Raw genomic sequence first — 69,561 nt, forward strand, 5'->3', positions numbered from 1 at the left:
AGAAAACAGAAAGATTTTTTACCTAAACTAACAAGCTGGACAGGGAGAGCAACTTTATTTAGAGAAACAGACAAGAAACTCTGGAGGAGCTGCAGAGATTTACTGCTCAGCTGGGAGAATCTGTTGACAGATTCTCTTTTCAGTGAAGACAAATTGGGTCTTCACTGAAAAGTGGAAAGGAAAAAGTCGTTGTTGAAAAAAGCTTTCTGGCCCACATGCAAAAATAATGAGCACACCATCCCTACAGTGAAACGTGGCGGTGGCAGCATCATGGTGTGGGGAATGCATTTCTACGTCAGGGCCAACAAAGCTGGTCAAAGATGATACATGGAGCCAAATGCAGGGCAATACTGGAATAAAACCTGCTAGAGGCTGCAAAAGACTAACCTGACCCTAGCCAGATGTTTTTCGCTCCGCCTAGCTTCACTCACATCCATCTGGGACCTCTCCATAGGAATTGCCTTTATTGAAGGCTGGGCCTTATCAAAAATCCTTGCATATGATTGGATAAGCCACTTGTCTGTCATCTTTATCGACGTGCTATTTCAACCACTCACACCGAAGCTAACCCGTGACACTGAGAGAGCGACGCAGGAAAAAAAATAAACTTTTTTTTTTTTATGTGTTTGCGGCTCTAGTGGCACGCGTTTTATTGACAGTGAGCTGACAGGAGGAGGGGGGAAGACAGGCGGCAAAGCGCCGCAGGTCGGAGTCGATCCCGGGCCGACCACATCGAGGACTAAAGGCCTCCTAATATGGTTCACGCTAACCACTCCGCCACGGGCGCGCCCCGGAAAACAAAACTTGCCAAATCTGGTCGGAGAAGGGCGAAAACATGGTTTCCACCAACAAAAGCCTTCAGAGGCGTTCTCTGATGTTCTTTTAATGAAACAATATTAGGTAGATTGGACAACACGGAAGAAATAGCAGCATCAATGTTAACGCTTGCTTCCTCAACGAGTCGCCGTTGCTATCAAAACAGTCTCACGTCACGGTCGCGTCTCCACTACGTCACATCTATGAAGCTCCAGCCCTGCGTCCTGATTGGCCAGACCATAAAATTGGTTGGAGAAATCACTCTCTATGGGCGATGTCCCAGATGTATGTGAGTGGAGCTAGGCGGAGCGAGACATACAGCTGGCATGAGTCAGGTTAGCAAAAGACTGCAGGCTGGGATGAAGGTTCTCCTTCCAGCAGGACAATGACCCTCAACATGCAAACAGAGCTGTAATGAAATGATTTACTGTAGACTAAAGTACATTCCTGCGATAAGATGGCCTAGTCAAAGTCCAGAACTAAATTGGGAAACATTTAGAATTTGTGGTAAGGCTTGTAAATGGACACATTCCCCTCCATCTAACCTGAGCCTGAGCTGTTTAGCAAAGATAAAGGTTTACATTGTGTACTACTTTGCGTTGATCTATTGTCTCATTAAAATAAGTTTGAAGTTCTAACGACGCACAATGTGGAAAACCATCAGGGGTTGTGAATACTTTTAAAAACTAGGCTGAAAACAATAAAAAGTATCGTAACTCAGTCATGCAGTCTAGTTAACAAATCTCCATGGTGGTGTGAATTCAGCAGTAAGGGGACTGTCTGTCCTTCAGGATGTCAGGAAACAGCCAGTCGTCCTCATGAGGCGGCGTTGGTACGGGACGATGCTGATGATGAGGAGGCGGAGGGGGAACGGGAAAAGACTGAGCCACACCTTCAAAGGGAGTGTGGTTCATGTTGTCTACCAGCATGCAGGAGCTCCCCTCCTGGGGAGGCCGGTGTGTCTGCAGCAGCCCTGCGACGCTGTACTCCTGGGAGGCCGTGTCTGTACTGTGGCACGACTGCTTCGGGTCGGCGTATTCACGCTCTCTCAGCAGATGTGAGCTCCTCGGGTCACTTTGGAAGTAGCCTGCAGCTCCTCCTCCTCGATCTTCACAGCTGTATTCATAGCTGCATCTGCACACCCCTTCGTCTGGATGAAAGTTTCCCAACCCGGTATAGTCGTCCGATAAGTCTCCGAGCGTAACGTCATATTCTGGGCAGGCTTCAAGCCCCGCATCCACCCGGCATGGACAAATACTTTCAAAGTAGGACTCTACATCCATGTGGCCCACTGAGTCCTTGTTGCCAACAGCGAAGAGCTCGGCTCTGTCAGCAGGACCACCGGTGACGGTCTCCGGGGCCTGAGTGCAGGCGGAGAGGTCTGTCAGTGTCTGAGCTGAGAAATCACAAGAGTCGAGAGACAACGGAGAGAGCGCCGGGGAGAAAGGAGGAGAATCGTCCTCGTTTTGGTCAAAAACAGTGAAGTCAGGGTGCGTTTGATTGCTTTCAGAGACGTCGCTGACCGGATTCATCAGGCTTTGGTACGTGGGATTTTCAGACTGAAGGAGCTCCGCCTCTTGGAAAATGTCGTTATCATTTAGGCCTGTCAACAAAGAGAGTTCAACAACTTTGTTCCTTCTCTTTTCTTTAGCTTGTCTCATCTTGCTTTGATGGTTCTTCTTCGCTGCGCGGCTGGATCTTTGGTGACGTTTCCAGAGATGTTTGTCCTCCGTCTGCTTCTGCTCCCTCGCCTCAGACGCTCCGCTCCTCGCCTTTGCGGCGTCCTCTGCTTCTACATCGACGGCGTACGGATCGGGATCTTGCGGTGTCTCCCTTCGGGACGTGGGACCTGCTGACTCCAGAGTCTCTTGGCTGTGTGGTAAAAGAGAGGATGGGGTTTTTTCTCCATCCTTGACATAAAGGGCTGACGCTAGCCGGTGGTTTGCTGCTTCTATGTCTGCAAACTTCCTGTAGAGAGAGAGAGAGAGAGAGAGAGAGATGGTGTCAGTACAGGAGAAATGCTGCGAGAGCAACAGCATTGAAGGATTCATTCCAGCGTTTCACTCTGGATAAAGCTATATACGCACCTCTGAATCATGTTGTGCAGGAAGCGGCGGTGGTTGACCTGCCGTTTGGATGGGCGGCTCTTGCGGGGCTTTTCAAGGGTCCGCATCATGTGACCCGCCGCGGATGTCACAAAGGTGAAGAGGTCGCGACCCCACGGGACGCCTCGCTCCAAACCGGGCTCGAGACTCACAGAGAAGGATGGTCGCATGGCTGAGAAATGCAAAACAGGATTTTTATGCAGTACTTTATGCTTTTCACTCAAGGAGCATGGTTGTTAGATCAAGACAAAAAAAAAGTTTACTTTATCAAAAGTGATGCAAAACAACAAAGAAAAACTGGTCAGAAATCTGCTGCTTCGTGGATGACTGTTGAGTTAAACAGTCATTCTGATTCAGTCCCAACATCATTCTGATCAGGATTTTAATTATTTTAAGTATTTATGTTATGCTTTTAACATCTGAAAAGCTTATCTACATCCATTGCTTGTAGTTAACCCAATAACAAGGCTGTCAAGAGGAGTGCCTCCCTTTATTAGTTGAAGCAACCACCGAGAAGGAGGATCTCTCCATTTAGAACTGGGCAATATGGCTTAAAATTTTTTCTTTAAACCAATCTAACTTTTAGTTTAACAAAAAGAAGCAAAGAAATCATTTGAAAACTTGCTTTTAGGTGAATCATCTCATCTTGGATTGACCTGAATTCAAAGTGTAACTAAATAGCAGCTGTGAAACACGCTTGTAAAACAAGATGGCGGCCCTGCCGTTGTAAACAATGAAAATATAACTAAATGTTTGCTGCTAGCGGTGTTACACAATGAGCCAAGAACAGGCTTCACACTAACTTTGAAAAAAAAAAGAGAGAACAAGTAAGTTAAAGTGTCTCCTCTCATTGTAAAAATAAGTGTTTCCTCTTTATAATATTTTGTCAGTATATTTTCTTAAATATATACATTCAGCTTTGCATGCTATTCTCTTCATGGAAGCCCAGTGACTGCATTGACAAAATAAAATCCAGATTTTACAAAATTATTCTTAAAAAATTTTAATAAATCGATTAAATCGATTTATCGCCCAGCCATGCCTCCATTAAATATATCTCTGTGGAAGCAGATACAGATACTGTATCACATTACATATTGTTAATTATTTGAGACTTTAAATACCCTGGTGAATAGAAAAGTATGGCTTCTGTAATGGATGGATGGATGGATGGATGGATGGATGGATGATTACCAAATGTGTAAATTAAAGATAAAAGTACTCTTTACTCTTTAAAGAGGTGGGTAGAGTAGCCAAAAACTGTACTCGAGTAAGACTAGCACTACTTCAACCTATTTTTACTCAAGTAAAAGTAAAAAGTTGTCAGCCAAGAAATTACTCAAGTAAGAATAAAAACGTATTCAGTGAGAAAGCTACTCAAGTACTGAATAACTAATAATAACAGCTGATGATTTACGTAATACTTAAAATTTATGCAGTCGGACAGACAGAAACACAAGGTTACGTGCAATTTCTGGTATTTTGAAGACAAAAGAAACACTAAATACTAAAGACAAAAAAACACTTTTCTAAGTCATTTTTTTCAACATTACATTTGAAAGCAACACTTACAGCAATTAATGTATATCCAGTATGTTAGAACAATGCAAAGTACTTCCAATGACAATATCTACTGTTTACTGTACGTTCATTTGACCTCCAAATGGCTCAATGAGCTCAACAGATAAAAAATAACATAAAAATAATAAAGCTTGTGTACAAACAAGAAGTCTCACTTTAACATAAACGCTACATTTTCGTCTCTGGTGCTTTTTAAACACATATGTTCTTTTATTCATGAAGTTACTCCCAGTAGGTGGAGTAGCCAGAAATTCTACTGAAGAGTAGCTATGCTTGAGTAATAATATAACTCAAGTAAAGGTTAAGCATGCAGTGCAGTAAAACTCCTAATTTTGTTCAAAAAGTTACTCAAGTAAATGTAACTGAGTAAATGTAACTAGTTACTACCCACCTATGTTTCTTTATAATTTACTGCTGCATCTGTATCCTAATTGCTGAGTGGGGGGGATGTTAAAACATTTTAGACAGACGCTAAAATAACAATGATTTTTTTTTTTTTTTTTACAGTACCAGATTAAAATCTGTGTCACGTGAAGAAAATTATAAAAAATTAAGTCAGAAAGGGGAGAACATTAAATAATGCTTAGTGAAAGGAATTTTAAATTGTTTCTAATTTATATCAGAATTGATTACAAAGGTTTAGATCCTTTTTCCAATAATAAACCATAATTGCTGCTTGTCGGGACTTTGAAGTAATCAACTGGTTCCCTTATATAGAACATTTTTGACCAATCTGTATAATATGATTGATTTTGACTTTGTAAAGTGCCTCGAGATGACATGTTTCATGGATTGGCGCTATATAAATAAAATTGAATTGAACTGAATAAATAAACTAGAAATCTATCCAGCTACTGTTGCTCCTCAAACCTTGTGACCTCTAAACAAAGTTGCTGAATACCAGCGCTTATGTTTCATGATGTGATGATAATTAGAAAAGCTTCTTACCTTTGTGCCTAAACGCTCCGCCGCTTGTTAGCAAGTCTCTGCAAGCTGCACTGACAGACAGAGGAGGTGGACAACTCCAGAGAGAGGTGTGGTTTCTGAACTGTTCATGTGTGTGTGTGTGTGTGTGTGTGTGTGTGTGTGTGCTCACAGATTAAGTCGAGAGTCATCGGTGCTCATTGCAGACGCACAAGCTCCCCTTTCTGCAGCAGCACGAATGGCATCCACGTTGACAACTTGACAGAGGAAGTGGGACACGATGAGAGGCTCCGAGGCGAAAGCAGCAATTATCTGAAAAGTCAACCGTTCGTGGAAGTGTGTGGGCACCAGCCTCATTGTGTGCTGCGATAAAAAGCCGCCTGGAGACACAAACGCAGCAGTTGTGGCCGTTAACAAGGCCTTAATTGGTTGGTTTAAACTCTGACCCCCCCCCCCCGCCCCTATTATCACATTTTTAGATGGAAGAGCTCAGATGGTTGCTACTGGCTTTAATTGATCTTTTCATTTCAATGCACCTTCCAAGTGCAGAGTTTTACATATCTATGGCAGCAGGTGGGTGTATGGGCCGTCCGCTTGAAAAGGAGGGAAACGCTGATTAGCACAATTGAAATGCATCAAAGTTTATCGTCAATTACTGATATTTTTCTTCAGTTTTATCCTTAGACGTGCGGTGTCTGGTTGCATTAAAAAAATACAATCCTGATCAAAGCAATAATTCTTTATATATATATAATCTCCATAAAGTTTTGTAAAGTTTTGTTAACCTTCCTGGGTTCCTTTAGCTAAACTGTTTTAATATAGTTGTACATAGTTTTCTTTGTGTTGATTCAAGTTGTATAAAATTTGATTGATTGCAATTGATTTTTTTTTTAGTTTGTGTAGATAGATAGATAGATAGATAGATAGATAGATAGATAGATAGATAGATAGATAGATAGATAGATAGATAGATAGATAGATAGATAGATAGATAGATAGATAGATAGATAGATAGATAGATAGATAGATAGATAGATAGATAGATAGATAGATAGATAGATAGATAGATAGATAGATCCTTTCAGCTCTGGCTTTACTTTAGACACTGTTTAGTCCAGATTCTTCAGTATTGTTGACCTCATCTGTTCTAAGTATGCCAAAAAAGAAACACCCCTTTACCTTCTCATAGAATTGGAACCAGCTTCAGTACTGTATTGTTTCATTATTATAAATAAAATAAAACCCAACTAAGCCCATTTTTGGCACTCAATTGTTGATCGTGTCATAAAAACCTGAGGAAATCTGGATAAAGAATAGATTCTCTCAATGGGAATTGACGAACAGTACCTCTTGACCCGCTCCATAACAAAAATAAATTTGCATGGTTTCTTACTTAAATGGACGATCTTGTAGAACTTAGACCCTCAGAGGAGAGAACAGCTGCTGCAGGAGTGGCATCTATTTATAGAGACGCCACGTGTGCTTCTGACCAGAAAGCTGCAGAGCCTCAACTTCAACACAATAACCTTACGGAAATAAAAATCTGTGGTAAGTCATGTCCAAACATACATGAATGTAACATAAAAGCTTGACAGTGTGATAGTGTGAGGCCGACGGTACTCCTGCTGTCTGCGACTCTACACATGTGCTGTTTTCCCACATTTCCCTGAGGGAGCTGATAAAAAGGTTTTATCACACATTTCTTACAACAGAGGCTACACTTTGACCCAGCAAAGGCACTTGTGTCACTCTCACACGTTCTCTTCTGGACTCCTCTATGTTCAGGAGAGCTAGTGGGAAAGTGTCGACGGCTTTTGGGGATTGAAGAAAAGACTGAGAGGAGCCAAACTAAGAGGTACATTTGGACTATAGATGACCTTTTTTCACAAGGCCATGGCTGTTTTCTGGTGCTGTTCTACATCCTCCTTTATTTTCACTCCATCTATAAAGATAAAGAAAGTTAGAAATCCTCCCCAGAAAACATGCAGGGAGACGGCAGGATTATTACCCTGAACCTTTGGGGCGGGGCTTTGTGGAGCGATTTTCAATTGGTTGAATATTCTCAGCATTATCTGTCAGTGATCTCGCCGTAAACTCCCTTACAGCTCATATTTTCCATTAAATTGAGCAGTAAAAGACTTTTAATCGTGAATGTGACGAGGTGCAAAGATGAAAAAATTTAGACAATAATATAGTTCACAATTAAAAAAAAAAACTTCCAAGTGGTATTTCTTGATGATAGATCAAAAAGACTTTTTTGCCTCAAACAATTATGGTAAAATCATTAGATTATTTTAACATGATGGTTGGAAACAGAATAAACATTTCTGCTTTCATGCTTCATACTTTTGCAGCGGTGCTCCATGAACATGTTACATGTGTTTAACACTTTGAAAATGTGTTTTGTAGTAACTATGGGGATTTTATTATGGAGATTTTTTTAACAGGCAGTCTTGTGTTGCCGCTAGCCTCAGACATTAAAGCTGCTGAAAACGTTATGATTACCCTTTATTTATATATACTTTGCTTTTAAAGAGGATTTTTCTTTAAAGTAGCCCTGGTACATGTATTTCTTCCGTCTTTCTAGAGTTTTTTTTTTATTTTATTTTTTATGGCTGTTCTTTGGATACCTTCCAAAAAAGAAGCACTATAGATGCATCAGAGTTACATCATATAAATTATGGAGTGAAGCAAATATAAAGAGTTTTTAAAAAAAAAAAAAAAAAGAAAGCTATTGCTTTATCACAGCGTTGTGTTCTCTCAAGACTGACACCTTTTTCCTGTTTCCTTCACACCTTCAACATCCGTCCTCAGCAGGCCGTAGGCTGAGGGGAACCAAAGAGGAGGAACCCCCCCCCCCCCAGTTACAACAAGAATGATTTACACTTTAAACCTTTAATCTGTTGGATCTTTAATAAACAGCACAGCCCATCAATCATAAACAAGAAGAAGCCCGGGTAAGACTGAGGGTTCAGGGGACTTCCTTTACCCCCGGTAACATTTCAGGGTAGCAAGCTAACAAGACACAAGACATTTAAGGGTGTAAATATTAACTCTGTCACTGAAAAGAGCCTGAAGAAGGAGCGCTTTGCCCCGGGAACCCGCAGCAACACTCAAAATCAGAAAAAGATTAGACCGGCTCTGCTTATTTATTACTTATTACTGGATGTGTGATTCAGATATTTATCCCGGTGGTTTACTCCTTAAAAATATCCACGACAATCATTTACCATTTCATGCAGATTTCTTTAAAGTGTTAACTGGGGGTGGGGGACTGGGGGACGGGGCGTGTCCCTCTTCCAGGCCTTTCTAGGCCGGTGGAATCCCAAAAATAAGAAAATATAATTTGTGTGGGAAGGAGCTGCGTATGGCGGGCGAAAAAACGGGCGTACCTGAGGAACTGTGGCTCATGTTTCCCTGTGAGGGACTGGCGACTTGTCCAGGGTGAACCCTGCCTCTCGCCCTAATTAATCCTGCAGGGATGAAGCTGTAGACAATTAATTGACCTTGACCTGATTATGTGGGCACATTTATTAATTAGCTGTCTTGGCTTCTGAAGGCAGAGGGTTAAACTAGATTTTATATAAGGGTAAAAGACTAAAGGTTTAGGGGCTGAATACAGATACATGCCACAAAACAGAACCACGTATCTCCACCCATCCTTTTTACACTTAATCTCTACTTTGTGTTGGTCTGTCAAATAAAATCTCAGTCAAACAGATGAAGGTTTGGGGTTTTATAATGACCACTGGGAGTGAATACTTATACAGGCTGCTGTATTTCAAGTGTTTTTAAAGTCCAACGTGTTCATTCTGGTCAGGTGTTCAGCCATGAACCGGGCCTGGGCCGTGTTTAAGGCTCGCCCGTACATCAGCAACGTTCTGGGATACACGGCGCTCTTTGCCTCCGCCGACCTCATCCAGCAGAGCGTCCTGGGTGGAAGTCCTGCCGCAGGGTCCGCGACGTCTGAGGGGTCGACTGGGATCGATTGGCGTCAGACAGCTCGAGTGGCGACCGTGGGGCTGTGTTTCCACGCCAACTTCAACTATCATTGGCTCAGAGGGCTGGAGAGGATGGTGCCAGGAGGCGGGGTGAAGGCGGTGACCAGGAAGGTGGTGCTGGATCAGCTGATTGCCGCTCCTGTCACCATCAGTGCTTTTTATGTTGGTAAGGATGCTCTAAAGCTTGTTCAAAGATGTATTGTGTTGGGTACTTTTAAAAGTCAGCATTTTATAGAAAATACCAAAAGAGAAAAGCATAAGTGCTCCACCAGTGCCTCTGTTTTAATGAAAGAACTAATCAATCTAACTAATTACACCCTACTGTTTTACACGATGCGTTACATATAAGTGGCTTTTCAAAACGTAAATGTTAACATTGCTCTGCAGTGAGAATGTTCCTGGGTTTTCAAGTTCTTCCAGTGCATGCATGGGTTCTCTCTGGTTACTCCTGCTTCCTCCCACTGTCCCAAACAAATATCATTATCAGCTAACTGGTTCCTTCTTACAGCCCAAAGGTAGGAATGCGTGCAGAGTTGTCTGTCCTGTGTTTCTGTAGTGACCCGTGACCCCTTAAGATTGTAAACCAGCCTTCCAGTAAATGCACTGCAGCTGAATTCTGCATTACTTCAATAAACCCTATTTTCATTGAATACTCGCCATTCATTGGATGCTGATCCCTGTTTTGCTGCTAATCATGCTAAAAGCTGCTGCTAATCATGGATTATTTGGAAATGATATCCAACCTTAGAAAATTCGTAATTATTGCATTCTTGGATATTTTTTGCTTTCCCTGTTTGTCCATTTTTGTGGGATTTTTTGTCAGATTTCAGAGGCCAATGCTGATAATTATTGAGCATTTGAACTCCTTTTTCTCCAGGTTTTATTAGTTTATGTTTAGATTGGTGGAACAACAGTCCTACGTACATTCACAGATTGTTGGAAAATGAGAAGCCCTAATTTTTCACCAAGAAAAAAGCCAATTATTGAATGGATGTCTTAGTTGAGAAATATAAACAAATAAGATAAGATACGATAAGATAGGCTTTATTGAACTCACAATGGAGAAATTCACTTGCCACATCGGTTCATACAAAAAGGTGTGAAAGGTATGAAAGGTGAATCTTCATATATACAATGGATCAAAAAGGATACAAAAAAAAAGATACAAAAAGAAAAAGGAGTGGGCATATGATGTCTTATTTACATACATAGTGATCTATATGTATATAAACATATGTATATATATATATATATATATATATATATATATATATATATATATATATATATACACGCTTAGATACATATGTATCTACACGTATATATGTGCATATACATTTGTGTATATATTTGTGCATACATACATTCATGTGTACTGACATACTAGTCAATGAGGGTTTGCTTCATTTGTTCATTAGGTTAAACAAACTGTTTTACTGCTTATCAGACTTCTCTCTTTTACCAGCACAGGGAAAAAAAAGTACTTTTCAACGCTGCCTGACTGGATATATACAAACAGAGTTGTATAATTTTATACTGACCAACATCCCGCAAATCTGGCCAGCTCATTAAACAGCATATCATGCGACGTTCATCTCTAAACCAAGTGGGCAAAGTTCTATTTCTGAAATAGTCGTATTTCATTATCTACAGCTCCCTCAGTGCTTGTTGGCACCCCTGGTAGAGATGCTTGAAAAGCTTTAAAATGAATTCACCTTTAGTGGTGAAGCACAATCTCACGCTGAATAGTTTAGAAGATCCAACCTTTAATTTGAGTTCATTTATTCAGCGTGAAATTCCCACACCAGGAATTAATCTCTCACCATAGTCGACGGTGACACACTTATTAGAACACCGAATAATTTCCATTAATTAAATGTCCCAGAAAACCTTTTTTTTTACAGTTTCTGCTTTACTTTTTTTTTTTTTTTTTTTTGCTACTCTTCAAAATCAGAAAGGAGAGAGAACAAGCCATTAAAGCTCATATTTAAAAAAAAATTATTGGGATTTATGTAATTTTCCGATTATAAATAAAGCCAAAAAAATGACAGAAGCAAAGTTGAAGGGATGTCAGTGGAGCTTCTTCATCCGCTGATTTCTGTTCATGGGCACAATGGTCAGGTGACGCGTGTCGTTTTATAGGTAATGGTCTTTAAACAAAGGTTATTTTTAAAGCACTTTTCAGGCTTCAGTGTCCAAGGAGACAGTTCGTCTTTGACAGAGAGAAATATTTACACGACTAATCAGATCAGTGATGAGATGCCTAAAATTGTAAAGAGCGTTTAAAGAATGAAAACCTCTGCTTTACAGCTTCATGTCACAGATGCTAGCATGCTGCTGCCTTTTTATCTTGAAATGCGAAATTAATTGAGATCTGAATTAAAACATCAATCATATTGTTGGACTATAAGGTTAAACAAGGGAGCCTCAGCAATGGACTATTTTATTCTATATACTTAAAGGAATATATGCAGATATGTGTGTAAGAGGGTGTTTTTTGTTGTTAATTGTATTGGTTATATGGCAGATATACCTCTGTAAAAATACAATAAAAACATTGTTGGGAAAAAAAAACATTAATCATATTACATATTTATCTCTGTTTTTGTTAAAAAAAAGTTGCTGTTCATGGTTACATTTTTGCATTTTTAGAAGCATACTATTAACTAAAATCTCAATTCAGTTTCTAATGGAGCATCTGAATGTTTTGAATGTTTCTGATGGCCAGTGAATGATTTTGAATGATTAAATTAGTAACTAAATGGTCCTGTGTATCATTCAGGTTTAAGTTTATTAGAAAACAAGGACGACCCACTCGAAGACTGGCGACAGAAATTCTGGACGTCTTATAAGGTAAAAAGAAAATGTATATTTGGTTTTATATATAAACTAAGATAAAAGTGTGCTTAATAAGTACTTAATTAAATATACACTGCATTAAATCTGTCTACCCCTGCAGGCTGGAGTGGTGTATTGGTCAACAATGCAGGTGAGATCATTTGTTTTCCTTTAGATATTTACTTTAAGAGAATTGTACACAGGACATTAACTTTTCACCCATGCTTCCTTCTCAGGCCGTGAACTTTGCCTTTGTGCCGCCTGTGGCTCGCACTGCGTTTGTGGGAGGAATCGCTCTGACTTTCACCATCTTTCTGTGTCATCTCAGACAGCAGCACAGACAAAAACCCGAATAAACTTCAGAGGTTCACTTTTCTAAGACATTCTTGTAAGATAATGGCATTACTGAAGCTGGTTTAAAGGGGTGATTACATATTCTCCGTGGAAACTTTAACACATCTATGAATCAGCTGATCTTCTCTGACTAAGTTGTTTATTCTGAGATGTCAACAACCAAAAAATTAAAAGAATTCAGAAATGTTTGACCTGAATTTATTTACTTTTTGCTGTTCCTGTTGCTGTTAAACTTAGTGAACATGATTTCTTGCAGCCAGAAGGGAGTTTGGGTTGTAATATATGTGATGCCTTCCTCTCCTGTGCACACATGTAGTTTTTTTCTTCTCCATAAACACAAAAGCTTTTAAATTTTTATTTTAACACACTCTACTTTATTTTACCTTGTAATGCCTTAACATGATTATTGAGGTTTATTCTGTTTATATTTTCAGTTAAATTCATTGTAATTTGCTGATATTACAACCAACAGACTCCAAACACAGCAGCCCCAGCCCCTTTCTCTGATCTCCAGGGACTTTCATCATGTCTCCCTGTTCTCCACTCTCCCCACCTTTAAACGAGTATGTTACCTGCCACACCTGACAGCAATAAAACACTGCTGGACTTGTTCTATGGAAACAACAAGGAGTCATACAGCTTGTCACCTCCCCTAGAGGGGCTTGGATCACAACCTCCAAGCCCGGGTGGCAGGTACACCTAGTGGCAAAGTAAAAGGCAAATGGTAACATGCATTTATATATATATATAAAATTTGAATGTGGCCTTAAACAAAATTTTATTTAAAAGCAGCTTAAATATTATTCTTTTCATATGGTATTTTTAATCTGACAAACTGGTATTAGTGGAATGCATATTTTAATCTACTCAATATACTATAATATATACACTATGTATATATACTGGACAATGTGAACAATGAAATTATCAATATAAAGAAATATACAAATTTATACATCACTTTTTGATTATATATATATATATATATATATATATATATATATATATATATATATATATATATATATATATATATATATTGATCATCATTAGTGATTACAATTTTTTTATTTCATTGGCATAATAATGGTCTAACACACATGTAATACATTTCATTTATTTTTATTTAACAGGGACTGTACACATGAATGAACATTTGTGTAAATGTAAATGTCGCTATTAGCGCTACAAAGCAAATTTTCATATGCTGTCCCTCTACCTGGTGTATAAGGTCAACAAATATTAAAAGTTCAAGCATTTAGTAAAAGACAAAAGCAGACAACAAATCTCAAAGTTCATACTTTTTGTACAACATAAAAAACCTTGTACATAAACTAATCAAAAGCCCAGACCCACTTCCCCCACTCAACTGAATGAGAAAGTTAGCATTAAATCACATAGTTCGAGACAGTAACATTTAGACCTTAATTGCTAACATATACATAAAAAGAATATTGGGGCAAGGGCAGGGCCTGTAGCTCCAAAGACAAAAACTATAAAAAGGGTAATAAGGAAAAGTTTATTATTTACAAGGTTGCATGTGTATGAAAGAGACCTAGACTGAATGAGGACATTGTTGGTTGATTTAAGCCAATTTGTAATTTTTAGGATAAATTTTGTACATTCTCTTATAGTGAATAGAATACTATTCCAGATATTACAGCCCTTTACTGAAAGAACATTCTGCCCGTAGGTGGTCCGTCTATAAGGCACTTTACAGTCTCCTCTTACCACAGACCTAGTGACTCTGCCTGAAGTAGATTTCAATTTTAGAAATGCTCTTAATGGTGACAGTGCAAGTCTGTGGATTATTTTGTATATATTACAAGTAAAGAAAAAAGTTAAATTGTCATCAAAGTTAAGAAGATTGCAATGTTGTAAAATCAAACAATGGTGGTAAAAAATTGGTTTTCTGGCAAAAATGTTTAATGCTCATTTGTATAATATTTATCTGTGGTTTCATTTATGAGATCAAATGAAATCAAAACTCTCCAAGTTCTCTGGTTCACAGCAAATTACACTACACACCGCTGGAGGCTCCATCCTCACATTATCAACCGGAAAGCGAAAGCTCTGTAGCCAATCAGAAGGCCGAGATTTCAGAGCGTTGTGTTATCGCGAGACGTTGTCTCTTCCTTCTCCCTTTTCGCTCTGAATCCAAGATGGTAGGTACAGCTACCAGATATTGTTAAACGGGATAGCTTTTATATCCACTGTCATCCTCTTGATTAAACCATCATATGTTGTTGATTTGTACATAAACATACCCCGAAGATATTCAGTGCTGTAGCATCGCTTTTATTTTAAGTAATTTGTCCATGTAATCCATATTAGCATATCTTCTTCGGAACCTACAGCGATGCGGCTTTAAGTCATGCTACTGACTCGAAGTTAGCGGTCAAAGCTGTTCTGAAGGCGCAATATTACTTTAAAACTCGGTTTACTAGTTTGTTTATGTTTAGTTGCTTTCAAAAGTACAAAATTGAGCGAAGTGATATATTATAGCGTTTCTCTGCTGTTGGTATGGCTGATAGCTGTGCGCTGTAGCGTCAACGTGTGAGCTAGCTCCAGCTAGCTAACCGACTGAGATCTGTATTATGACTGAACTGTTTGCTCCGTGTAGTTTTTGGTCTAATGGGAAAGTAGTACGGCGTCGTATAAATTAATGGAGCTTACATGCGAGAGAATAACCTGATATGAAAACTTTGTGTTGCATCTCACTCGTATTCTTGTTATATTTTCCAGGGAGTCGACATCAGGCACAACAAGGACCGCAAGGTTCACAGGAAAGAGCCAAAGAGCGAGGATATCTATCTGAGGCTCTTGGTTAAGGTAAACATGTGTATACTTTTATCCCCTCTTTGAAACAGTGTCAGCACTGTTGGTTAGTTGTGCTTAAGGTTTTGCGTTTATATCTTGTGAATGCCATCTTCTGAAGCTGTCAGCTAATTGTCATGTCGGTGTCTCACAGCTCTACAGGTTCCTGGCCCGCCGCACAAATGCTCCCTTCAACCGGGTGGTCCTGAGGAGGCTGTTCATGAGCAGGACCAACAGGCCCCCCATCTCCATCTCCCGCCTGGTCAGTCCCAGATAGTTTAGAAGTTATTAGCTTAATTGTGAAGCCAGGGTTTTGTGGATGGTTACTTTTTATGTTCAGAAATGGCTGGTTTTTGCGTCTAATTTTAGTCACAGGGCTGTGAATGAGGATTTTTGCTTAGAAACCCGATAAGGTCCGCTGAAGTTGGGCACATGAAACTTCTATCTACTCTGAAAATTAAATATTTTTTAAAAAGCCTCTTGCAAACGGATATTTATTAAAAAAAAAACTCACACCTGTCTTGCTTGCCTTATTGTTGCTGTTAACCAAACGGTCATCGTTTTCCAACAGCAAGAAAAAGTTCTCTAAGGGTATTGGTAGCATTTTTTTAATGAAAGAGTCAATAGCTTACCTGCTGCAACATTCTTTGCTTTTCTTTAGTTTCAAGCTGACAGACTAAGTTCAAGATCAAAGCACTTTTTTTTTTTTTACTATATAGAGAAAAGTTCAAAAGCACAAATGTGATACAGTTCATGCAAGCGTAGTTTGAATTAACTTTTTTGAAATATTACATAATTTTAATTTACTTGAGTCCTATGTGGCCCAGGTCTGATAGTAGCTGTCCGTGTGGAACATATTATGTATCAGCAGCTACAGCATCTCAGGTGACCAGCAGAAAATGCTGTGATGGAAGAGAAAAGCCGTATTAAACGCAAAATTTGATTTAGTCTGGTGTGCTACAATGATTTTCAGATGTTTGGAGGGAGGGCTATGCTAACATTTGTTTGATTTAAATTGACATTGAAAGAGTGACAGATTACTTTTTAATGTAAAGAGGAAAAACTTGCAATTGATCATTGTTACCCATTTTGCCCACACTTACACATGTATATGTTTCCCCTCTCTGTTTTTGTGTGAAATGTCGCTGTAATCCGTTTTCCAGTCACAAATTAAAGTTTGCCTGCTTTGTCTCCCAACCAGATCCGTAAGATGAAGCTGGCCGGCCGTGATAACAAAGTAGCGGTTGTTGTGGGAACGGTCACTGACGATGTCAGGATTCAGGACATCCCCAAGCTCAAGGTGGGTCTTCTTAGAAGAAAGCTGAATTTCCTTGGATTTAACGTTAGAAAGGCCCGTTCACTGTCTGGCGTTCTTCAATGTTGAATGGAGTGTTCTCGCAGATCCTTCCTCTTTGCAGCTGTTAGACTTTATAACCATCACTGCTCCCAACAAACTCATTACGTGTTTAAATCTGTGCTGTTTCTGCACAATTGTACACATCTTTCATTTTTTTCAAGCTACAGTATTTCTTATAAATTTGTCTTTACGCTACAGTCTAGTCTCCATTTTGTCCTTTGTCCTACCTTACCTTTGTGTGAATGCATGCTTCCACTTCAATGTCACTTTGCTGTTCATACACCTTAATTTTCCCTCTGTGGGACAATAAGCAGATTGTAGCGTAAGCCTCTGAAATTCTGCGTTTCGTTCTTCAGATCTGCGCTCTCAGGGTGACCGACGGCGCCCGCCGCAGGATCCTGAAGGCTGGAGGTCAGGTGATGACATTTGACCAGCTGGCTTTGAGTTCTCCAAAAGGACATGGCACAGTGCTGCTGTCAGGTAACCGAGCCGCTCTTATGTCACGCTGCAGTCTACCAAATTAGTCTGAGAGGCACTATTAATTAGAACAGTTGTATAAAAACTGGATCAGTCACAAAACGGTTTCCTGAAGTCATTTCATGATTTTGCCAAGTAGTCCATAAAGTGACGACCTGGACCATTTTCTTGATTCCATCCAAAATGTCTATTGTAAATTGACTGGATACCAGATATCTGCATTATTTTAATCTTAAATGATCCTGAGAAATGCTGATGGCTCATTTTTCTCAGGGTTTCTAATTTATCTTTTATAAGTCTATTAAGGTGAGAATTTCCTTTGTCCGGAAAGGAAATTCAGATGGAAAGGTCTGGTTTTTCTAGTTTTTGATTTTTATTAAATAACAATAGTCTGTTTATTGAACAAAGTTGCAAAAGCACAATTCTTCTTTAAATTTTCATTAGAAAATTTGGTGTTTAAAGTGGACTAACTGCTTTAAGGAATCTGCAATTAGTTTAAGATGCTCCATATGTTTGATATTTCCAAGAGTTAATTTTGAAATAACGAAATCTGTTGTTCCATAAAAGCTGAGAAATGGCCCAATTTCCACACTCGTAGAATCTGAAGCTAATTCTGACCTGCAGATGAGACCCATCTACTAAATCAGGTTCAATGTTAATACTTATTGAAATATCCAGAATGGTCTAAAAATGCTGAAAATTTAGACATTTGAGTTCGGAGAGTTTGAAGTTTTTAAATAGAAAAGGGAGAAAATGACAAATTTGATCAGATTTTTTCATTTCTTATAAAAAAAAAATCCCTTTTTTTTTACATAAAACTTGAACTCATTTGACTTTGTCTGATTTAAGTTGGCACACTGCTCTGTTGACCAGTTCTGTTGCTCCGAGCAATCCATGGCGAATGAGGATCTTTTTAATTTGGTTAAAGTATTGCAAGATTGTGTCAAAGCTTGGTGTTAAGCAGCCGGATGAATCAAATTTAAGCATGAACGATTGCAAATATTTTTCTTTGTTTCTATGTTGCTTTATTGGTTCTTGTTGTGTTTTTTTGTTGCCTTTTGGGAGTTTGTTTTTCGACTCTTAAGGTCAAAAGGAATTAAAGTTGCTCCTTGTTGCGTTCTGCATTTCTCCATTAATTCTGGCAGACTTTGTAAATTAAGTTTGAGATTTTAGAAAGTTTACTGATCGTTTGTTTGGTGCTAAATACTTTTTTTTTTTTTTTTTTTTCCTCCAGGGCCACGCAAAGGCAGAGAGGTGTACAGGCACTTTGGAAAAGCTCCTGGGACCCCTCACAGCCACACCAAGTATGTATTCACAGAACATTAAACCTAATCAGCAATAGGCAACACAATTTACCAACCAACATGTTTTTGTTTTACTTTTAGTTATTGTATCATGAAACAGTGATTTAAAAAAATCCCATTTCACTACATATCACTAATTAAAATACAAAGTTGAAGACTTCCTGTCGTCAAAATAGTTTCAATTTGAATTATGTCCATGTGACACTGAGGATGGAGAACAGAAAGATGTTTTTGCTCTAAAAGTATACACTGTATCATGTCCTGCCTGATGGGTGTAACTTTTACATTCTCACATTGTTTCTATAAAACAGAAACAACAAAAGTGTTTACTTTATTGTAATTTAGTTATTACTTTATAGAAGGACTTAAAAAAAATGCGTACTTGAGGAAGTTCATCATAAAAGACTTGACCTCTGTAAAAAAAAAATACATTTTCTAGACGGTTTCCCCTTTTTTGTTCAGTCCAATATTGAAAGTTTTAGTTGAAAACCCCACATCTAGCTGTGTCGGTACATCTATCTGGTTTTAGCTCAGCTGGATGCAGCTTTCCAGCTGCATTTCCCAAAATGCCTCTAAAATAGGGAGTTTTTCCCCAATGAACATGTTCTTACATTTTGAGCACTGAATTAACATGAACCGGAGAATTATAAAATTTGTCAGATTTAGTTTTGTACCACAGCTCTTTCAGGTTCAAAATGGAGCTGTCTGTTAAGGGAAGTTTGCTGCCAGCTATGCTCCGTTCGGTTTCTGTATGGGGAGGTTTTGAACCCGCTCAGTTATTATCTAGAAGATTCTGCTTATGGACTTTTAGGGAATGTGGTTCAATGCGTCTAATGCAGATGTTCCAGCTGGAAGTTACTGTTTTGCATTGATCAGGGATTACAATCTCCTGTGTTTTCTACAAATTGACTAATCTAAACAGGGTTTAGATGCTCTGTCACTGAAAATTGGGACATAAAAACTGAAGCACTGGGGGGGTATGTAGTTATTTTGGCTTCATTGGGGGGTCCTAATCTGTCAAATGAGCCAAATGAGGATTAAAACCAAAATGGGAATGGGGAGTTGTGAAAAGTTTACAGCAAATGTACAGGGTTATGAGAGCTCTGCATTTTTTTAAGTGCTATGGTTTGAATACACTGTATGAAATGTTTTCTCTACTGGTATGGATAGGGCTCCCCCACACATGGAGATACTGGTTTACTGGAACAGAGATTATTTGAGCTTTTGATTTGTCCCAGTTGTGTTTTTCATAAATGTAATTTTTATTCTGTCTTCTCCTCCAGGCCCTATGTTCGCTCCAAGGGCAGGAAGTTCGAGAGAGCCCGTGGTCGCAGGTCCAGCCGTGCTTACAAGAACTAGTCTGTTTTTGTTTTTTCATGCAATCTGACAAATAAAAAGATTGGCTGTCCAAAAAAAAAAAAAAAACGCTGCTTTGTTTCTGCCTTATTGAACACTTTTAAGAATGGGTTGATGAATAAAGCTCCCATAATGCACCACGGTGTGGTCTCTCCTAATTGCACCGTGATAATCTTTTGATGAGCATTCATCTGCGGGGCCTGATAACAAATGACTGGAGCCGGAAGTGGTGGTCTGCTGGTGATTGGAGAATGTCGGTGGGTGTTCCAATGTTTTCCTTGCCGTCATTGGGCTTCCTCTCCGCCGCTCAGAGCTGCTGCCGCCTCGGCTCCAGACGCTTCCTGCTCCCAGTCGCTTCTCGCAGTCCTGAAGAGGAGGACAGGATGAGGTAACTTGGACTTTGTTTTAGCGCTGCTTTGTGTCCGGGCTAGCTGTTAAGAGCCATGCGCCGTCAAAAGTTAAATAGTAAGTTTAGTTTTTTTCCCCCTTGCTAGTTTAAATGGTAAATCACAGCTCTCACTAGCTAACACGCTACTTCGGGTTCATCCTATCCACTAACTTGACTTTGATTTTTTTTTTTTTTTTAAGTATGACTTATCGGCAAACCGGAACGCATATCTACACATTAAGAAGATAAAATGTAAATCTGTAACTCTGCTTGAACTTTAGCGCTTAGCTGCGTCTGAAGCAAACTGTTAGCCTGCGCTAACGGACACTTTAAGCTAACACCGCACCGGGGACGTATCTGTCATCAACCCCACCTCCCCTTATTAATTTAATCTCTACACCTTTAAACACGCTTCTAGCTCCTGTATCAAGAGCTACATCCCACCCGCTGCCGTGTTGTGCTCGTCTGTGTCGCGGTTGAAGACATTCAGATCGATTTAGCCGGCTAACTGGCTGCTAGCTTGGTTAGGTGGTCAGCATCGGTCAAAGTTTCCACGTAGAGCTAAAGGAGTAGCCGCACTGCTGGTCAAAGGTTCACAGCCTCTGTTTAAAGCGTCTGATATGCCTATAAATTGATGAAGTGCTGGCTGTCTTAGTGAAACTAAACATTTCTCTCAGCAGCCCCTTTGTTTGGGGAGGGGGGGGGGGGCATATTTAGCCTGCTGGTGTTATTTCTGTGTCCCCCGCCCTGCACTTCCAAGGACGTGAGATGCAACAATGGGCATCAGCGAGGTGCGTTTTTCTGCCTGTTTAGCCAGAGCAGGACATTTGGCCAGCTGCTGGTTCCGTCCGCATCACGGCTTGCACAATGTTTCCAGACTCCTGTAGCACCTGGAAACAGGCGAGGCCAGATTAATGTCTTTAAGATCAGTCTGAGGCGTTTAAGATCATGTGTGTTTCAGTCACATGTTTTTATACCACAGCTGACAGTCATGCTAATTATGCACCTTTTAAATGTGTGTTATCTGTTCAATCAAAACTCTATGGGATAGTCTAATAGAAAGTAGCACTTTGTTGTGAAATAGGACAATAATAGTAAAAATACTAATAATTAAGCTCCCTTTACTTGAATTCTAAATAAACAGCCTTTATTCACATCAGTCACTTATTTAGTAATTAGAGCCCAAGCATGTTTAATTTCGCAGTCTTAAGAGCTTCAGAGTAGGGCTGGACGATAATACAATAACAATATATATCGATCAATAGACATGAGGTTCAATAGGGAAAAAAGGGTGTCAATAAAAAGTTCAGTAAAATACCAGTTCTCCTTCCTTTTGTATTCTAGCCAATGGTGTAGTTTAATACTACAGTCCCAACCAATCACAAATGCAGACCCAGGAATGCTCCGTCATACAGCTTCAGAGTACAGAGAACATGTTATTTTCTTTTTCTTTTAAGAGTTATAGTTTGGGTAAAAAGTTGGTTGAATAAAGAGTTATGTTTGAATTCAGTGTTCTTTATTTATATAAAAAAAAAGGGCCATTCAGAAACAGCATAAATGGCCAGGGCTGAATTTTTGTTTTGATAATTATCGATATCGATCAGTGTGATTTCTATTGTATCGATACGCCTTTTTTCTATATCGTCCAGCCCTACTTCAGAGGTTTGTTACACACTGAAAGAAAGCGTTCTAGTCAGATAAGCCCAAAACTGAACTTCTTGGGCTGCGAGGTGTTTGTGGAACATGTTGATGTGGAGGACACATTTCTTCAGGACGGGGAAGCCGGTCAGAGTTGATTGGAAGATCGTTTAAGCCATTTGCAGGACAATCTGCTCTCTGCTGCTGGTAAACCTGATTTTACCCACTGTGGGACAAAAAAATAACTTTCTATTCTTGTCATTGTGGGAGAAAACCTGTTAGACTGCAAAAGGCCTGAGGGGATGAAATTGAAGCGACATGAATACAAATCCATATCACACTTTCAGGTTTTATTTATAAAAGACATTTTCCTTCAGTTTCACATTCATGCAGTAATTTCTAAATTGCATGCAATCTCAGTAAAACTGTTTTTAATTAAACCAACTCAGAAACAAATAACTATTGATTCTTTAGTTAGGCAGCCTTACATTCACCACAGCTTGGTAGCTCCTAAGCAAAACCTGTGTTGAGGTTGTTCTCCAAGCTGCTTATTGTGATCAATACAGTTTTAAAATGCTAGGAAGTATTGAATGTATCCAGAGTTTTTAAATTGGTAGCTCTGAACGTAGCTCTGTCCTTTTTGCCCAAAAAATGCTTACATTGCTAATATTTGAACTTGGACCTCACGGATCACATTTCTGGAAAAATAAAGTCCTCCATCTAGGGCCGGGGATCTGTTGTGTAAACATATTTGTTAGATTGGGCATGTTTAATAAATATCACAAGGTATTAATCTAGTGGCATGTATCTATTAAGACTTTGAGAAACTTTTTTAACATTTACAACTAATTATGAGAAAACCTGAATTGGCTGCTAAGAAATCAGAAAAGGTTTTTTGATGGATGTGTATTAGGTGTTAAGAAAATAGAACATAAGAACTTGCATAATTTTACAGCTGCTATACCTTTCTAGTATATGTTTTTCCATTTTAAATTAGTTTGACATCTTTTTGAAATATGCAATGTTTTTATTACCATGGAATTTATAACTGCATTAAAAAAAAATCTAAAATATTTTCCCTACTTTTCCAGTGCGTCACATTGGATTTTGGTGACTATTTTATTTTCGAGCCTGATGTTGCATTAATTTCAAAACGTAAAAAAAAAAAAAAAAATTCAATAGAAATGTGATGAAACATTGAATCTAAATAGGTTAAAGATAATGTTGTTGAAGTGTTAAAGTGAATGTTGTGACATCTTATCTTTAGTGACCAAAAAAAAAAAAGTAGAGCTTTTAAAAATCAGCTGCTTGTGTCACAGTTGCTGAACAGGCAGACCTGCTGTCTGGAAAATTATGTCATCACAACATAAAACCTACCCAAAATCACGTGACTGCTCTGGGAAGTTACATAGACGTTGGTTTAAGGCATTATAGGTTAAAACTAACCCTGAAGGTCCATTACAAGTTTTTATAAAATTGATATATCTGTATTACTGGGCGGCTGATCCAAACCCTTAACAAGGAACGGATTCAGTTTAGTCAGCTACTCTGATACAAGTTACCAAAAACCTTCTTCAGTATCCAGATCCAACCATCAGGAAGGGCGGTAGATATCGTTTGTAATGTAGTCTTAACAGCAATGGTCCAGGAATTATATCCAGGAGAAAAGTGTTATGATTAAGGCCCTGGTGACTGAGAGGTTTAAAACTAATAAAACCTGTTATAAACAATGGTTTGATGCAGCTTGTGAAATAAGTCTGCAAGTATCAAGGACCAAATGTGCAATAAAATCTTAATAAATGTGTTTATTACACTCTGCGTTTTAATGAATACATAAATAGTTGCGTGTCTGTAATACATTTAACCTTTTTAAATTATTTAAAGATCTTCTTAATTGTTTCATATATCCTGTTTAACTATAACTCGTCACCAAATACATCCTAACATCTGATTGGTTTACCTGCACAACAACCTAGATTCGGACCAATCACCTTCTCTGTCGCACTGTTAGCCACGCCCACTTGCTGCAAAAACTGACAAACGTAAAATAAATCGATGGTCTGCTGCAGCACAGGACTATGAAATAAAATTAAAAAAAATATGCTGTTATATGTTAAAAGCATATATAGTTAAGATTTTGAAGAGATGTTTAAATATTAGCTATATATTAAATATAAAACATTAAAATACAAATTTTATCACTATTTTGGTATTTTACGCATTTATAATTTCATTTAAGGAATGTATATGAATATTTATTCACCAACTTTCCATTTTGATCTTTCATATCAGGGCGTCAAATGTTCATGTCATCATCAGAAAAAAAAAAAAAAAACTCTAATTCTCTAATACTTTCGTGGTTGCAAAATTCAGATGCATGTTGCTTATCAAGCAAATTTAGTATGACTTAGCTCAGCAGTGCAAGATTCAGATTGTGACAGAAGACACTTTTGTCCGCCAGTCCTGAGGAACAAAAGCCCTGAGCATGTAAATGCTGACCAGCTGCGGTCATCGGAGGGCAACCTTTCATGCAAAGTAATGCTGTGCCTCAGCAAGCCGCGCTAAGGATGTGTGACTGTGAGTCAGCCCAGACGTACCTAAGGTCAAAGGGCGTGAGGGATGTGGTGTTGCTTCATCTCCATAATGTCTCCTGCTTGTCAGAGTAGCCGCTTGTTACCACAGACATATATACGTAGACGCGTCATATGGCACAGGTTCGCACGTCAACGTCACCGCCATATTGTATGTGGCAGAAAAAAAGTTGAGTTCTGTTATTGTCAACATGAATCAGAAAATATGCCTCATTCCTGTGCTGCATGGAAATGTATTCGGGCTGATTTCACTACTTGTATCTGCCTTCTACAAAGGCATATATATATATATATATATATATATATATATATATATATATATATATATATATATATATATATGTATGTGTATGTATGTATGTATGTATGTATGTATGTATATGTGTGTGTGTTATGAATATAAGGATCAATTTGTTAAATCTAAACATTGTGGTCTTCATTATTTCATAAAACCGTGTCACATGTGAACCTTTAGGAACAGACTTCTTGGGGGAGTATTAAAGAAGTAAAATTAATAATATGAGAAATAAAAGTCCTAGGTCAATAAAGTAAAAAAAAAACAAACACAATAGTGGTAATGTTATGAGAGAAACGTCATATTATGAGAATTAAGAGGGAACATTTCCAGAATAGTCACAGTTTGCAGAATTATTTCACTCCTGGAGTAATAGGGCCAGGTTAGATTATTTTAAATATTTTTATTCTTTAGGAGAATAAATTCAGAAGAATGAAGCTAAAGGGATACGAAACAAAACAAAAATACTACGAATACATAGTATATTCAGAGATTAAAGTCCCTCTGATACTGTTTAAGTGACTGAGTAACTGCAGATTTGCCACATTTAAGATGGCGGACGCTCTGACGCATCGCAGCATAGGCAGAACCCGCCCAATGACGCGTCTACGTATATGACGTCTATGCTTGTTACTCTCTGAATGCAAAAACCGAGATATAAACAGGTTTTCCCTACAGAGATAATAGCGGTCGTTTTATCTCAGTTTCTTTAAAAAAAAGAAATGATTGTATCAGACACTCTTCTCTCTGCTCTTCTTTTCCTGCAGGAACAGAGATGTTTGGGAAGGAACGTGACTGCTCGGGCTTCACTTAAAGACACTAAGATGACATAAACTAAGGACTCGCCAGGAACTGTTTCCTTGTGTATTTTCTTTGTTCCTCTTTTTTTTTTGTTCGTTTGTTTGGCTTCTCCGTGTTTTGTTCTTGTCAGGTGTCATTTGCAGAAGCCATTTTTTTTTTTTTTTTCCGACAACAAATCGTTAATTTATCACACTACTGTCCCGAAAGCGTTGTTTCGTCACTCCTCCTGTCCGCGTCCTACGTATATCTCTGAGATTTCAGATAGCAATAGAGGTTTCAAAGGTCTTTCGGAGCTGCACTTATCATCTCCTCGGGGCATTCATCACACTGCAGGCTGCACTCGTCATGCAACATACACTTTAAAGAATCGCTGCACATTACTTTAACGAACCCGGGCCTCCTTTCATAGAGAAGGTGTGTTTTTTGCTTTTTTGTCTTATTGATACTTTATCGCTGTATGGTAGACTTCTGCGAAGAGGTTCGGTTTTGTACCTTTGTGTGACTATTTAAAGCTCACTGCTTAATTACCTGCTGCCTTGTTTTGCTACGACAAAAGGCAGCTTTGAACTGGAAAAGGCTTTGTTTTTGTACTTATGCAATTTCTTTGTGAAAGGCCCGTGTTTTAAATGACTGATTTTCTTACGTTGAAGTATTTCCTGTCCACTTTTCGACTGGCAGGGAACTAGTTGCTGACAGCTGTTAATGTCAAACTGTGATTGCTTTTTTTTTTCTTTTCTTCCATTTTCACTGGATTATTTCTCTAAACGGCTGCCTCTTTATACCGAAAGAAGTTTGTTTTTCAAATGAAGACCCCCATCAGAGAACCACTCTGATGAACTGAAGTTTTCTGCCGACTCTGCATGAAGAAGGATTTTTTTTTTTTTTGAAGTGATTTCAGGGATGAAGTTGTTTTCGGTTAATTTTTAGATTTTTCCTCCCGACGGCTCGTCTGAGCTTCTGATTGCAAAAGCTTTTTTACCGTTTGCCTCGTCAGACTGGCAGACGGCGTCCACTTCAAAAAGCGAGGATGCGCTCCCCGGAACCGTCCTCGCCGTCTCCGGCCGAAGCGCTCCTTCACGGTCAGTTCGCCAGCTGGGAGTCCGGCAGCAGCAACAACAACAACAATGGCTGCCCGGACAGCCCCGGAGGTTCAGGAGGACTCTCCCCCGCCACCTCGCCGGCTCCAGCCTCTAACTACGCCCTGACCCTCACCCACACCCACATCCACGTTCAGCGCCTGTCGCCGCGGCCCGGAAAGGAGGCCCGCCTCCTGCTGCCTCTGTCCGAGCTGCTCGGGTGCAGCTGTCCCCGCGCCCCCGCGCCGCCGCTGCTGGTGCTGTACTGGTACCCGCCGGGGAAACGAAGGAAGGGCGTGTCCAGACGGCGGCAGGTGAGAGCGTACCTGGCGGAGAGCCGGCCTGAAGCGGAGAGGTGGTCGGCTGCTGTCCAGTGTTTGCTCAGAGAGGTGCCCGTAACACCCAACACAGGTGAGTGTCTCTTTCACCTGAAGCCCTTTTTGTCCTGATTGGGTCTCAGATTATCTGTAGCAACATGGCTGCTGGTGTTTGATAGACACAGTGCTGGTTTTGTTTAGAGCAGGGGTGTCCAAACTTTTCAGCACCTGGGCCCAAATTGTCATGTCAAAAGTACTTTAGGGCCAAAAAATAGCATAAAAAAGAAAAATATTATGTTGTGAATTTTTAAAGACAAACCAAAACTATACTCATCATTAATTATTGTAAGAAGGTGAAAGTTTTGTGTGATATGCAAGTTTTACGATTTGAAATTTTTTAAATTGAAGTAGTGTAGTATGTAAATTCTGTTTTAATATAAACACCCAACCAGGGACAGGAGTTGAAAATTACCATTAGATATACAATTTATATGGAGCACTTCAGTGACAAATAAAGATGAAATAAAATAAATAACTGCTCTATAAAATGATTGAAAAACTTAATTATTTCTGCTGTATAAGAACATGATTTAGGTCGGCATTTCTTTTGAAAACATTTGCTCTATTTAGCCAGTTTTAATAAATGAATTCAAAGCAGACTTTAAAGCATGTGAGTAAAAGTCCTTGGATGGCTGTGATCTTATTTACTATGAAATTAAAGAGGATTTAAAAAGTGTGGTTATTAAAAGACACCTTGTGTTGTACCTAACATTTTCAATTGTAAGAGTTTATCTCGTCTGTAATAGTTTTGCCCTAACTAATGATAAATTATAAACCATCCACCTTTACTGGTGGGCCAAATCTTTCTTGAAATGCAGGGCTGCATAAAATCATTACAGGGGCCGCAAATGGCCCCCGGGCCGCACTTTGGACACGCCTGGTTTAGAGCCTTTTAATGTATGGGAGTGTTTCTTTAAAGGAGCCACAAAATAACGATGTTAATGAATGTCTGTAATGTGCCATGTTTTCTTACGAAGCTATCTAGAAGATTTATTTATGTATTTATTTATAGTGGCTTGTTTTTCGTATAGTAGGATGACAGGATGGGGGGTACAAGAGAGGGGGAGAGACATGTGGAAGATTGAGAAATTAAAACCAAATCGCACTTTGTTTTATCTACAGGCCTTATTTTTTTTCAGATGTGATTATATACACAACGGCGTATTTAAATAGCAACGAAAAGGTTTTGTAAAATCAATGGCTGTGTGTTTTGAACATTTCCTAGTCACAATTGTGAGAGAAGAAAATATTTAGATGCAATGCGAGAGAAAAACATTATGCATGGGTTGCCAGGTATATGTGAATACGTTAAATGGCTATACCGTTGCTGCAAATTGCAATGACTTAATAGATTGCAATGAATCCTCTTTTTCCTGATTTGCTTTATTCTTTGCTATTATATAATATCCCTTCCTCTCTCAATGCGCTTTAGTATCGCTGCCTCTAAAGATCAGGGATCAGCAGTAAAGCCATGCAGAGTCCAACCCCCTCGTCCAAAGTATGAAATGCAGCGTGGAAAGCCTGACGCTTCATACCAAATATATGATCTAAACTGTCGCAACAATTGCGATTAAATATAATGTGGAACTACTGGAAAACGACATTAATTTAGTTTCCTTCCCACTAAAAACCAGCCTTAAGCCTTGCAGGGATATTTGTAGTTGGTGGAAGGCGACCTCAGACTGCAGCCATCTGAGCAAAGCATGACATCATCTGCAAAAAGATGTGATTTAACTACAGCCACGTACGCTTCCCGATGATTTTAATGCAAAAAACAGCCTTGAGGGAGTCTGTAAAGCTATTGTTTAAGTTCTTGTTAGTCTCTAACCTAAAATGTTCATTGTTTTTAGATGTATAAGGTCGCTGGATAAGCTTGATGACGGATCTTTAAAGCTGGTGCCCAAATCACAAACAGTTTCCTCTGTGTCCATTAAGAGGCTTTTGTTGTCAAATGCTGCGTCGAAGGACATTTAAAGAAAACTAGTCCTTTGTCTTTGAAGAATTTGCTCATTGTGACCTTTATGTTTGGCTCCAGGAATTAGCCTCCAACTGCACATTATGTTTTATTTGCTTTCATTTGCGCCTGCTTTGTAGACTCTTGCTAATTATAGCTGAATGTCAGCGTGGCCCTGGACCTTCCTGTGTGTTCAGTCGGCTCGTTCTGTCTGAGGGAGTGAAAACCCAGAAAGAAAAGCTTTACCTCTGCACTTCTTTTCTAAGGCTCTAGAAAAATAATTAATTAAACTTAATCTAAATTCAAATGTATCTAATTTTTCACCCCCTCTTATCATTTTTGCACTCTGTGTACAACATGCAAACGCTGAATAATGATTTTCTCCTGCTGCGTTCTGCCACTCCTTGCCTTTGCCCTGCTAATAAGACGTAGCTGTAAAACTGATAAGTGCTCAATGCTCTCTTTATTTCAGTGGCTTGTAAACTCTGTTAACACTCCTTTTCTTTAGACGGATATTCACCCCCGACTCTTAAATGTTTGTCTGAAACGACTGAATGCATTTTATTTGGTGACAGTGCTGCCATTGATGCAATTGTTTTTGATTTAAATGCGTTGTTAAGACTTAAGGAGAAATATTTTTCTCAATCATCCCTCCATCGCTTCACGTCTTCTAAACCAACGCCTCCAAATGTTGGCTTTCTGTTGGTTTTAGAATTTGATTTTAAACCTTTATTGTGTTTTTTAAGCACGTAGGCCCACCTTATTGGTCTTATTATTCAGCTTTTATGTGCCTGATAGGTCTATGAGGTCTTCAGGTCAGTTTTTATTAGACCTCCCAAAACCAGGCACTAACTCTATGATGGACTTCCTCAGTAACTCCAGACTTGTTTTCAATCAAAACTAATTTATTCAGGCTGGCTTTTAATAGCAATTAGCGCCGGTACTTTCTATTTCTGGTTCTTAATCTTTATTGCCTTTTCTTACCGTTTCCTGCTTGGTTTTGTTTATCTGCGTATGCCTTTTGTTTTTAATTATAAAGCACTTTGCTTGTTTTTATTGTCTGTCTAAAGGACTATATAAATAAATTATTGACTGACTGAGACGCTTTGGACCAAGCAACGTTTCTCCAACCTGTTGCCGTCCAATTTTAGTGAGCTTCTGTGAATTCTAGCCTCAGTTTGATGTTCTTGGCTGACAGGATCTGCACCCGGTGTAGTCTTCTGCTGCTGTAGCCCATCACATTTAATTTGCTTTGTTCAGAAACGGTCTTCAGCCTGTTTTCTGTGCTAATTTGAATTACTGTTGCCTCTCTGACATCTCAGGCCAGTCTTCCCCTTCCTGCTGACCTCTGAGGGGACATTTTGCTTCAACACAACTCTAGTTTCTTCTGTTCATAAAACAGCCACCCAAAATCGACTCCACGTTCAAAGCCACTTAAATTCTCCTTTCTTCCCCATTCTGATGCTCGGTTTGAACTTTAGAGCTACCTTTAGATTCCTTAAAGCACAGAGTTTTGTGCCGTTGATGGATTTTCTATTATTCAATTCAATAAAATTTTATTTATATAGCGGCAATTCAGGAAACATGTCATATCGAGGCACTTTACAAAGTCAAAATTCAATCATATTATACAGACTGGTAAAAAATGTCCTATATAAGGGAACCAGTTGATTGCTTCAAAGTCCCGACAAGCAGCGTTCACTCCTGGAGAAGCGTAGAACTACAGGGAGAGTCGTCTACATTGTCCATGGCTTTTCAACAATCCCTCATATTATGTGTTTAAAAGCAATTGAACACGCGTACCTAATAACGTGGCCCAGTGAATGTATAAACTTGGGTAAGAAAACTAGCTAACTTTTCCCGACGTCTCCCTGGACGAGGCTGCAGAGTGAAGCGGATTGTGGGAGGCTCAGCGTATGAATGTTCTTCTGCCATACCATACCAATTTTATTTATAAAGCACTTTAAACAACAGCAGGACCAAAGTGCTGTACACAATCATTAAATACAAATGATCACTCGTAAAACAATAAGCAAAATAGTATATAAAATTAGTAATAAATGAAAGTAAAATGCGATAAAACAAAGTCAACGTCTCAGATTGTGTTAAAAGCCAAGGAAAATAGATGGGTCTTAAGATGGGATTTAAAATAAAATCAGAAAGGGAAGAGGCCTGTCTAAAGCCTAAAGGAAAGTCATTCCACAGCTTGGGTGCTGCTACAGGTCAGCTGATCTAAGGGAAGGGGGGGGGGTGTGTAGGGATGTAGCAGCTCAGACAGGTATGGTGGGGCAAGGCCATTCAGAGCTTTAAAAGCAAATAATAAAAGGATTTTCAAATGTATCCTAAAATGTACTGGCAGCCAATGCAGCGAGGCTAAAACGGGGGAAATATGCTCAAATTTTTTTGTACCTGTTAAAAGACGCGCAGCAGCATTTTGTACCCTTTGAAGCTGGGCAATGCACAAACCACTGACAAGGCAAGGCAAATTTATTTATATAGCACAATTCAGTACAAAGACAATGCAAAGTGCTTTACATTATTAAAATATAGCAAAATAAAACAGAATAAAAGCAAGTAGGAATAAAATGTAGATAGAAATTAGAACAAAGAAGTGGTGATTCAGTTAAGTAGAATAGTTGAAGGCAATCCTAAACAAATGTGTTTTTAAACTTGATTTAAATGAACTCAGGCTTTCAGCACTTTTACAGTTTTCTGGAAGTTTGTTCCAGATTAGTGGAGCATAGGAACTAAATGCTGCTTCTCCGTGTTTGGTTCTGGTTCTAGGTATGCAGAGTAGGCTGGAGCCAGAAGACCTGAGTGGTCTGGAGGGTTTATACGCTGATAACAAGTCTGTGATGTATTTAGGTCCTAAGCCATTTAGGGATTTATAGACTAACAGAAGTATTTTAAAGTCTATTCTATGAGATACAGGGAGCCAGTGTAAGGACTTTAGAACTGGGGTGATGTGCTCTACTTTCTTAGTCTTAGTGAGGATGCAGGCACTGGCTCCTTATAAAGTGCATTACAGTAATCCAGCCGATGGGTGATAGACGAACTCTGAAATGTAAACTCGACTGTCGGAGCTTGGCTCATGTCACAGCTGGCCAGCTGTGAACCTGAACAGACGCACGTTTAGCCTAACGACGTTGTTTCCTGTTCGCCGCGCAGAGTTTTCAAGAAGTCTGCTACCTCGTCCCAGGCGACTACTGTTATTGGTCAATCCGTTCAGCGGAAGAGGCCAAGCGATGCAATGGTGTCAGACCCACATCCTGCCAATGATTAGGGAGGCCAACATCAGCTATAACCTCATACAGACAGGTAACACAAAAGGCTGATGAGCTCTTCTGTGAGGAAAGATGATGTAAATATGTTTTGTAACGGGTACTACCTTGGTGAATCTGCCGCAGAGCGCCAGAACCACGCAAGGGAGCTCATCAGAGACATCCCGCTCTCCGAGTGGGACGGCATCATCATTGTGTCTGGAGACGGCCTGCTGCATGAGGTAAAGTGCTCTCGTTGCAGGGGTGGACCGCGAGGGAGATGTCTGTGCATGTTATGGTGTTTGGTCTGCTTAAGTTGTTGTTCTGTGGTTCTGTAGGTGATCAACGGTCTGATGGAGCGCCCAGACTGGGAACAAGCAATAAAAACACCGGTTGGTATCCTGCCCTGCGGCTCTGGGAACGCTCTGGCCGGCTCCATCAACCACTACGCAGGGTGAGAAGAGCAGTGGCACTAAGTCGGGACCCGGTGAAGCATTTTAAATTTCTGTCTGTGGATAACTTGCTGTTAGAAAGAACAACAGGGAATAGTTGTTTTGTCTTTCTGCTTTTGAGACGCGATGAATGCGGCGCGACTTAATGTTAAAGTTTTACTCTCAGCTGGAAGCGAAAGCCTTTATGCTTTAATCCTGTAAACCTGAATGAAATATTTGAGGTTTTTTTTTCCTTTTCCTCCCGTCTCAGGTATGACATGTGCCTTCGAGAGCCGCTCCTTTTAAACTGCTGCTTTTTGCTCTGCCGAGGCGGGGTCCGACCCATGGACCTGGTCTCTGTAACAACAAGCCCTCCTCCCTCCAAAAACAGCCACGCCGCAGCTCCCAGGAGACTGTTTTCCTTCCTCTCTGTTGCCTGGGGGTTTGTGTCTGACGTTGACATCGAGAGTGAGAGGTCCGTGTTTGATGTAAACCTGACGGGTTTTTTTTATTTTTTGTTGGTGTGCCTTTCAAAGCTATTCACGCTGTTGAATTCTTCACAACCACAAACATCTTTGTGTTTTTGGGGGGATTTGATGCGATATGCCAACAACAGGAATGCATTGTGTGAGGGTAAAAGAGGCATTATAGGTTGTTTTTGAAGATTTTATTTTACAAATAAAAATCTGAAACAAAGTGAAGGTCATTTGTATTCAGTAGAATCGGCAGGTTCGTAAAAATAGTTTATCCGCTTTGTTGTTTGCACAATAGTTAAGGCTCATTTAAATTGGATGGAAAGCTTATGTGAACATCAATTTTTTTTGTCTTAAAACAGTTTTCAGTTGTATGTAGATCTGGACTTTGACTAGGCCATTCTAAATGATAAATATGCTTAGATGTGAACCATCCATTGTAGCTCTGGATGTGTGTTTAGTGTCGTTGTCCTGCTGGAAGGGGAACCGCCATCCCTGTTGCTGCCTCTAAAGTGTCTTCCTTCCAGGGTTGTCCTGCATTTAGCTCCCTCCATCTGACCCACTTCCTGTTTTTCTTCCACCACCATGCTTCACACTTGAGATTGTAGGATCAGACTGAAGTGCTTGTTAGTTTTCTGACATACATTGTTCTGCGTTTAGGTTCAATTTTGACGTGACGTCATCAGAGCACTCAATTGGTTTATTGCAAACACCAAACACGATTCTTCATGGCAGTCTTTGTTCAAATGTTTGATACATTCAAAGCTCAGGATATTGTTTTATAAACTAGCTTCTTCACATCATTATCCTTGACCTGTCAGCTGTGTCCTTTGTTCTTCGTGATGCTGTTTGTTCACTAATGCTCTCCAACAAACTTCTGAGGCCTTCACTGAACAGCCAGACTCATGCTTTGATTTAAACACTTAACTGAGGTAAGGCAAGGCAAGGCAAATTTATTTATATAGTACAATTCAATACAGAGACAATGGAAAGTGCTTTACGTGATTAAAATATAGGAAAATAAAACAGAATAAAAGCAAGCAGGAATAAAATGTAGAAACAAAATAGAACATTAAAAACAGTTGGACTAAAAAAGTTGAACTAATGATGTTTCAGTAAAACAGTTTAACTAGAACAGTCAAAGGCAATCCTAAACTAATGTGTTTTTAATCTTGATTTAAAAGAACTCAGGCTTTCTGCACTTTTACAGTTTTCTGGAAGTTTGTTCCAGATAAGTGGAGCATAGGAACTAAATGCTGCTTCTTGTTTAGTTCTGGTTCTAAACGAACTAAAGTTCATGACTTTCTCAGGCGGGTCGTTCCACTGGATTTTATTTATCATAGTAAAGGAGGTTGATCGGGAGCCATTATCAATTCCACAATTTCAGATTTTTATTTGTAAAGAAAAACATTTTAAAAACATGAATTTGTTTTATTTCACTTCACAACGATGTGCTACTTTGTGTTCGTCTATTACATTAAAACCCAATGAAATGCATAGAAACTTGTGGTTGAAAGTTGATAAAAGTTGAACAGCAAACATTAGAAAACAAAGTTTTATCTCAAAATTATTCCTTTTTTTTGTTTTTTTGTTTTTTGTTTCAGGTATCGCGGCTTGGGCTCAGCCCGCTTCACTCTGGGCACTTTGGTGCGCATTGCCTCTCTTCGATCGTACAAGGGCAGTTTGTCCTACCTGCCTCCTTCTGTTGCCATGTCCTCAAATGGGACGCCTCCACCACGGAGACCCCTCTCCCGCAGCATTACGGAAGGCCTGGAGAGCTTCTGTAAGACGCCCATCCATCGCACTTGCTCCGACATGGGCATCAGTGAGCAGAGGAGCCTCCTGCGCAGGGTGGATGGTGAGAGGGAGAAAGAGGAGAGGCAGAGAGAGAGGACGAGGAGGAGACAGAGGGGTAGGGGGAAAAGGACCGGTGTGGTGAGGGCTAGCAGTCTGGCAGAAGACCGAGAGAGGGAGGGGGAGATGGAGATAGAGATGGAGGCGGAAGAGAAGTCCGGAACGAGTTCCGAGTCAAATGAAAGGGACGAGTCCAATATGGGAAGAGAAGAAAAGTTGGCAGGGATTAGGGACGAACGGGAAGACGAGGAAACATCAGAGCAAGACTCTTGTGAAATGCTGGAGGATGACGACGGGAGGGACGAGGAAGGCAGCGGCGGTTCTCTAGAGGCGGACGGAGTGTTGCGTGCCAGGGAATTGGGCGAAAGCTACGGCGTGGACATGGGGAGGGAGGCGCAAGAAGAGCCTGGAGACGGTTCCCAGGACGAGCTTCAGGAAGCCAGAGAGGTGGTAAGAAAGAACTCGGCTCCTTCAAGCCAGATAGCGAACACTCTGCTGAGCCAGCCTCTCGGCCAGGAAGCCAGCAGAGACTCTGGCATGTCGTGCAGCATGGAGGACCTGGATCTGAACGAAACCTACTTCCAGAAACAGTCTTACCCTCTGGATGTGGCCCGGGAGCGATCTCTCACCATCTCCTCCCCCTTCCGTCACAAACCCTTCTCCTACAAGCAGAAAGCTCTGGACCAAAACCACAACGCCTCCCGTCAGAGGCCCCACTCACTCCTCCAGCACTCCAACTCCAACTCCCTCCCCCCCAAAATGACTCCGCCCTCCTTTTCTCCCTCACCGCCCTCCTCCCCTTCCTGTACATCCCCGCGCTCGTCATCCTACCTCGCCCCCCGTCCAAACACCCCCAATTCCCCCCTGAGCTCTCCCTCGTTCCATTCGCCGTCCTCGTCCTTTAACTTTGAAATCATGGAACCAGCAGGATCTCTGAAGAACCGTCCATTCGTCTCGCTGCCTTTTGATATACCGAGGGACGACTTGTTACCCCCACTCGACCAGCCTCTCCCCACCAGAGATTGGGTCACCATTGAAGGGGACTTTGTCTTGGTCCTGGCCCTTTACCAGTCCCACCTCGGGGCTGACCTCCACGCTGCACCTCAGGCCAGGTTTGACGACGGCCTGATCCACCTGACCTTTGTCCGGGCAGGCATCTCCAGAGCCACCCTACTCAGACTGTTCTTTGCCATGGAGAAAGGAAACCACCACTCGGTCACCTCGCCGTACGTGAGCCACGTAACCTGCAAGGCCTTCAGGCTGCAGCCGCTGTCCACACGGGGGACTCTCACTGTGGACGGAGAGCTTGTGCCCTATGGACCGCTGCAAGCGCAGGTTAGAAAGATCGACAGCACCACAGTACTTGTCGTACCCTTTGAATGTTTCCCCAAAAATAAATGTTGTAATTTATTGGGATTTTATATGGGGTTGGGAATTGAAAAGATTCTCACGATTCCGATTCCCTTATCGATTCTGTGAAACGATTCGATTCCTTTTCGATTCTCTTTTCCATTCCAATTTTGGGAAATTGGAATCGAACAAACATTTTTATGATGAGCATCAACTTTGTTTACTTAACTATCACACGACCTCACAAACTAACAAGGTCAAGATGTCCATAGAAAATGTGCAACTGGAGTAACATTTATATTTGTTTAAAAAAAAGGAATATAAGAACAAACTTAAATACAGTAGATAGGTTGTTTAGAATACAAGAAAATGTAAGTTTGTTGTGACAGTTGCTTATGAATCTCTCTTTAGATAACCTCAGTCATCTAAATCTAACGGAGAAGCCATCCGTTTAATGAAAAAGCATTACTGTAAAGTTTTGGGAAATAAACTCATCTCCCCCTGATTTAAATAAACGAGCGTCACCTTTCTCTCGCTCCCTGAAATGTGGAGCAACTTCGTAGCATGTTTCGTTACATCCATTGCAATAGCTAGAATCATGTAAGAATTCCAGCTACCAGTAAGTAGTTCTAATTAAACATGCTACCAATGGAGGGCTGGATTAATGAGAAAGGCACACTCCCTTAATAACCCCAAAGAGAGGTAGGAAATTGGTTTATTTCCAGAAATGAGATATGATTTACTAGGAACCACATTAAGCACAGCCACTGATGTAAAACTAGCTACTTACCACCAGAGTTGGCTTCCATGCTGGTCGTAACTTTAGCTTCTGTCCGGTAAGAATCAAAAACACGGCATTCGTTAACATGTATGCCATGTTGTGTGCGCAGGTGTTTCTGCCTGTTGGATCTATTTCCTCCCGCGGATGTATATGCCATTTTGCAATGATTACAAAGCGCCTCGTTGCCATCTTTCTCTTCTTTAAAATGAAGCCAAACCTTCAACCGTTTACCCGATGGGGCGGCATTTTTTTGTTTGGTTTTTCGCCTGGTCACGTCGTACTTGCTTACTGAATGCCGTGTGCGTAACTTGCGTAAAAAAACGTGACGTAACTTGCGTAACTTGCTAACGTTGTGCTGCTAAGAGCCGCAGCACGACGGAATCGAAAAGAGAATCGTTAATCGAGCTGCCAAACGGAATTGAAACACACAGAACCGGTTCTGAACAGGAACCGGTTTTCGATTCCCATCCCTAATTTTATGACTGATCACGCCAGAGTTATGCATAACTGTGAAAAGACCAATATAAATGAATGCATTTGTCATTAAATTATGTGATTGGTTCTGGTACTTGTAAATGATTACTTTGATTATCATAGCTTGGGTGTCTCAGTAAGTTACTCATAATTTTTTCTCACCTTTCACAGGTTCATCCTTCCCTGGCCCGTCTCATTGTTGGAGACACTGGAGTAAAGATTACCAGACTTTAATAAGGGATTTTTGATTTTACTTATACTTACATATCAACACTCTAATGAAGAATCTTATCTCTGTTGCCATTTTGCTCTCAGAGGGAGGTGAGAGTGGTGAATTTGAGACACTAGCCTTGTTCCAGGAAACAGCTTTTGTAGGTAATAATGAAAGGGATAACACACCGAGCCATGCGTCATTGGACAATGACCGCAGGGATTAATACTACATTTTAACAAACTGTCTTTAAAACGCACTTCGTTGCACAGATGGATCACGCACAGCGTATGTAAAGATGGGGAACTGCACAGTCTTGGATAAGAAGAGGGCGTACCAATACCAATTGAATGTTTTGGGAGGGGGGGGGGGGTCTTTTGGAGCAGATAGTGCATGAGTTGAATGTGTACATGTCAGTATGCATGCAGAGAAGCACTAACTGATTTTTGCCTTACACTGCGACAATGAGAAGTTTGATATCAAAGAAAAAAAAATGTTCTGGGCCAGTTAGAATACACGGAAATTATTTGCTGTCCCTTACCAGGACTCTCACCACTGTTCAGCTCTTAAGAGGACAAAAACTTTGGTCCTTCAAAGTAATGCCTTATCTGCCATTGCACAGCTCAGCTGTACCTTTGATCATTCTCTTATGTAATAAGCCTAAACCTTTTTTTTTTTAAGTAAAGTTCTGTTAAAAGGATATAAGTGGTTAATTTCTTACCTGTAATGGACAAATCCCCTGGTGTTTATTATAAAGATTAGTTTGATTCTGAAGCTAAAGCTAATAGCTAGTCCAGTCAGAGCCTGTTTCAGACAGCTCTTCTGCTGTATTGAAAAAGCTCAGATCACAAAATGTAACAAAGATTAATAAGAAGGTTGGTTTTTTTGTGAGCCTTTAAATTGTCGTCAAATTTAGTTTAGACTCGTATACAAAAAAATGCACGATTAGTCAGACAGGAAATTGAGGCTGGAGGTAATGCTCTAACAATTAATTTCTGTTCCTGGAACGATTAAAGCATTTCTGATCAGAGAAGCTTTATGAAATAAAAGTAAAGTTGCTTAAATAATAGGAAAAGTACTATAGTGGATTAAATGAAAGCTATTCATATATTTTTACACCACATTGACCTTTTCAGACAGTTACTCTCATTGGAAATTCTTAACATGTTCTAAGTCTGTGTTTCATGCAGGAATATTATTTGAAGATGCAGGATCTCCTAGTTCAAACTCTTAAATTGTAGATTTTTGTCCAAATTACTTTCCAATTCAACTTTGACAACAGTTTAAAGGTTTGTGATACAAACCACATAGACCTGCTGTGACATTTTTGTAATCTGAGATTTTAAGATGCTAAATGAAGATACCGCTTATCTTCTGCAGATAAGATACTGGCTGTCTATAGACTATTAACAGAACTTTGCTTCATAAATCCGTAATAGTCCTTTTAATCTGGCCAACTAGGCATATTACATAAGCTATGGAAATGCAACGCTATTTTTACACATTTCCGTAGCTCCAGCTGTAATCTTTCGAACTCTCCACCGTTCAACAGTGGAGGGAAAAAAAATGTGGCTACACATCAAATCCTAATGCGACAAGTGAATCAGTTTAAAGCAACAAGAGCGACAAAAATTACTTTCGTGGACTGAATGTTAACTATTACTGATGTTTGCATTCTGCCTGCTTGTTTTAGCCAGTGGATGCACGCTGCTGATGATGTCAGTGATGTTGGTCGTTGCAATGTGCTGAACATGAAACAATGCCTGAACAAAGCTAGCTGATTTCTCACCGCTTTAACCCACTTTGTTATATATATATATATGCATTAAAAAAAATCACTGCCCTCGGCTTCAGCTCTAACAACAAATGTTTTAAAGTGTAGTTAGATAAGAAGTCTGTGTTATCTCGGACATGGTGCGCAGAAACTGGAACTGAAGCAGGACAGAACAGTGCAATAGGATTTACAGTAACAACTGAATGAATACTAACTACAAGGTAGAAAGCTGAGGACCGTTTCACAGAGCGGATGTGCCAGCATTTGTTGCCTAGTACAGAAATTAAGAACTGAATCACATTGCTTTAATGAATTGTTGCCGTTTGAACACTCGTAGGGAATGAAAGGTACAACTGACGGTTTAAAGAAAAAACACATTTTTAAGAGCCTAACAGGAGACAACACTAAAATAAAAGGCTGTATCGGTGGATCATATGATCGATCATGAGGTAAAGGGGATAAAAAATACCAGCTTAAACTTGATCAAATAAACCAGCTGCAGAAAACGGGCTGTTCTATTAGTCTGTAGTTATTTCCAGTTAAAACTTGCTGACAACTAGTTTTTTAAGCTGATAAATGAAACGGTAAGTTTGTTGTTGGTTTTTTTTTTGCCTGAATTGTGTCATAAAAGTTAATTTCCTTACTATAGAACCTGCTGACTCGGTCTGAACTGAAGACGAATCATTAGCATGTGCAATATATCAATCAGAACATGTGCCAACTGCTTGGATCACCATCAGCATATTTTTTAATCAATGCTTTTGTATAATAAACCTGTAAATTACAGCTGTTGAGGATGAACTATTTGCTTACCACGAGGTTGTTTTTTGTTTTTCCTGTGTTTGCCTTTTTCCCCTTTTCGAGTGCACAATGCCAGTAGTCCACCACGATTTTTTACACTGTGCTTTCACAGCTACAGAATGTACTACATTTTGAGTCTAAGCTTGTACTATTGCTAAGTAGGAAAATATCTACATAGTTTGAAGAGAAATATGCCAAAATGTTTACTCTCAATGTTGAGGAGCCTAGTTCTGATGGTTTACGTTCTTTGAGCAGCAGCGACGTCTGTGGCCGTAGCTGGGACCATGTTTTCTAGACCAATTTGATAGGACAGTGCTGGAGTGTAACTCCTGAGTTCATGATGCCATAAAATTGTCTTTAGTGGGCTGCTTGTAATGAAATAGTAATATTACTAAATCAGTGGACATGTGTACATATACAGTGTACAGGTAATGGTTATAAATGGTTTCAAATAAATGTAACTTCCTAAGTTTGTCTGGTGTGAGAATTATTTACATTATTATTATTATTATTAATATTATAGGCAATTATTATTCATTATAATGTACATTAGAGATATTATATTCTGGTCAAATACCAGAAATATCACATAAGCTATGGAAACAACACTAATGTTGAGTTTATATAGCACTAAGACACAAGTTCAATTAATGTCAAATCATATTGACAGATTGGTTAAATTGTTTTCTATCTTAAGGAGATCCAGCAGATTGCATCAAGGCATGGATTTGCAGCATTCCCTCCTGGATGAGTTTGTTGCGACTGGACATTCCTTCAGATTGTGTTGTACAATTTGCAGCAATTCCTGTGCCTATAGTATACTGATCATACATGTGGTGACAGTGGAAAGGAAAACTTTGGTGGAACCAATCTCAGTGGGAACGGTCATCTGCCACGACAAAGTGAGGGTTGAAGAAGACCGAGCGTACGCACAAAAAAACAGAAGCACTATGTGAACGAAAAGTAAAAGAATGGCAATTACTTTGGCTGTACTAGCTCCTTCAGTGATTTCATCTAGTAGAGAAACAGCCAAGCAGATAATCTCTGAGCCAGTTTTAAAAGTCTAGACTAGAGGCTGAAAGAGTACATACAGTTAGTCGCAGTAATAGCTCAGCTGCTACCTTCATCTAGGACAGAGTTAAACACTGAAAGACGGTGCCAACAGCATCATCTATAGAAGAACATGAAGTTAAAATTGTAGCAATAAATGCGAAATTGGAGAGCAGTAGGAGAATGTACCAGAGTGTGAAAAAAGTGTCCATTGTGTCCTGCAGCAGCATACCTAAATAGATAATTCAGGATAACCTAAGCCCCTTTAAGCTTTGTCAGAAACGTTTTAAGCGTAGTCTTAAAAGTAGACAGGGTGTCTCTCAGGGAGTAAAACTTGGGGGCTGATTCCACAGGAGAGGAGCCTGAAAATGATCTACCTCCCATTTTAGAAATTATAGGACCTGCTAGTAGACCTGCAGTCTGAGTGCAAAGTGCCCTGTTAGCAACATATGAAGTAATTAGATCTCTACTGTATGATGGAGCTTGATTATTAAATGCTTTATATGTGAGGAGAATTTACAACTCTATTCCAGATTTAATACACTAGAATTTTGTGCTCTGTAGAATTAAAGTTGTTGCAATGTGTCAAAATATGAGGAAAATATTCAAGGAGTATGAATACTTTGAAATTGCACGATTCATTTTAAAGGACATTAGTTACCAGAGACTGTTGATTTGATTGGTCCAGCAAACCAGCTGGATTTAATTATGTGGCATGCATACCTGTGTGGCTTGTCTATCTTGCCATAATGCTCTTATATTCTAAAATAATAATATTTATTTGTATAGCACTCTTTAAAATCTTGCGACTTCTCAAGGTAGTTCACGGTTCTAGAATAATCAAGGTTTAAAACAATCTAGCCTCGTTTTTAAGATAAGATAAGATAAGATAAGATAGACTTTATTGATCTCACAGTGGGGAAATTCACTTGTCATGACGGCTCAATAATCAAAAGAAGGTGAAAAAAGAAGGAAAAGGTGCATAAGGTATATGAGGTCTATATTTTACTTCTTTTTCTTTTATGAACACCAAACCAATCCATATAAACAAATAGTGTGGTTCTTAAATTAACCGATTTGTCGTATTTCGTTGAAATGTAGCCTAGCTTTCAAAATCAGCAATAACGCAACCTATCTGACCATTTGTTCTTTCCACAACATAAAAAAAAAGATCTTATTTTGAAAACCAACTGACCGGAAGTAGACCACTGTACCGTCAGCCGCCTCTTCCGGTGTTGCCACCTTCTTTGTCTACGGCCCAAGATTTCGACACCGGGGGGTGTCTATTTTTTTCTCTCTAGTTTTGAGGATATATTTCCCGATATATCCCAATTTTCTGACATTTAATGACAGTCGACTCTGACCTATTTATGCCTAAAAGTAAAGCACCAAAAATGGATGACCTGGACTACAGTAAGTGTTCTCACCAAGTCGCTGTTCGCTGCGGTTGCCGTGGCTAACCGCGGCTAGTCAGGTGTAGCTTGTTGCTTATTTGATCATTCGCGTTGGTTGATAAAACTCTTCGTCCGGAAATATACATATATATAAATGCGAGATGACTGTTTTAGTCCGACATTGTGTTTACTGCAGTCCGTATTGGGGATAGAAAAACGGAGCCAATCACTGTATCTTGGCTGAAACATTGATCGTAGTGATGAGTGCTCTGAGCTAACTTTACAGCTAGTGTCGATGGACGTTTAGCATCTCAGCCAGCCTCCAAGTTTCAGATTGTTTAATCTAATAGGAAACTATTTCCTGAGAGACACGCATGAGCTGATTTAACAGAAAGTACAGCCAGTTTTTTTTTTCTCTTTTTAAATCAGGGCAGACTGTGGGCGTGGCAGCTCATTGTTTTGTAGCTTAAAATAAACTAGTCGTATAAACAAGTTGTTGCTATGAGAGCATCGAGTCTGCGAGTTTTAAAATGATTAAACTTTTTTTTTATTTTTCTATTTTCGCGAAATTGATGATATAAGAAAATCTTACCAATGTTGTCAATATGTGTTTTTTTCTTATTGTTTTTTTCTTATTGCACTTGATCCAGTTGGAGGATGCATGTTTTTGCTGTTTTTACTGTGTTTGACATTAGGGTGTTTCTTCTACTTTTTGTACATTATCCCAAAAGTAGCTTTAGCACCAATAAAAAAGAAATAAGAAGCTCAAGATTGTCCCCTAAAAGTTTAATCGAGCTTGATTATTATATCTCTCTTTAGGGATTGTCCTGTAACAACTTTATCAGAACTAGGAGAACTACAAATATGCTTTATTGTTCCTCAGTGAGGTAATGCGGATGTACCAGAAGGTTACAGATGCGAGCACAAGTAAAAAAAGGACACATTTAAAGCATACATGAAACAATTTGTCCAGCTATTAAAAATAGCATACTCAAATTAAGAAAATGTACAACTGAGTAGAGTGATTTTAAAAATAATGTGGGTGTATATCTGTGCATAAAAACTCCTACAATAAATAATTGCTATAAAAAAAAAGCTGGGTTGAGTTTGTCGGGAGCGGTAATGGTTATAAAGTCTTAACAGCTGCTGGTAGGAAGTATCTGCGCTAACGCTTTGTTGTGCACCTGGGATGCAGCGGTCTGTCACTGAAGGGCCTCTCCAGTTCAGCAACAGCCTCGTGTTCGGAGACGCTGTCCAACAGGGATGTTATTTTTGGTAGAGTCCTTCTGTCCAGCATAGAGCTGACTTTCCCGATGAGTTTATCTAACCACTTCCTGTCAGGGGCGTATAATCTGCTGGTCCAACACACTCGATGAAGATGTCTGATGTCACCACAGAGTCAAAAAATGTCTTGAGCTCAACCTGCACTCCAAATCCGCACTCCGCACACTTTTGGAGTGCGGAGCACATAGGTCTTCCACAGCAGTGGTACTTCCTTCATCTTCAGGCTCCTGTTGAGCGTGTATCCGGTGATGCTGCAGTATTGATCTGTGCAGCGCTTCAGGAGGCTGGAGCTGAAACCATCTTGAGCTGCAGCCTTTCGCTCGTTGATGCTTTGCAGCTTCTCCCTCATCTGAAGCATTGTAAGAGACGGGGATGGTGGTGGGAAAGTGGGGCTATGTATGTATATATGTATGTTTTTAAAAAAAACAACAGCAACATACTGCCCCAGTTCTTACATTTCCCAATAAAACATTTTTTTCTATAGATTGTAGTTTACTGTTCTGTTTGTTTCAGTTTTTTCCCCCCACAATTTGAGCTTTGGATTCATATTTGGAGTCATATTCCTTGTTTGCACCACAAACTTGGCAAATAAAATTGACTTTGATTTTGTGGAGGGAAATCCTCTGAAGCAGAGGAGGTAGCTGAGAGGTGTGAAAAAAGTGGGCAGGTGATGCAGCAGGGGGTCTGGGGCTGGGGGGGGGTCTGATGGAACCTGTTGAAAAATCCGTTCAGATCATTCACCCACCCTAAATGTACAGCCTGAGAGTTTGGTCTCTGACCTTAAATTGTTTTCAGGCTCTTATAAACCCTTTGGTTGTTGTTCTGTTGCAGCTGCTCCTCCATCTTCTTCCTGCAGATGTTTCTTTTTTCTTCTTCTTCTGTCTGAGTTTCTTCTGCACAGGTCTCAGCTCCTCGTTTCCCAAACTAAAGTCTCTCATCTTCTTGTAGAGAGACGATATTTCAGGGCTGACCCTGGGCTTCATGCCGGGCAAACGCATGGCCGCAGTGTTGTCCACACCGACGTTAACGCGGTCTGCGGTGCTGTCAATATGTCTACACGAGGAGCGCAGAGCTCTTTCCACAAAGTGGAGCTGAAACGCTCCATCGGGGCTTCTTCAGCATTGTTCTCTGTGTACAAGGGCTTTACACTCAGCCTGAAGACGAAGCAGGCCGGGACGTGAGCCCACCAGCGGAGGGAAACTGTGTGATGCCTTGAGTTGTCAATCAATAAAGTCCAGTGTTTTATTGTGGCTGGTGTGGCAGGTAATATGCTGGGTGAAGGTAGGGAGAGTGGAGGACAGGGAGGCATGATGGAAAACCCCCCAGAGATCAGAGAAAGGAGCTCAGGGCGCTGTGTTTGGAGTAGGGCTGAACAATTAATCGCATTTTCAATGTAATCGTGATTTAAATAAAACGCAATTTCCAAATCGCAGAGGTCTGCAATTTTTGGCTATGTAACAATTAGGGAATTAGACACGTCCATTAGGTGTCAGTAAAATTAAAAATGTTTAAAGTGGGTTTGCCTCCACATGGAAGGGAAGACAGTTGCAGCAGTGAGATAATCTAATTTTATTACTTGTTTTAGAATTTGTATAATCATACATACCATTAAGTACTGGTCAATCAGTTTAATACATAGACTTGCTTATTAGTTGCACTTTATCTTCAACAAGGATTGATGTCTAATTAAATTAAAAGCTGTTCTCTTGAATAATATTCTGATCAATAGAAACATTAAAAGTTCTTGTTTTAAATAGTCCTTGTTTACAAACATCTTTATTTAGAGGCCATTTTTGTTGCTTGTGGTTAATGCAGAGAAAAGTCAAAATTGCAATTTTGATTGAAATATATTGTAGGCAGAACACAATCATTTCTGCTCTGAGTTTAGATGCTGTGAGTCTTTTAGCAACTAATCCACATGGTGAGGAAACAAATTGATTTATTGTTTGTATATATTTAAAAACACATGATAAATTAAACTGGGGGAAAAAATCGCATTAAATCGCAATATTAAGAAAAGAAATAGCAATTCGATTATTTTCCAAAATCGTTCAGCCCTACTTTGGAGTGTGTTGGTAACTGTGTGGAGGATGCTGCCGCATTAGCCAAGGGGAAAGGGAAACAATATAAACCGTTAACACAGTAGCATGTGAACCACCACAGTAGATAATATGCCCTAATGCTAACAGCTAATAACTCAGTGTCTTTCCTCTGAGCATCTCTTTGGTGGTTAAATGCCTGGAGCCACACCGTCCATCATTCAAACACTATCAGACCCCCCCCCCCCCCCCCCTTCTCTCTCCTCATCGCTCTCCTTGGTTCTGTCTGCATGTAGCAAATGAAAACAGTCCGTGTTGACGTGTGTGTCCAGAGCTGGCGCGGTTAGCCGCGTTTCAGCTAGCATGACCACGCTGCTGTCTCCATAAGCCTGCGTCAGCCGGGTAAGGGCAGCCAGTTCATCAGGAAGGGATCTCACATTTCCCGTGATGATGGACGGGGTGGCGGGTCCGGACCTTCTCTGGTTGCCATATCCAACGACAAGTTTCCCTTAAAACCTTTTTTTTTCAGTACAAACTCAAATCTTGCTCTTAAATCACCAAAACAGAAACGTAGCGTGTTCACGCACACACATGCTTGGCACAATTTGGTCATGCCAGTTGATCTAAGTTGCTTGTTTCTGGGCATTGAGAGGAAACGTGAGTGGCTGGGGAACATTTTCCTGATTCATGGACCTTGTTGTTGTGACGCTATAACAATAACCACTGAGTTGTTGTGCTGCTAGAGGAAAACAACTACAGCTCAGACGTTGAAGTAGCCAGCTGACCGACAGAATGTAAATACGTTTATTTACATGTATTCAAATGTAAAAAAAAAAAAAAAAAACATTGGACTTCATGATGTTAAACAGAAAAAAAATACTACTTTTAATCTCGTCTCTTGCAGCAGCATAGCTGACAGAGTCCGATTCTAACCTAGCCAAAGACATTTTGGTGAAATGAGTCTGGGATTGCAAGATATTGCTTAAATGTATTTTCTTAGAATCTCACAAAACAGTAAATGCTATTGTGTAAGACCAGAATATAAATGACAGTAGAACAGTGGGGCATTTAAATGACATAAATCTATTTTTCTGGACTAGGGCTGGTAAAAAGTAAAAAGTTCAATAGAACAGTTTTCCTTCCTTTTGCATTCTAGCCTATCATGTAGGTTAATATTACAGTTTTTACATCCTCCCAACCAATCACAAACACAGACCCAGGAACCTCCATCACTAAGCTCCGCCCCCTTCAAAGAGTTCAGAGACCAGGCTTTATTTATTTATTTATTTTAAACTTCACTAACTTAAAAGTTGGCTGAATAAAGGGTTGAGTTTGAATTCAGTGTTATAGTGTTTTTATCTAAAAATAGGTCATCAAGCAGCAGAATAAAATAGCCAGGGCTTCACCTATAATACCTGTTTTGAATTTTTTTTATAGAAATCAATCAATATGGTTTATATATTATTGATATGGTTTTGTTCTAAATCGTCCAGCCCTAGTCTGGACAGTGAAAATGTATTTATGTTATAACCAATTTCCTCGTGTCTCAATTCAGACAATCTTTTTGATAATTATCTTTTCAACCCGTTAACTAACGTGTTTTACTGGACTGGGATCGGCGGGCGTCTTTATTGCAGATGGTCATGCTTGCTGTAATGAATTTGCTAAAAGGTAAAGGTACGTTTATTATTGACACAAAGCGATTCTCAGATGGTTTCTGATTAGTCGGCGTTGCACATTGTGCGGTGGTAGGAGACGGGCCGTTGATGTAGCGCTAACGAGGACAGTCATTGGTCTGGCTGTCTAATTTAGAGCATGTCTCAACAGATAATAATCTATTAACATTTTTACCTTCAATCAATTCCCTTCTTTCTGTTGTGAGATGACGGAGTTCGACTAACAATGCGCTTTTTCTATTTTTGTCCCCAGAACAGACTGGTTTTGACCTACATTATTAGAGTACGCTTTACTTTTTTTGAGGGGTGCTGCAATGCAATCATTCTTCCTCTCTTCCTGCGCAGTCCCTGTAGACCTGAGCCCAGAGGAGCGCTCCGAGCTGGAGGACATCCGCAGGAGGAAAGGAGTCCTACTGCAGGAGATCCAGAGGCTCAGGGAGGAGTTACGAGAGGCTATTTTAGAGGTGGAGGGACTGGAGACCAGCACAGAGGGCAGGTAAATACCCTTTTGGGTTTTAATCGACAGCATGTCTCTGGAGTGGTCTGAGGGTGCATGTGAGATTCAGAGTCTTCTCCTTTTTGATGCTCCCTTCAGTAAAACCCTACAGAAAAGTAGACATGTGGCTATGGGACGGAAGAAATTCAACATGGACCCCAAAAAGGTAACGGCGCCGCGGGGACTCGTGCACCGATGTTTGCTTCGTGCCGGGCTTTTGCTTTCCATTCACCGGCGCTCTCTGCAGGGGATCCTGTTCCTGGTGGAGAACGAGCTGCTCAGACACACGGCGGAGGACATCGCGCAGTTCTTGTACAAGGGAGAAGGCCTTAACAAGACCGCCATAGGAGATTACCTGGGAGAAAGGTGCGGGGGCGTTTAAAAAAAATAAATAAAAAAAAGCTCCACGCTGTCCCTTTAGTCGCAGCGGGTTGTAAATGTTTGTGACTTCTCATCTGCAGAGACGACTTCAACATCAAAGTGCTTCAAGCTTTCGTTGACCTCCACGAGTTCACCGACCTTAACCTGGTGCAGGCCCTCAGGTAAACAGCAGCCGCGTCTTTGTTTCTTACCGTGACCAGTGAAGCGCGCGTCCATTGAATCGTACGCAGTCATTATCCAGTAGGGCTGAACGATTTTGGAAAATAATCTAATTGTGATTTTTTTTTTTTTTTATCTTAATATTGCAATTTAATGCGATTTATTTATTTTTTCCCAGTTTAATTTATCATGTCTTTTTAAACATCTACAAAACAACAAATCAATCTGTTTCATCGCTGTGCAGATTAGGTGCTAAAAGACCCACATCATCTAAACTCGGAGCAGAAATGATTGCGTTCTGCCTACGATATATTTCAACCAAAATTGCAATTTGGACTTTTTTCTGCATTAACCACAAGCAACAAAAATGGCCTCCATATAAAGATGTTTGTAAAAAAAAAAGGACTATTTAAAACAACAACTTTTAATGTTTTTTATAAATCAGAATATTGTTCAAGAGAACAGCTTTTAATTTAATTGGACATCAATCCTTGTTGAACATAAAGTGCAACAACAAGCACACTGCAAAAAAACGAAACTAAAAATAAGTCAAATTTTCTTGAAATTCTTGTATTTGTCCTTGATTTGAACAGGTAAATAAGATTATCTGCCAATGGAAGGAGTATTGTTTTTACCCCTAAAATAAGATAATTAGATAAACTACACTTAAGATGGAGATGGGTTGTTCCTATTTTAAGTGTAAAAATCTTATTCCATTGGCAAATAATCTTATTTACCTGCTCAAATCAAGGAAAAATACACAAATTTTAAAGAAAAAAATTCTTATTTTTAGCTGTATTTTTGCAGCTATTTTAAGTCTATGTATTAAACTGAATGACTAGAACTTAATGCTATGTATGATTATATAAACTCTAAAACAAGGAAAAAGGTTAGATTATCTCACTGCTGCAACTCTCTTCCCTTCCATGTGGAGGCAAACCCACTTCAAACATTTTACCGACACCTGAAGGATGTGTTTTATCCATTAATTGTTAAATAGCCAAAAATTGCTGACCTCTGCGATTTGGAAATTGCGTTTTAAAAAAAAAATCAAGATTATATTGAAAATGCGATTTATTGTTCAGCCCTATTATCCAGGCAGCAGAAAAGCGCAACAGTGGAAAATCCCCCGTCTTGTCTCCTGTTGGGTTATGGGAAGCTTTATGCAACAGGGCAGAGGGGACGGTGTAGGCCAGCGCTGCTCGCAGAATCCGATCCTTTCGACTGGATCTGAACCTCGTCCTGTTTTCTGCAGACAGTTCCTGTGGAGTTTCCGTTTGCCGGGCGAAGCGCAGAAGATTGACAGAATGATGGAGGCTTTTGCTCAGAGATACTGCCACTGCAACCCCGGTGTCTTCCAAAGCACAGGTAACAAGGCGGAGAGATGGAAAAAGAACACGACCATTTTTGGCAGTAGAATCTGTTCCAAATGTCGTTTTTTTTCTTTTTCCAGTTCTGTAAAATCCTGTTTGTTCAAACTAAGTCGTAGTAATTTTCCAGATACGCTGCCCTCACACACACACAGTCTCTCTCCAGTACCAGTAATGATTCGCTGATATGTGAGGCCGCAGGGGCCGCTGCATTTTACACCCACGACCTTTCAATAAGAGCAGTTTGTGTTTTCATTGCTTCCTTTAATTGTTTTGAGACGAGGTGCATTCTTTCTGTATCCCTTTGTGTCAAGCAGAAGTGGTTTGGCAGGCACTGCGCTTCAAATAAATGTTGTTTATAATGTAGATGTTTTATTCGAGTCACATGGTTAAAGGGGGAAAAAAATGACATTTTGGCTGAAAGTTTTATTCACTGATAAAATGCATAGAAAGTAAAGCCAATATTGAGGCTAATCTTCAAGGTTTTTGCTTGTTTTCGCAGTAGCAGCTCACCAGGAAACTTGTCCCAACAATAGAAGTCTATTAATGCTGCAGGTTGGCAGACGTGTGATATTAGCAGCTTTATTTTCTGTTTATGGAAACTGGTTATTAATTAAATGGCAGCTGGCTTTGGGGTCCTGTTTCTGTGCAGGACGCTATAAAGTTGCTAGACGCCTCTGAGACACACAACCCTTAGGTGGACGGTCAACATTTCACAGATGGTTGTGGTTCTTTACCTTCAGCCAAGAGTTGATGCTTCTCAAGTTCTCACTTAAATCAAGCGTCGAGCAGATGACTGAAGTTGTTTGTCCTTTTGGATAATCAGATTATCGTTAAAGATTAGGTAGCGACCAGTACTAAAGATTTACAGCAAATGTACCATGGTTAGACCGTTTTTTACACAAAGATTCAAAACCAAAATGATCTATTTGCACTGGTTTATACTAGAAATTCAAAAACAATTCCAATTTCTGTTAAAATAGAATATTATGTTCAATTTGGTATTGCCTCTTAACATCTTTGCATTAGTATTTTGACTTGAAACCATGTTAGTCCATATATTTCATGTACTTGTAAAAAATTAAGTAACAATCAGACGTGTTAAAAAAATCAAACATGAAATTTTACTTGCGTTACAAAAATTTTAAAGTCAGTGGCAGCTAAATAAAAAGCAGATGTACACATAAGTGGAGATAAGTAGCAGTTTTTATCTCAAAGTACTCATTATAGGACTGGGCAATATATCAACATTTTAAAAATATCGTGATTAAAAAAATATATATAAGTTGAGTCTATATTGTTTATATTGAGATGGTTTATGTTGCCTTATAATTATACTTTTATGTGTTCCTGTAGGTTATTTTTCAGTCCTTTCTCATATTTATCTAAAGCTGTTTGTTAAAAATGTGCCTGTGAGACATTTGGGATGAAGCTTTGATTCAGAGACACCTTTTTATAATTAATTTATGAAAAAAAAAACATATTGAGATAAAAATCGTATATTGGCATTCAGCCCAAAAATATCTAGATATTATTTTGGGTCTATATTGTCCAGCCCTACTTATTCATGAGAAACTTTTTCCTTTAGCCATTCTGCTTTTTATAAAGTAACACCAGGAATATAACATGCTGGTACAAGCTGCTGCTTAGCCGGACTCTCTGCTCATGTAGAAAATCTGCTTTACAGACCAATCACTCCTAGTTTCTCAGCTGCACTTTTAAAACCGTGTAACCTCACTGAAAGCGGTGGCCGGGGCTCATTTTCCAGACGTAGCTTTGCAAACGGCCCACTTTGCCTTCCTTTGTAAGCAATAGGAATGTATAGAACAGCTTTCAGAAACAGGTGGGGGATGGGCAGCGTCTTTCTCTGGTATCTCCTTCAAATTACTTTAAACTTTAGGAATGTCGCGATGGAAAGTTTTAGGCTCTGAAATTGTTCCTTTCTATAAAGCCTCGAAACAAATTGATGCCAGAAACGGGTGAATTTTTAATACCAACATTTAGCCACAACCCAAACCCTGCAGTTAAATAGTAAATTAGTCAATGTTTTTACTACTTTGATGAAGTCGTTTTAAGCTGAAATTTGTCGTTTTTGTGTCAAGAAGGTGCATTTGTTTTAGTCTCACCTTGTTCCGTTAAATACAGGAATGGAAGATAAAAATGCAAACACTGATTGATAAATTTCATCTATTCTCCAGTCTGGAAATCCTTTTTCACTGCTAGAAAACGTTTGCCCTTTTTTCCCCTTCTGGGAACCATTAACGTCTTTGTCAATATTTATTACCAAGTATGATTGTAAATTATGGTTTGAACCACAGTGATGAATCAGAATAGCTTTTTAAAATATTCATCCGCTGAGGAACAAAGCCGTAGACGGTTTGGTTTAGGTTCTTTGTTTAAGCAGTGCGTGTTGTTAACAAAGTGTTTCTGTGAGTGGTTTGTGGTAGAAAGGAGAGTAATAATGTTTATTAGCGTGTAGCTTATGCTGGACTTATGCTGGACTTTGGAGTTAAGACACAGCGCTACAGGTTACCCTATGTCACTGTTAGTTTCCAGTAACCCAAACCAGCATTAAACCTGCCCAACTTAAAAGAAAAAACAAGGCCAAATGTCAAACTCTCTCATGTTAAAAGCACAGAACTATTAAACACATAAGAACATGCCATTAGCACACAACTGAGCTGAAGCAAAGAAAAAAACTGCGCATATGGGCTCCAAACAAAATGTACAATCAGACAACCAAATAACACACAAGATCTCTTTAACAATCAGGATATATCACCTAGAAAAAATAAATTATAAATAGCTTCCCAACATGAGTTGTAAATCTACCTTAATATAAACTTAATTTCTCTCAGTATAGCTCAATTAAACATTTCTCTTACACGCAGTCATGAAATATTTTTAAGTTGATAAGTAGAAACTCAACCCCTCTTGGGCGTTTACATTGACCAAACACTTGATTTACCATTATTGTTTTCTTGTTTTATTATAACAATCAATATTATCCATTATAACTATTATCCATTGATGATGTCAGGTCGACAGATTCAACTTATTTAAAAAGTAAATAATGACTATTTTGATATATTTTGTTAGTAATTCTTTCTAAAAGCCCAACAAATGTTATGAAAAGCTTCCGAAATATTTTACAATCTGCCCATAAGCAATTTTTTTATTTTTTTTATTTTTTCCCCCAGTGTCCTGTCTAGCAATGTGGCAATAGGAATTGATGTCTCAATGCCAAATAGAGCTCGACAGATTTTACTTTTACAAGTGGAGCGAACAGCTTTCGCCATAGTGCTCCACTTGATTTATGCTTGTAAATAGCTTTATTATGATTCCTGCAAGGAGAATTTTAAATTATTTGGACACTACAATGGGAGAGTAAAGGAAGAACAAAAACAGAGGGGGAAAGAAAAAAAAAAGAAAGAGAAGAGGTGAAAGAAAGAAGAGATAAAATGGAGAGAATGATAAAACGTTCTCCGTCTGCTCCGTCACCTGGAAAGAGGGATGCAAAAAGAACAGCACAACCAACAGACATAAAGCAACAGATAAAATCGAATAACACCTAGATGCCATTGCTAAATCATATATATTATTATGTAAGCTGACATGTGTAATGTGATACCTGAAAAAAGAAAGTGAAAGAACATAAATAAATGAATAAATTATAAGCTTACTGTATATAAGTGAATATTTAACACCTGGGACCCAGCACCCGTTGGTAGTTTGTGAGAGTGCACTAGTTTAGGTGAAAATTATCCAGAAATAGCTTGATAGTGATTGTGGAGAACCAAAGGCCCGCCTTCCCCTAAGCTATTTTTTTTCCCAGCTCAATGTGTTCAAAAGCCTAATTGGTTGGAAACCTGCCTAATTTGGCAACACCGACCTACACTATTGCTATTTGAAAAAAGTTTGACTGGCCTGGCCTTAATGTGAAATGAAGCGCTCCTAACCTTCCTGGGTTGTAATAAAAGTAGGTTTCCATCAGCTTTTTTTTCTTTTGTTTTCTCTGCCCTCCGCAGACACGTGTTACGTGCTTTCCTTCGCCATAATTATGCTGAACACGAGCCTGCATAACCCGAACGTGCGGGACAAACCCGGACTGGACCGCTTCATCTCGATGAACCGCGGGATCAACGACGGGGGAGACCTGCCGGAGGAGCTGCTCAGAGTACGGCCCGGCTGACCAGGCTGTGTGTGTAGATGCACAGCGATTATGCGGGTGGTGGAGTGTGGCTCAGTTTCTGCTCTTCTTATCTCATCAGAACCTCTATGAAAGTATTAAAAACGAACCGTTCAAGATCCCGGAGGACGACGGCAACGACCTGACGCACACGTTCTTCAACCCGGACAGAGAGGGCTGGCTGCTTAAACTCGGTGAGGGCAGGCCTTCCACGTTCTCTCTAACGCCGATCTTATGTCGTAATATGTCACCGATGAATGCAGTATGTGTCGCAAAGATCCGAGGAACTCATCGCCACGCAGAAACACAACTCGTTCTGTACTGTTCTCCTAATCGTCTCCGAGGCTTTGTGCTGTATTGAGTCTGGCTTCTTGTCTCTGAGGTTCGCTGCCTCCTTGCCTCCACTTTGAACGGACGCCGTTGTGGTATTAAAACGTTGCCACAGCATGATGGTGAAACACCGACTCACTCCCTTGTGCTATGGCAGACTCGATTGTGTTCTTTTGCACGACGGGGCCTGTGGTCCATGTGACTAATACAGTCTCCTCCCCCCCCTTTTTTCCTGGTTGTCTCCCTCTAATTCCTCTTTTTCTCTCCGTGTCTCTGCTTCTTTCCTGCCATTTCCCCGCTCTACTGCTGCTGCTTGTTTTCTCAGGAGGTATGTACTGAACCAGTGTTTAATAAATCGTAGAACAAAAACAAGACATTAGAAATTACATTTTGTAGGTAGACTGTAGATTTTGTAGAGTAGTTTTTTTTTTTTTTTTTTATTAAATCCTCTGGTTGATTTAAACTTCTGTTACAAAATGTTCCATTTTGATTTATTGTTTTTCCTTAAAGGAGGAAGAGTGAAAACTTGGAAGCGCCGGTGGTTCATCCTCACAGACAACTGTCTTTATTACTTTGAATACACCACAGTAAGTCTCTGTATTTACTAGTGTTTCCTCTGTCCCTGCAGGATAAAACAATTACTCCGTGTCTGAAAGGTTGAGGCGTTTTTCTTTTTGCACTGCTGATAATCTCAGGAGTGATTATGTTGAGCCACTATTTAATCAAAGCTGCCACAATTTGATACACAGTTTGTTAAATTAATATTTAAATATGCAATCCTTTACATCAAATAAAAATATGTATAATTAATTAATTGTGTCAAAGAGTTATCAAACACCAAAAGTGAAACCTGAGATTATTTTTAACACGCGGCGTATCAAATATAATTATTTCAGTTCATATTTCCTGCATTGCAGTCGGTCATGAAATAATTGCAACTTTTCTGTGTTGCTCATCAAATGGAGCCTTGTGATTGGTTAACAGGGACATCATTAGATAATGTAATCCAGGGATACTTTCATTTGATGCTTTTGCTCGTTTTTATCACTAAAATAGTTGTACATAGCTAACAGGCAGTTTAGAGAAAAAAAAAAGATTTCCTAAAACATAAATTACCAACTAGCTGGTTGTTGTTGTTGTTTCATTTAAAACATCCATCAATTAAATACATTTATGGTTAAATGATCTGTTAATCTGTAGAATGGAATTGGGGAAATTTTAATAAAATTACAGACTTTTAGCCAAATTCAGATGGAATGGTATAACATAATGAAACGCTTCTTATGGTCCTATGTTTGGACTGCTCGCTGTTAATGATGTTAATGATAAGTTAATGATGGCCACTCCTAAAACTGGGTTACTAACTCATCAAAAATGTCTGATAAAATGAAAGTGCTCGTTACAGCTTGTTTTCAAAACGTTAAACTGCTATTAATTGCCATTTCAATTGCTTGCAAGTTGCAAGTAAGCTTTAATAGGGGATCAATAATTGTTCTGGACCTTTGGCCTGATCTAGAAATCTGATTTAGACCTTTGAATGTGAATTCTGAGAATCCGTGTCATAAAGCGTAAATTAGAGGAATGATGTCAGGTTTCAGGATCACTGGCTTGTCTGAGAACCAACACTAAACACAAATATTAAAAAAATGAAGGTTTAGATATAAGGATCTATTAAGGTTACCTTTTAAACAAATAAACTTTATGGCTTATACCTAATTTTGTATGAAGGGGAAAAGCAACACCCTCCTATTTAGAGTGAAGCTGCCCGTTCTGTCTGAAGGACAGTAGGGGGCGACATTTGCTCGTTCACTTCCATTGTCACCTTGTTTTTTCTTAAATTACGGGATCATAAAGCCAAGTTTCACATTTATTGAGCCGAGAGAGTATTTACATTTTTTTTTTTTTTTGGAAATAATTACCCTATTTTTAAAAAGAACAGCAACCATTACAATCCAAAGAGTTCGGCTAAATAATAATAATAATAATAATAAAATCACATTTAGAGCTATAAATGTTACACAACCTTTTTGTGAAACAACTTATCTACTTGAGGAACTTTTTATTTGGTTAAAGAAACACAATTTTATTTCTAAGTTATAATCTAAAGACACATATAAAAACTAAACTTTTGCAGTGGATGGATACATTTTCTGTTTATGGCATGTTCATATTTGTGGAAAATTATGTTAAAACAGTTTAGGCTGCATCGTTTCCAACTTAATGACAACTTGTAGCTACTCTTAGTATCGTTCTGTTGTGAAACTTAAGTCATCATATAATGGGGAATAAAGGGGGAAGCTGCTAAAAACTTTAGCTTTTATACTGGTGTTAAAACATTACTTGGTTCTTTTCAAGTCAAACTTGTTAAAGTCCAAATTGGCACTTGCAGCTCCAGACCCCTAACCTGACAACAGCCAGCTGTATGTATCGCTCCGCCTAGCTCCACTCGTATGTGAGTGGAGCTAGGCGGAGCGATACATACATCTGGCTGTTGTCAGGTTACCAGACCCCAGGGCTAGACCAAAAATCTAGACTAGTGAAAAATGATTTGATTAGTCGTAGCTTCAAAATGCAACATATTCACGTCTAAATTAAATAGTAGGATTACGTCATTATCCGTAAAGATTAGTTTCTCTGAATCCGGTTGCATTCAAACAGGAAAATGACTAAAATCACACTGGAGGACTGGAGCCGCTCATTGCTGATTTAAGCCACAAAGAACTTTAGCTTTCCTGTATTTTTTTTATTTTATTTTTTTTATAGAAGTATTGCAAAATTAAGCAGCTTTCTTGTGCTGAAAAGATGAATTAATTTGTCTTCTTCTTCTGAGTGGTGCCAATGACACGTGTGTGTTACAGTCAATAGATGTTTTTTATGTACCTCCAAGGCATGACCAATGAGAAACTAACCCTTAGTTCGCACCGTTTCTCTCTGAGACCTCCAGTTATGCGTTGTCGTGGCCGTTTCTTGACTGAAAATGGTGCATAATCTGCTTTTCACCAACAGGATAAGGAGCCACGAGGTATTATACCTTTGGAAAATCTTAGCATCCGCGAAGTAGAGGACCCAAGGAAGCCTGTAAGTTTCCCTCCCGAGCTGAAACATCTAATTGGATCGTATTTGTAATTTCACCAGATGCTCTGATGTATTTTTCTTTTTAAATTGTACCGCTTTTTATTCTTCTTCTTCTTCTAATTTTAAAACAGAACTGCTTCGAGCTGTACATCCCCAACAACCGCGGGCAGCTCATTAAGGCGTGTAAGACGGAGGCCGACGGGAGGGTGGTGGAAGGAAACCACATGGTGTACCGCATCTCCGCTCCCACACCGGAGGAGAAGGACGAGTGGATCCACAGCATCAAGTGAGAAAAGAATGACAGCAAAGCGCTTTGCAGACATCACACTGCAAAAACGGATCTAAAAATAAGTGAAGATGTTCTTAAAGTTAGTGTATTTGCACTTGATTTGAGCAGGTAAATAATATCATTTGCCAATGGAATGACCGTTTTGACCCCTAAAATAAGATAATTAGACATTTTGCACTTGAAATAAGATGATGGAGATGAATTGTTCCTATTTTAAGTGCAAAAATCTTATTCCATTGGCAAATCATCTTATTTACCTGCTCAAATCAAGGACAAATATACTAACTTTAAGAACATTTTACTTATTTCAAGTTCCGTTTTTGCAGTGCAGCACGTTTCATTTGAGGAATTATTGTCTTATTGTAAAAAGAAGTTCTTTCCGCTTTGCATCTATTCTTGTTTTTGTATCGCAAAAGATCCGAATTACAGCTGAAATTCCTTTTTTGATTTGTTGCTTTCAGATCTGCGGTCAGTGTGGATCCCTTCTACGAAATGCTCGCCGCCAGGAAGAAGCGTATATCGCTGAAGAAGAAAGAGGAGCAGCCCTAGGTTTACTCCTGTGCTCCTCTTTCTCTCCCCTCATCCCTGCTGCTCGCACCTCTCTTTAACCCTCCTTCCTCCCGAGAAAAAAAAAAAAAAAAAAAAAAACGCCTCCTCTTCCACTTTCCTAGGGACTCCTTACCGTCATGTCCGCCAGACTCTTTGGAAAAGCTGCAAACCAGAGTGAAGAGCTTACCTGCTGAGGCTGCCGTTCACACTGCTGCTGTTACACCCAACATGACACAATTACACCCCAGAGCACAAGGAAAGTCTTTGCTGTCCTCTCACCGACACTCTTAAACGGGCTGGAAAGCATCTTGAAAAGGCTGTATTCACACCAGACACGATTGTTTTTTTGTTTTTTTGCACACTGGCCAGGCTCTTTATCAAATGTATCCACATCCAATCAATTGAACGGGTTTTATTTTTGTTTTCCTCCATTAATTTTGTTCAGTTCACTTTGAAAATACTTTCAGGTGAGATGGTGGGGGTGGGTGGTTCTATGAGACTTTTCCACTCTGGTGTGAATACAGCTTTATTCAGGCTTGCAAGCGGCTGCAGCTTCGTGAAGTCTTCTTTTCTTATCATCGATGGCGCCTTAATGAGATACTCCCTTTCTTGATTGTGCATAGCCAAGACAAAATGTGAAGTACTAATAGGGTTTTATTCTTATAGAGCTGTGAAATTGCATACTAATTTAATACTCCAAGTGACGTTAAAAAAAAATCTCATTCATGCTTAATAAGTCAATTATTACCAGGTAAAATGTCCATTAATGTATATTTACACTGGATTTCATAGTGGAAACACTGAACTTTAGCATGTTTCTCGACATGTTTGAGCAATAGCGGAGTAGAGTGTTGTTGTCTGGAGGCTTGTTAAATCTTTATCTATACAGAGCAGTTCTCATCGTGTCTTTTCAGAATGACCATAACAGCATGCCACGCCCGTTTTCTTCCCCCTTTTTTTTTCTGCTCAACACTACAAGACGAAAATCCACATCTGTTTAATTAACTGTCCACCAAGATGGGTTTTGTGAAGTCACAAAGGCAGCTTTTTTCAATGTAAACTTTTTGTAAATAGACGTTAGCCTATTTGTTTACGAAACACACAGATTTGATTTAATTTATTCTTTATCTTTTGTTGAAATCAGATGTTTTTTTTTTTTTTTGTACGAGCTACTGTTTTACTGCATGTTGATGGACGGAGGGAGGAGTCGTAGGTACTGATGCATGGCTGACCATGCGAGTGCACTGATTTGGAAAATGTTAGTGTTTCCTGGTGACATGGAGACAGCGCATTTATTACTGAAGTTGGTTTTTGCATCAAGTGAGTGATCCTGCTTGTTACATTTTTAGAAATTATGAGATTATGTTTTTGACATTTTTGTTTGTTTTTGTTGTGGGAATCAAACTCTGTAAAGCACAAGCGGAGATGGGTTCCTACACTCTGCTGTCAACCTTAAAGGGCATATATCATCGATTTTACAACATTTCCAGACCTTGTAGCTCCTATAAATTTTGATGACTAAAATTTAAAAATAAAAACTCTAAATTACGTCCACGGGGCCAAACTCAAGCATCGAGCCAACAGCATAGATGGCAAAGTCTTCCTATTAAATTTGAGTTCATAAAATTAAGAGTTTTACCCACAGAGGTTGTGGAAGTCGTTGAGTACAGTAACTAAAAGATCCAACAAACCAGCACCCCACGGAGAGATTTAAAAGCACCATGGTGCAAGTCCATTCTGTGTGTAATTCAACATATTGTGAAGCTACAACTCATTAAAAAAAACACTTTTGACAACATTCAGACAGAAGCATTAACTTCCCTCTTAGTGCTTTTACTCAGATGTCCACAGGCGTCTCAACAAAATAGGCTTTAAATCTGTGAGCCTTGCAGTGGATGTAAAAGGCTCCCTTTTCGCCACATAATCAATCCACGTTTTACTCAAGGGTTTAGCTGCACCACAGTAACTCGGCCATTAAACCGTTAACCCTGAGGACACCACATGTTGAGCCACTCAAACCCCAGATGTCCATCTGCATTTGGTCAGGGCGCCATATTGTATAATCCCCACACTTTATGTCCATCTGCATTTGGTCTCAACAACATCTTGTTCTGGCGTGAAAAGTAACTCCAAGCTAACACACGTGTTGGATGGAAGGAGATCTCCTTGCTGGTCTGGCTGTTAACTGCCTGCCCAAGCTATCCCTCCTAGCCATGCCCTGAGCTGTGTTGTTTCATCTTCCTTTATGCTTTGGTTGTTCCACTTAAATACAAGGCTTAATTTGAATTTACTGAGATCACCCCTATTGTCAGTAAGTAGCTACATATCTACTAGGAATATATATTTTTTTATAAACAGAACAATTCCTGTGTTGTGTCCAACAGTATTCCATTTCATATGGATCTAGCTGACACGTTATTCATATAGGGTTTTTAAGAAAGGCTAAAAAAAAAAATAAGTACTTTTCTGCTGTAAAAACAATGGATTTCTTTAATGCTTTAAATGTCCATGTTTTATGTCTTTAAAATATGATGATATATGCCCTTTAAAGTGTGGGGAAGCTTTTACAAACTGAATATTTAACGTTAGAAATAGCTAAATAGCTAAATAACACTAATAATAATAATAAATCTCTGATTCATTTCTAACAGTGAAAACACTCCAGTCATCCATTCTCCAGTCATGGATTTACTCGACCTCTAGGTCATGAACTACTTATTTAATATATTTGTATTTTTGATTCTGGGGGGAAAAACTATTGAATGCAGCACTTTATCAAGTTTAGCATTTTTGGAGGAAAGAAAATGCTGTTACTGACTAACCAATTATACAATATAGCGCCCTCTGCTGGTGATGGCATACACTGTGCTATGATAAAAAAAAATAATATACCGCCTTTATTTTCCGGCCAGCAGCAACATCTGGTTTGATAATGGGAATTTATCCTAATGGGATGTTCTGTCTGTTACCGACTTTGTTTGAGCGTGATTGGCAGACAGATCGCCTGTTGAAATGAAACACAAAGTCCTGATTTTTTTGGCTTCGTTTTCATCTTTCTGTGCATCACTAGGACTGTTGGTAATTGTCACTTTTATCCATGTTTTTGAAGTTCAGAGTTGCCAAAAAAAAAAAAAAAAATGAAAACTGTTTTCAGGTAAAAGCAAGAATGAAACCTGTAATAACCTTGGTGAAAGAGAAGCTTCTCGGCAGAGTCACTACGTTCAGAATATGTTGATTTTGTATTTATTTATTTTAGTTTACTTTGAGGTAAAGATTGATGCATCATCTGTACATGTAGCAAAAGGAAAACCACGATACATTGGTGCCAGTAAAATACTGTGTAACAATAAAGAGTAAATTGAGAGATGTGTCATTTTTTTATGTTCTAATTTTAGCGTACAGCTTTAGTACTTATTTGAATTAGTTTTTAAAATGAAATTCCGGGTTTTAAACCTGCCTCATTGTCAAAGTTAAGTAATTTCCAGTGTTTTTAAGGATGTCTAACAACATTTTGTAATGGAAAACATTTGGGATAATGGTACAAATAGATCCAAGATCATGACGTCACTTACTTATTGGATGAAATCAGTCGCGTTTAATGAGCCTAAAATAGCTTTTTAGTTGCATCCTAAATCTGTGATATAAACAAATCTTTTGACCAATAGGTTTAGATAGTCTTTTTTTCTTTTTGGATTAGTCAGTTTTTTGGTCTTTAAGGTGCACACTTCTTTTATGTTTTTGTTTTAATTTTTTTTTAATGAAATGTAAACAAATCAGACGGGTATATTGTACTTTAGTCTGTGAGACTTTTTAATACTGAAGCCAAACAATTTTTTTTAATAATTTAATTCCTACTCCATCTGGAAACGTCTCTAGAATTTCATTTAGCTGTTTTCCAGCTCTAGATAAGTATTAATTTTTTTTGTTTCAAATGTTATTCCCTCTTCCACTGTCCAGATTTTGTGTCCTTCCTCCCTTACTCGTGGCCTCGTTCCCTACATTAATCTGTCCTTCCATCCATGTGTCCTACCTCCCTTTTTTCTGTCCTTGAATTCCTGTCTTTGCATCCTTGTGTCTTTCCTTATTTGTGTCCTTCCCTCCCATCTGCCCTACCTCGCTCTCTTGTTCATCATTCCTTTCTTCATTCCCAACTTTCCTTCCTTTTTACCTTCCTACCGCCCTTGTGTAGTTTTCAGATTTTTCCTCCTTGTATTCTTTTTGTTATTTTGTGTCCACCTTTCCTCAGCCCCTTGTTTGCTTCCTTTTTTTGTTCCTTATGTACATCTTTTTTCCAACCTCCTTTGTATTGTTCTTGCTTTCCTTCCCTATGCCTCATCCATTTTTTATTTTATTTTTTTTTACAAATTTCATAAAGATTTCTGATCCTCACAAAACTCGACCTCCAAGAATTAGAAGACAGTAAAAGGACAGCATGTTCCTGCAAATACTTTTTTTTTTTTTTTTTTTTTTTTTTTTTTTTAGGACGTGCAAATGTTTTTGGGAACCCCCTCATGTTTTTATTTTTAAACAAAATCTTTATTTTGTAAAAATATAGTGAAGGTCCCTCTCTGCCGTGCTATAACTCTGCATCAAGAGGCTGCCATACAGAGGTTATTAATTATAACAAAAAGTGACATTTTCAGAAAAAGTAAGCAATGGTTATATTTTTGTAAGAAGCTCTGCTGTTTGTCGTGATTAGTTTCTTTAGGACTGGCAGGTTGAAACATAATCACTCACTTTACACTGCAAAAAGGGAACTAAAAGTAAGTAAAATTTTCTTGAAATTGTGGTATTTTTCCTTTATTTGAGCAGCTAAATAAGACTATTCGCCAATGGGATGAGTATATTTACCCCTAAAATAAGATAATTAGATATCCTGCACTTGAAATAAGATGATAGAGTTAAATTTTTCTTATTTTAAGTGCAAAACTCTTATTCCATTGGCAAATAGTCTTATTTACCTGCTCAAATCAAGGAAAAATACCACAATTTCAAGAAAATTTTACTTACTTTTACTTACCTTTTTGCAGTGTAGGCTTTAAATGAGAAGAAAACGCTCAATTTTTCTACTTTAATCACAAACATTTTCACAAGAACACAGAATCACACTGAAGGGATTTTAACCCTTTGCTAACATCTTCAATGTATCACGTGCTGTACAATGATAAATATACAATCAAGGCCAAAAATGACAAAATTCAGAAGCCACAGTGCAACAACCTCAATACACACAAGCTAGAGGCGATGAACATGAAGGGTTTGTTCTGTGAACAAATTTGCATTGTGAAGACATAAAAGTTGAGGAAAAACAACAGACACTTGAAATATCTTACAAAAACACAAACGGAGGCAGTCACACCAGAGCGCTTAACACCAAACTCTCTGAAATCTAGCTTTACACGTAGATTTAAGTAACAGGAAAAGAGAAAAATCTGAGTTGTACAATAATCTTTGGTAAATTAGCTGTATGTTTTCATGGGAAACTTTGAAACCAGAATCCAGAGAATGAAGAGGTTCCTGGAAACATCTCAGAGTTTCATTAAACTACCTCTATCCTACAGCCAGAACCCTTTTTATCGGTTCTGCTCACATCCCGCACAGAACCGAAAGCGGTGCGTCTTTATTCACATTGTGACAATATGTCACAGTCAGCACTTGTCTGTTTATAATAAAACACTAATTCATGGAAACAGCAGAGAAGTAGCTACACATTCTCTGTAAACAGTCATCAGGCTACAGTTTTATCCTCCTTTTTTTTTTTAATCCTTTGACAAATAGCTTTAAAGGAAGGCATACAGTCTGAATATTTAAAAGTCCGATGATGTTCTCCTGATCTCTCGAGGTTCTTCCTCTTCTCTTCTGCAGCTGAAACGTTCAGTGACAGGGATCGAAGGGATACCTGGCCACGCCCCCGTGAAGCTCCACCTCTGACTCGGACCAGTCGATGACGTCTCCCCGGAGGTTGCTGCCGCAGGAGGCCAGGCTGTAGATGTCAGCGGCGCTGAGGGCGTGCGACCACATGTGCAGGTCTGACATCTCACCCACGTACGACTGAGTGGCATCAAAACGGCCTCCAAGGGTGTCCTGCAAGGGGACACAAAGGGGGGTGAAATGTCACCTATTGACCTTAAAGGGGTTCGTTCTCATTAGCTCATGGGTGTAAAAATATAATAAATAATAGGATGTAGAAATCTTTTCCCTCTGAAGAAAACAATCAAATTAGAGTAAGTAGAGTATTATTAGAACCGTGTAATACACAAATGGACTCATTTCGTATATTACACGGTTCTAATAATACTCTCCTGGATACCGTGAATAGCACACTGTCTATTTCCCCTACATTGTTACATAGTTTTACATTTCAATTGTTTACATAAATCGCTGCTGCATCTTTATCCTGAAAATAAGTGCAATTTCCTGGGATTTTTCAAGCTGTATGCAAACGAAATTTCGTTCTGTACGCACTTTGTGCATACAAAATGACAAATAAAGTTGTCTATGTTTATGTAAGGCTGGGCGATATGGACATATGGACAAAAAATATTATCTCGACATCTTTAGGCTGAATGCCGATATACAATATTTATTTCGATATATTTTTCTTTTACTTTTTCAAGTAATTATAAAAAGGCGTCTCTGAATCAAAGCTGCACACTGCAAAAACGGAACTAAAAATAAGTAAAATGTTCTTAAAGTTAATGTATTTGTCCTTGATTTGAGCAAGCAAATAAGATGATTTGCCAATGGAGTATGATTTTTACGCTTAAAATAGGAACAACTCATCTCCATCATCTTATTTCAAGTGCAGTATATCTAATTATCTTATTTAAGGGTCAAAATACTCATTCCATTGGCAGATAATCTTATTTACCTGCTCAAATCAAGGACAAATACACTCACTTTAAGAACAATTTACTTATTTTTAGAGCCGTTTTTTGCAGTGCATCCCAAATGTCTTAATTTTTTTTTTAACAAACAGCTGTAGATAAATATGAGAAAGGGATGAAAAATAACTGGACTACATAAAAGTTAAATTATAACGCAACATGGACCATCTTGATATAAACGATATAATCTTATATATCTTTTGAACAGAAATCTCAATATTCTCAAAACCTCGATATATTGCCCAGCCCTAAATCCGACTTTTTTTTTTCGGGGCCAGTTTTCATCTTTACCTGCTCCTGCCCCAGGATGAAGACTCCTCCAGGTTTGATGGAGTGCCAGGGGGAGAGGTTGGTCCCAGACCCCCTCTGCACACCGTCCTGGTAGGCCTCCCACTGCCCGTCCCTGGTTGTCCACGTCACACAGACATGGTGCCACTTCCCGTCGCTCAGAGATAAAGGCAGCGTCACAGCCTGTGGATCAGATACGCAGTGTGATGGTGACACCATTTATAGAACTTTATAGAATAGATTCATGATGCTTTAAATTGTATTAAATGGCATTTTTATATACGGTTTAGTTGTGTAAATGTTAATTCCAGAAAAGAAGGTCCTGGTTTTGAACCCCAGGTTCAATCTGGGATCTTTCTGCATGAAGTTTGCATGTTCTCCCTGTGAATGTGTGGGTTTTCTCTCCGGGTACTCCAGCTTCCTCCCACAGTGCAAGATCATGACTGTCGGGTTAATTGGTTACTCTAAATTGCTCTTAGGTGTGAGTGTGTGCGTGCATGGGTGTCTGTCCTGTATATGTCTCTGTGTTGCCCTGTGATGAACTGCCGACAGTAGCATGTCAACTGTGATTAAAACCTGGTTCAAGTCCAGCTTCGGCGCTCGGACTTCTTCGTTTGCTATTTTTTGTTGTTCAGCAAAGTTCTTCTTCTGTGTGTGTGGTTTTTTTTAGGGAAATTTGATAATTACACATGCCTGAGTGGTTGTATTCTGAATAAATCCAGATGCATATTCACGCTACTTATGATCAGATTAATTGATTGTGTGCCCATACAAACGGTACAATCCGATTATTTTTAGTTTTTTAATCTGAATACATTTCGACCTGATTGTGAAGTTTTGTGCATGTAAACATAGCTGTTGTTATGCTAGATGACAGTGGTGGCTGATACATGAATGATGAATGATGTCCAGGCCCACGCACACACACACATGCAGGATGTGCATAAATAGTGAAGCTGACACAAATCGCAAAATGTGTTTTAAGGAATCTGCAACCAGATTTCAGTATTTCGCTCATATCCATTAAAAAGGCAACTGAGAAGCATCGATTTCTTGTTGATTTGATGGGATGTAAACAGAAAATGTGTCCAGAGCTAAAGTATGAGAAACATTTTTTGTTTTTTCGAGCTGCCCCACCAGGCTTTGCCACCCTGGGTGGTGAGCCATTTTGCCCATAAAATAACAGCTGTGTCAGTGGATGACAGGCTTAAAAGCAGCCTACGCTGAATTTTTTTCTTTATCGTGCAAAATGAAACTCTAAACCTTTCCGGCTACGTTTGGTTTGCACTCGTTTTGTCCTCACCTTGTCATCGATCAGCAGCTCTATGGGGTTGTTCCCCCACTCGATGAGCACCAGTTCGTTGGCCTGTCCGGGTGCAGAGTAGGAGAAAGGGGTCCCCAGTCCGGGCCCCACGCCCGCCTTCATCCAGAGGCACAAGGTCAGGGCGAAGATCTCCTGCAGGAGAGTCCTCTTCATCCGGCCGTACATGTAGTTGGTCCTCATGGGGAAGCTGATCTGGAAGGCGTCCAGGTTTTCTGCATGTTTCCTGTTGGAACCTGTCGATGAAGGTTTCATGTGAGAAGCTTGTTCTCAAAGCTTCAGCTTGTTCTGCTATGCGTCATACATGAGTTTTATTTTGTAGGAGTTTGTTGTGTCGTCATATAAAGCATTGGCATGTTCATATTATGTTCACTTAGAGCTGATTTCTAGCTTATGGTCCAGAGTATTTTACCCAACATTTGAAACAGCAGCTCAACATCCTTTCCTTAAATCAGGGGTTGTCAAACTCATTTCTATATGGGGCCACTTTGGCGTCATGAAGTCATTAAAAGGGCCGGTTGCACGTGTATAGAGTTCATAATTTCATTCCAGTTCACATAGAAGTATAAAAAATGCACAGTAACATAAAAGTAGCATCTTAGGCCCAATTTATACAGTTTATCTGAAAAAAAAAAGTTGATATTGGGGTGAGTTACACTTTAAACTCATCGTTCTTTTTGTCCTTTTGGTCATTTCTGGGTTGTTTTAATGTGTTGTGGGGAAACTGACATCTTGTGGCAGGATGCTGTTACTACACAGTTAAAAAAAATAAACATTCACTACAGGAGGCACAGTTTTAGCCACTTTATACACTTTAAAAGGATATATGCCTCTACTTTATGACATGATATGCCTCTTTTTTTGGCTCCTGAGGGCCGGATAATTTACCTTGACGGGCCGGATTCGGCCCGCGGGCCTTGAGTTTGACACCTGTGCCTTAAATGTTTAACATTGAGACAGATTTTTCTATAAAACTGAACCAAAACTCTTAAAATAGGAAGGAGCTCGACATTCCTGTGATGTTTCACAAAAAACGTTTTCCAGGTTCTTGATTTTTTTCTTATAATTTCGACTTGTTTCGCCCTTATTTTCAGGGAATTTCCTGACAGTTTTTATGGGAACTATATTGACTTGTCGGGCCACTTAGATTTGACCCAAAACATTTGCACAGTGCTGTCCAGCCCATAAGCCAGTGTCTGAGTCTCTTCCTCTTGCTTATTCATATCTACGTTGACCTAGACTTTGGAATCAGCTGTGAATTTTGGTGTGTTTTACCTGTCAGGTGCAGCTGGTTGAGCATCGTTTCCAGCTTATTGGAGTGGAAACCAGTTCTGTAGCCAGTGTGTGGGAGGTAACTGTGACTGTCTGCTTCATTGCTCCTGTGTTCCTCCTCCTCTTCCTCTTCCTCCTCCTCCTCCCCTTCATCCTCCTCTTCCTCCTCCTCCTCATCACTGTCATCTTCGTGACGCTCATCATGATCGCCGTGATCTCCATCGTGGCGATCGTCTGAGTGATGGTCCGAGTGGTCGCCGTCGTCGTCGTGAACGTCGTGGTGTCCGTCGTCGGGGTCGTGCTTGTGTCCGTCTTCGTGGTGTTCTTCGTCGCCGTGCTGGTGGTGGTCCACGCTGCTGCCCAGGGAGGCGGCGTGGTGGTGCAGCTGCTCCTCCAGGGTGCTGATCTTCCTCTGCAGCAGCTCCTTCAGAGAGCTGGAGTAGGTGCTGGAGGTGTTCCTCTTCTGCTTTGAGGGAAGATATAGGCAGGCCCACATTACATTACACTGGTGCATATTGGCTTAAGGTAACACACGGGCGCACATGATGGTGGGCTCTGTTAGCATAGCTTCAACATTTACTAATCATCTTTTCTCCTGAGATGGAGCCGCTCTGTCCCTCTCACATTCTTGCCTGTGCTTCTCCTCCTCCTCAGGTAATCCAGGCTTTGTCCTGCTGCTCGCCCTGATTACTGTCTGTCAAGGGAGATCACCATAATTACAGCCGATCTTCCACACACCCACTCCCACAGATCCCGACATCTGTCCATGATCACAGTCCAGAGGAGACAATAAATTGAATGCATCCCACACACACATGAATAAAGCTTGTGTACTTGTGGTGAAGCGTCTTCAGCTCGCCTTTGAGCCTGCGGCTGATCTCAGGCGGCCACTGATGGACATCAGAGTGAGTCTCCTGCCAAATGACTGGATGGCTTTATGAGATTAAGTAATTCATTGTTCTTTTGTCTTAAGTGCTCAGTGGACAGCAGCCTCGTGACAGCAGCTTTAATGCGTCCCAACCCACATGGGGACACCACATCCTCTCTTCCACC

General features: G+C 39.6%; 6 protein-coding genes across 12 annotated transcripts in view; 4 read left to right on the plus strand and 2 right to left on the minus strand.

Moving 5' to 3' along the window:
• Positions 1-1,529: 1,529 nt before the first annotated feature.
• LOC110368719 lies at positions 1,530-6,892 on the minus strand. 3 transcript variants are annotated; one of them, XM_036134653.1, is made up of 4 exons: positions 6,820-6,892; positions 5,599-5,806; positions 2,904-3,093; positions 1,530-2,784 (listed from the first exon to the last, which is right to left on the minus strand). In XM_036134653.1, exons 2-4 carry the CDS (start codon positions 5,615-5,617, stop codon positions 1,578-1,580), a joined length of 1,416 nt encoding a protein of 471 aa, XP_035990546.1. In that variant the 5' UTR covers positions 5,618-5,806; positions 6,820-6,892; the 3' UTR covers positions 1,530-1,577. The 3 variants fall into 3 exon arrangements, with proteins under 3 accessions (XP_035990546.1, XP_035990539.1, XP_021173808.2); XM_036134646.1 differs by lacking the exon at positions 6,820-6,892 and having other exon boundaries at positions 5,599-5,872; XM_021318133.2 differs by lacking the exons at positions 5,599-5,806; positions 6,820-6,892 and adding an exon at positions 5,451-5,579.
• On the plus strand, positions 6,865-13,339 carry si:ch211-120k19.1 (Mpv17/PMP22 family protein). 4 transcript variants are annotated; one of them, XM_012865694.3, is made up of 6 exons: positions 6,865-6,974; positions 7,139-7,281; positions 9,247-9,593; positions 12,210-12,280; positions 12,387-12,416; positions 12,502-13,339. In XM_012865694.3, exons 3-6 carry the CDS (start codon positions 9,257-9,259, stop codon positions 12,619-12,621), a joined length of 558 nt encoding a protein of 185 aa, XP_012721148.2. In that variant the 5' UTR covers positions 6,865-6,974; positions 7,139-7,281; positions 9,247-9,256; the 3' UTR covers positions 12,622-13,339. The 4 variants fall into 4 exon arrangements, with proteins under 4 accessions (XP_012721148.2, XP_035990557.1, XP_035990569.1 ...); XM_036134664.1 differs by having other exon boundaries at positions 6,905-6,974; positions 7,212-7,281; XM_036134671.1 differs by lacking the exon at positions 6,865-6,974 and adding an exon at positions 7,040-7,112 and having other exon boundaries at positions 7,212-7,281.
• Positions 13,340-14,645: 1,306 nt separating this feature from the next.
• Positions 14,646-19,999, plus strand: rpl18 (ribosomal protein L18). The gene is made up of 7 exons (XM_021318117.2): positions 14,646-14,784; positions 15,365-15,451; positions 15,591-15,698; positions 16,638-16,736; positions 17,150-17,273; positions 18,505-18,574; positions 19,858-19,999. Exons 1-7 carry the CDS (start codon positions 14,782-14,784, stop codon positions 19,931-19,933), a joined length of 567 nt encoding a protein of 188 aa, XP_021173792.1. The 5' UTR covers positions 14,646-14,781; the 3' UTR covers positions 19,934-19,999.
• A 117-nt stretch (positions 20,000-20,116) lies between these two features.
• On the plus strand, positions 20,117-39,000 carry sphk2 (sphingosine kinase 2). Of its 2 annotated transcripts, none has more exons than XM_036134683.1 (8): positions 20,117-20,318; positions 25,610-27,130; positions 32,219-32,368; positions 32,458-32,552; positions 32,649-32,764; positions 33,013-33,216; positions 34,819-36,403; positions 37,845-39,000. In XM_036134683.1, exons 2-8 carry the CDS (start codon positions 26,671-26,673, stop codon positions 37,905-37,907), a joined length of 2,673 nt encoding a protein of 890 aa, XP_035990576.1. In that variant the 5' UTR covers positions 20,117-20,318; positions 25,610-26,670; the 3' UTR covers positions 37,908-39,000. The 2 variants fall into 2 exon arrangements, with proteins under 2 accessions (XP_035990576.1, XP_035990580.1); XM_036134687.1 differs by having other exon boundaries at positions 20,304-20,395.
• A 3,730-nt stretch (positions 39,001-42,730) lies between these two features.
• Positions 42,731-60,154, plus strand: si:dkey-283b15.4 (cytohesin-2). The gene is made up of 12 exons (XM_012865790.3): positions 42,731-42,922; positions 48,248-48,398; positions 48,498-48,564; positions 48,646-48,764; positions 48,860-48,940; positions 50,194-50,306; positions 54,337-54,485; positions 54,580-54,691; positions 55,338-55,414; positions 57,834-57,905; positions 58,034-58,188; positions 58,653-60,154. The coding sequence occupies exons 1-12, from the start codon at positions 42,856-42,858 to the stop codon at positions 58,738-58,740; spliced, it is 1,251 nt and encodes a 416-aa protein (XP_012721244.1). The 5' UTR covers positions 42,731-42,855; the 3' UTR covers positions 58,741-60,154.
• A 3,643-nt stretch (positions 60,155-63,797) lies between these two features.
• LOC105928505 (neuronal pentraxin-2) overlaps positions 63,798-69,561 on the minus strand; it is an 11,718-nt gene continuing 5,954 nt past the window's right edge. Inside the window, exons 3-6 of the mRNA XM_012865794.3 lie at positions 68,512-68,971; positions 67,219-67,472; positions 65,919-66,098; positions 63,798-64,824 (exon numbers count right to left, since the gene is read on the minus strand). Coding sequence (XP_012721248.2) covers positions 64,615-64,824; positions 65,919-66,098; positions 67,219-67,472; positions 68,512-68,971 — 1,104 coding nt within the window. The 3' untranslated portion in view covers positions 63,798-64,614. The remainder of the gene's footprint in view (positions 64,825-65,918; positions 66,099-67,218; positions 67,473-68,511; positions 68,972-69,561) is intronic.

The sequence above is a fragment of the Fundulus heteroclitus genome, chromosome 3, assembly GCF_011125445.2.
Source record: "Fundulus heteroclitus isolate FHET01 chromosome 3, MU-UCD_Fhet_4.1, whole genome shotgun sequence".
Lineage (NCBI taxonomy): Eukaryota > Metazoa > Chordata > Actinopteri > Cyprinodontiformes > Fundulidae > Fundulus > Fundulus heteroclitus.

What these genes read in the sequence shown, in the direction of transcription:
- LOC110368719 (XM_036134653.1), bottom strand. An exon ending in CTGCACAACATGATTCAGAG is followed by an intron (nt 2,785 to 2,903) that starts GTGCGTATATAG and finishes CTCTCTCTACAG; the next exon opens with GAAGTTTGCAGACATAGAAG.
- si:ch211-120k19.1 (XM_012865694.3), top strand. Translation starts at nt 9,257, where the DNA reads ATGAACCGGGCCTGGGCCGTGTTTAAGGCTCGCCCGTACATCAGCAAC. An exon ending in CATCAGTGCTTTTTATGTTG is followed by an intron (nt 9,594 to 12,209) that starts GTAAGGATGCTC and finishes TGTATCATTCAG; the next exon opens with GTTTAAGTTTATTAGAAAAC. An exon ending in TGTATTGGTCAACAATGCAG is followed by an intron (nt 12,417 to 12,501) that starts GTGAGATCATTT and finishes CTTCCTTCTCAG; the next exon opens with GCCGTGAACTTTGCCTTTGT.
- rpl18 (XM_021318117.2), top strand. An exon ending in CCATCTCCATCTCCCGCCTG is followed by an intron (nt 15,699 to 16,637) that starts GTCAGTCCCAGA and finishes TCTCCCAACCAG; the next exon opens with ATCCGTAAGATGAAGCTGGC. An exon ending in TGGCACAGTGCTGCTGTCAG is followed by an intron (nt 17,274 to 18,504) that starts GTAACCGAGCCG and finishes TTTTTCCTCCAG; the next exon opens with GGCCACGCAAAGGCAGAGAG.
- sphk2 (XM_036134683.1), top strand. Translation starts at nt 26,671, where the DNA reads ATGCGCTCCCCGGAACCGTCCTCGCCGTCTCCGGCCGAAGCGCTCCTT. An exon ending in GAGACGGCCTGCTGCATGAG is followed by an intron (nt 32,553 to 32,648) that starts GTAAAGTGCTCT and finishes GTGGTTCTGTAG; the next exon opens with GTGATCAACGGTCTGATGGA. An exon ending in GTTGACATCGAGAGTGAGAG is followed by an intron (nt 33,217 to 34,818) that starts GTCCGTGTTTGA and finishes TTTTTGTTTCAG; the next exon opens with GTATCGCGGCTTGGGCTCAG.
- si:dkey-283b15.4 (XM_012865790.3), top strand. Translation starts at nt 42,856, where the DNA reads ATGACAGTCGACTCTGACCTATTTATGCCTAAAAGTAAAGCACCAAAA. An exon ending in AACCTGGTGCAGGCCCTCAG is followed by an intron (nt 48,941 to 50,193) that starts GTAAACAGCAGC and finishes TGTTTTCTGCAG; the next exon opens with ACAGTTCCTGTGGAGTTTCC. An exon ending in TAGAGGACCCAAGGAAGCCT is followed by an intron (nt 57,906 to 58,033) that starts GTAAGTTTCCCT and finishes ATTTTAAAACAG; the next exon opens with AACTGCTTCGAGCTGTACAT.